General features: G+C 39.7%; 5 protein-coding genes and 1 pseudogene across 6 annotated transcripts in view; 4 read left to right on the top strand and 2 right to left on the bottom strand.

Annotated features, from left to right (window-relative positions):
• LOC311208071 (cysteine-rich venom protein-like) overlaps positions 1–647 on the top strand; it is a gene marked incomplete at both ends in the record, with an annotated part of 14453 nt that extends 13806 nt beyond the window's left edge. Inside the window, one exon of the mRNA XM_084284492.1 lies at positions 520–647. Coding sequence (XP_084140618.1) covers positions 520–647 — 128 coding nt within the window. The remainder of the gene's footprint in view (positions 1–519) is intronic.
• A 14947-nt stretch (positions 648–15594) lies between these two features.
• On the top strand, positions 15595–30925 carry RHAG (Rh associated glycoprotein). Its single transcript, XM_084285135.1, has 10 exons — positions 15595–15765; positions 21539–21722; positions 22938–23088; positions 23277–23424; positions 23827–23987; positions 24817–24954; positions 25820–25941; positions 26576–26661; positions 27825–27898; positions 30213–30925. The coding sequence occupies exons 1-10, from the start codon at positions 15630–15632 to the stop codon at positions 30288–30290; spliced, it is 1278 nt and encodes a 425-aa protein (XP_084141261.1). The 5' UTR covers positions 15595–15629; the 3' UTR covers positions 30291–30925.
• Positions 30926–38377: 7452 nt separating this feature from the next.
• Positions 38378–46303, top strand: LOC311207738 (cytochrome P450 2K1-like; the record flags this gene model as incomplete). The annotated part of the gene is made up of 9 exons (XM_084283971.1): positions 38378–38563; positions 39519–39681; positions 41094–41243; positions 42823–42983; positions 43645–43818; positions 44829–44970; positions 45138–45322; positions 45547–45688; positions 46116–46303. 9 exons carry the CDS (start codon positions 38378–38380, stop codon positions 46301–46303), a joined length of 1491 nt encoding a protein of 496 aa, XP_084140097.1.
• Positions 46304–48634: 2331 nt separating this feature from the next.
• On the top strand, positions 48635–57274 carry LOC311208363 (cytochrome P450 2K1-like; the record flags this gene model as incomplete). The annotated part of the gene is made up of 9 exons (XM_084285029.1): positions 48635–48820; positions 50546–50708; positions 51794–51943; positions 52201–52361; positions 53526–53699; positions 54229–54370; positions 54869–55053; positions 55261–55402; positions 57087–57274. The coding sequence occupies 9 exons, from the start codon at positions 48635–48637 to the stop codon at positions 57272–57274; spliced, it is 1491 nt and encodes a 496-aa protein (XP_084141155.1).
• Positions 57275–62415: 5141 nt separating this feature from the next.
• Positions 62416–66183, bottom strand: LOC311208070 (glycine N-acyltransferase-like protein 3; the record flags this gene model as incomplete). Its single annotated transcript, XM_084284491.1, has 4 exons — positions 62416–62552; positions 63632–63752; positions 64941–65110; positions 66168–66183. 4 exons carry the CDS (start codon positions 66181–66183, stop codon positions 62416–62418), a joined length of 444 nt encoding a protein of 147 aa, XP_084140617.1.
• Positions 66184–66408: 225 nt separating this feature from the next.
• Positions 66409–71037, bottom strand: LOC311208069 (centromere protein Q-like; annotated as a pseudogene). Its single transcript has 7 exons — positions 71020–71037; positions 70508–70567; positions 68999–69216; positions 67811–67940; positions 67265–67380; positions 66986–67076; positions 66409–66532 (listed from the first exon to the last, which is right to left on the bottom strand). The product of its transcript is annotated as a centromere protein Q-like (transcript).
• Positions 71038–71923: the final 886 nt, after the last annotated feature.

The following is a 71923-nucleotide window of genomic DNA, read 5'->3' as shown; positions in this document are numbered from 1 at the left end:
GGGGGGGGGGGGGGAGGAAAGGGAGGGGGGGCACCAGATGAGCTCCAGAAATCCCTTCCAGCCTCATCCATCCTATGCCGGTGGGTGCGTTGTGTTGCTGCCAAGCGATGACTATGACTGATCACATCGCCAGTCTTCTGCTGCCCTCTTCTGGAAAACTCAAGACAATGTCTTCATGTGCATGTGCATCTTCAGTGCACGTACATACAAATCGTGAAAGTTCATATGTTTATGCCCACGTATAGATAAAGAGCTCCACATGACCTATATTGTCGACTTCCACGTGGAGTAACTCCAAGCATAAAAATAGACAGGAACTGTAACATACCACCTTTCTGTCTGTTTTCCCTTTTACATAATATTCAAGCAATTTGAACAGCAGAGCAAAGGTATAAAGGCTAAGTAGGCAAGAAAATTAATGAGAAGATGCATGATGGAAAATGCAGAAGTATCAGACCAGCACTGGTTTTTTTTCAATCAATATTTCATGTTTTTTTTTTTCTATCTGTTCTATTTTAGCCAATCCTTGCAGGCATCGAGATGCATTTCCAAACTGCAAAAATATGAAAACCTTGTTTGGCTGCCGCCATTCGGTGGTGAGAGAGAAGTGTTCTGCTACCTGTAAATGCAACACTCAAATCTTCTAATATCCTGGTGGATGTCATTGTAGCTGCTTTGGGACTTACTTATTGGGAAAAAAAAAAAAAAGTAGAACTAACCACGAAGCACGTTCACGCTCAGTATCAGCTCAGATTGACTTGTATGTAACATTTTTTTTTTTTTTTTTATGAAATCGCACAATTATTTCAGTCCCAAATTAGTCTAGAAGCTCAGATAACCTCTGATGTTATTTTAGGCTTTATAGAAATCATGATTAAGCTACTAATGTGTTACTTTTTGGTTTTCCTTTTGGTGGATCTTCCACTGATTCATTTCCTTTTAATGGGAAATACACTTTTAAAACATGGAAATATGTTAAATTCCACTTAACTTTCTTCTGTTACCTTTTCTTCAATTATAAATGGAATACATTCCTGCTAAATAAAAATATGTTCACAAACAGAGCTTTTCATTGAAGTTGTTTATAATTTTTCCATTTGGAAAATACTTTATGAGTATTTCAAAGATCTGCAAAATTTTATGCAAATGAGGAAAAGAAAATAAGAGCCAAAAGCATTATTTTGCACAGCCAAAATAAGAGGAACTCCTCAAACCTGCCAGCTTTTGCCCTGTGGCCTTAACACAAATCTGATACATCTTAATATCCAAGTGATAAATTATATATATTTTTTCTCATATAGCACCAACAGTCAAGAAATTAGAATCTTTTTTAAACCATATATACAAAGAAAGAGATGGCCTTTCCATACTCTCTATGAGTAAGTCCCTCTCTTGCTTGGAATTTACACTGAGATATATATATATATTTCTATCTATCTATCTATCTATATACACATATATATGTATATATATATATATATACACACATATATGTATAAATACAGCCTCAAAAAAAGAAAAGGGAAAAAAAAAGTTCATGTGTCCTAAAATACTCATTAATAGGGGGATATTTCCTCCAGAACTTCCAGAAAATGCTTAGACCAGATTACACCAGCAACATGAATGTGAAACAGGCTGTGATTTTATCTTCATATCCAATACATAAACCCACACACATTTTTTTTTCTTTAATAAAAAGGTAGATATATAGGAAACAGAAGCTCTTCATGCTTCCAGTTTATAAATTATGACAGATATCAAAAAACGTGCAAAGAACTAAAAAGCATATTCTCAATAAACATAAGAGATCCTTCCCACTAATCTTCTTCCTGATGGCCCTTCCAAGCCTCTGCAGAGCAAACACCACATCCCAGTGCCAAGCAGGGTGCAATGCGGTGCCCCATCACACCTCCAGCTGCTCCTGAAGGTGATGCTGGTCTCCTACAGGTTCTGAGTCATATTTGCCAGCCCTGTGAAAGACGGATCCCTCTTACTAACTTCCCTTGCCGTTTTAGACCAGCAAAACTTTGTTCCATAGGACTGCAATTCTAGTTCAAAGCACAAGAGGGGGAACCATACCCAAACATTCAACTGTATCAGTTTTCCATTCTGTTACCTGTATGAAGGGCTCCTCCTTTTACTAGAAATTGAAGTTACAAATCTTCCCTGATTGTTTTTAATACTTTCCTGCATATCACTTATTACCTAACACTGGACAAAGAAATAACCACTACATATAAAAATACTTTGGAAGCAATTTCTTCCTCTTCATTGCTTCATCCTATTTCTGTTGGCCAAATTACTACCATATTAAAGCCATTTATATGACCAAATTAAGGCAATATTTTAATTTCTAGGATATCTCTTGACTAATTTTGGCAGCTTTGATTTTCTCCCTGTCTGAAGTTCTGCTCCAACTGTCAGTATTCAGGGTTCCTGCAGCCACAAAGATGTTTGTACAAACTGTATTTGAAACTGAAGCTTGGTGAAAATTTACTGAGACCTATGGTTTTCTCAGAAAACATTATTCTAAAATATATTTAATAAATAAAAAAGCTCTCTTACAGGCAGGCACATAATTTTGGCAGAAGTCTTAGGAGTTTTCTGGAATATTTTCAAGATTTAATTTCTCCTTACAATCAAGGTGATGGGAGATGAAAATCCTTCCATCCATACACTTTCCTTTCTCTCCATCCCAATGAATATTTATGGATGAATTATCAGAGACAATTGAGACAGCTCCCTCTCCAAAGAGACAACTGTTGTGCTCTGAATATTCAGTTAGGGCATCTGACCAAGGCAGCAGCAGGAGCTGGAAGAGGTCACCTGCATCAGGAATTGTCACCCTGGAGTATCAGGTATCCTGCTGGACTACTGAAGGCATTATCCTTCTTACTTTCATAGGTAATTTTTAAAAATTCTAGTTCTTAATTGATGTGGAATAGGAGGAATAGCAGGTGAGATGAAATGCTACCAGGATGATTATTTTTCTCAAGACTGCAAAGAAAACTTGGGTCTCTGACTTAGATTTAGCTGTTCATGTCCCTGGAAAAGATGAGATGTTTCTGAATATGAGTTTCCCATAGACAGGTGAAGTAAGAGAAATATGACATTCACTGCTAGATCCAGCATGTCAAATAATGCATTTCTCCATTCTCTGACTATTTTCACAAACTTATTTTTTTAGTGATACTCTTGAGCGTTGTTTCCTTTCTGGTAGTAGCATAGATTTTTTGATATTTGCTGAGAACTCTAATGATTTTTCGATGTAATTCAGTTTTTGTAATTCAAAAAATAATAACATCAAAAATTTCTTACAATTTCTGTTCCAGCTTCAGACATACTCTCAAGACGTACATATGCTGAGAGGTGATAAGAACAACTACTATGGTACAAGCCTTATCTGTGGAGAATGATGTAAGAGCTCCTAAGCAGCTAACTTACATGACAAGGACTTTAAGCACAGTTTTAAACAAATATTACAAAGTGACATTTAACAGTCTTATGCTTTTGAAGAAAGAACACTTATGATATTTAAAATATGTCAACTGCAGTCATCATATTTTAGATGTCTGAGAATCAGCCTTGAGGCTAAGCAAAATGGAAGGTCTTTCTCCTCCAGTGTCTTAAAGTTTTGCTGAAAGCCTAAATCTTCCCCGTTTTTCTCCATCTGTCTGATAGAAACAATAGCTCTTTCCATAACTTTTGCCTTAATATTCCATACATATAATAACACCAGGTTTAAGAAACTATAGCTAAATCTTTCTACCAAATAGGAAACAAGGGTTGGAAACACCACAAGGTGATTCATGTCAAGATGCCAGAAATTGTCTAATCACTGAGAAAAGATAGATCCCACCAAAGACTACGCCTTTTCACTTACCAGAGAGAGAGCATAGATGACAAATTTGAACTGGATGCTTAGCTTTTAGATGGACACTCATAGGTGAAATGTGCACCATGTCAATTGTGCAACCCTCTACGTGCCCCCACACCATTATTATTCCTTAAGTCCCACCAAAAAAGATTGGGTTCTGGTGTTGCAAGTTGGTCATTTGATGAGAATAAATATTTAGATTATAATCTGTAAATGAATATAAGAAATCTCAGGGACTGTGGGTAGAGATAGAGTTCAGAATTGAAAGATGAGAACTTGCTCAAAAAAACTGTGCAGAGACAAGATACTTGCCTGACCACCATGGTGGACCACCACAGCGCAGCTGTAATATCTCATACCTGATCAAATGTGGATGTGTTTACCTCAGGCATACCTTTCCTATAATGTCTGTATACTCTAGGCAAATTCACTTATTATTTGCTCTGAAATCCTTATCTAAATGTCCAAGGAAGCCCAGATCCCAAACTTGGCCTAAGCCCTCACCTCAAGTGTGCCTTGCAGCACGCTATACAAACACACTCCTGTCTGTAAATAAGTCCTTGACAAGCCACCAGAAATTCCTCTTGTCAGAAGACTCAACTGGTGCCCAAGACACAAAACTGTAGCAAGATCCTTGAGCGAGACCATGTGGCAAAAAGCCAGCAGAGCCAGGACAGGACGAGGGTGTTCCCCACCCCTGTTCCTGGCTCTTCTACACCAGGCTGCCAAAAAATGGATTCCTCTAAGTGCAAAGGCCACGGTTAAACTGTGAAAAACAAGAATTGGGACTTTCTCATTAAAAAGATATTTGACAGATCCTGTCTCCTCTCCAGGCTGCAGGAAAGACTTTTAACCTGTCTGCTTCAGTCTCTCCCAACTGCAGCACAGAAATGAACTGACATAGCCAGGGGTGAGAAAGATTAATTAGGGAACACTGAGAAAGCGCCTGCGAAGCACTAAGGCCCAGTAATTATAATATGGCATTCTGTAGCCACACCTCCAGTATAATTCTATCTCAGTTTAACCACAAGTCAAGGGGACATGGGAGCAAGGAGATAGAAGTGAGGAAATGCCACTCCCTCCCACGAGGCGACATCTACAAGTTCACGGGCTGGCCACTGGTCTTGATCTTCTGGTTTGGGGGCAGTGCAGTGCAGCCATCGGGCTGTTCCCTAGGATTTACAAAGCTCTTCTGAGTCTGGCATCTATAAGTCTTGTGGAAAAATAACTTTTAGAAGATGAGCTAAATTGGCATGGAAATAGTCTTGCATATATCAGTGAAATTGCACATTAACTATTTGTTGCATTTACTGGTGAGCAACCCAGTGCAATGTGTGAGAATAGCTCTCTAAAATGCTTATCGCAATTTATTTCTTTTTCCATAGTAACTGAAATGATCATTTCAAAGCAAATGACATTATTGCCTTTCAATTTGGCATCATCAACACTCCTTCTCTGCCTTCTTCTCTTCTCCTATTTCTGCATAAAGTGTGGAAGTAAAAGATGAAAACCCAAGCTGATAAAGTGAAATAAAAATAAGGGTTTTGTTTATTTCATTGACAAACTTTGAATGAAACACAATTTTATTTTTTTTATTCAACGTAAAACAGATATTTTTTTTTATTGTTTTACTTTAGGACTTGCTTAACTATTCACTTCTCCAAAGGACCCTTGTTTTTAAAATAGGAGTGGAACTTACAAGGGAAGTCGCTGACATTTTTCACACCAATTCTAATTAAGATCATGAACTTTCTATTCAGATAGATGACAGGATGAGAAATTTGTTCTTGATCACAAAATTCAGAAACAATTTAGTCTCCATTTTACCCACAAATCTCACCAGTGTCGTGAGATATAATAAGTTAATTTTCTGTCTACTAGAACTTGCACATGTGTATTAAGACAGGTTCAGAAGAAATAATAAATGAGATAAGGAATCTATATACAGAACTAATATGCAGTATTAAATGTGCTTATTTAATTGTACCAATTCATCTACTGATAATTCTGTTCCTATTCAAACCACTGCTTGTACTTACTTCACTTAGGACTTGATAGAACAGGGAAGTCATTTCCCAGTGTAAACATATTCCAGAAACCTACATTGAAGATAACAAAGTCGATGTAGGTTAAACCATGTTATTTTTGCTTACTGATATACAGCATTCTTCACACAGATATTTATGACAACCACAGTTTGAAAGAAAGCAATTCCTGGATGTTAAAAAATATGTTTATTTTGGCAGAGTTGAAATTTAGCTCTTGTGATTTTTGTGCAAGTTTGAAAGAAGGACAAGTAAGGGAGATTCTAAGCACTTCTGCTTCTAAAACACAGAAATTACATGAATCCAACAATTTCACAGCAAGAATGGATTCACCTCTTGTACAGAGGTGGCTGTGGAATTCTGGCTATATGATGTAATATCACCCAGCAACATATCAGAAAATGTGAAAGTGTCTCCTGTTTTGTTGAAGTAGAATCCTAACTTAATGCTTTAGGAGTGGTGCCCTGTGCAAGTTTCACTATTATGTGTGTCAGGAGATGTTTCTTGAAGTACTGGTTGCTGCAATTGAAAAATATATGCATATATTGTTTTTTTTGTTTGTTTGTTTTTTTCCTTTTTTTTTCTTTTGTATAGGGAGGGTATTGCATTAGTAATGAAAAACTGTGTTTTATTAAAAGAAATCTGGAAGAAAAATGAACTGTTTAATATTCTAGAAATTTATCAGGAGACCAATTAATCATTCAGTTTAATCACAAGTTCAAAATGTGCTTGGCATCATTCATTACCAATCTGTACCTTATCAGCAAGTCCCCTTTAAATTTTTTTCACTCTTGAGGTTGACTCCATATATATTTATTCATCCTGATGAGGAGCATAAAATACAGTACTGCTCAACCTCCATCTGAATGTTAGAAATGATTCATGAGAATATTTTTGTCAACTCAGATGTGTGAAGAGTCTTTGCCTTTCAACATTTATGTTCTGGCAGGTGTTTTAGTGCACAGAAGCTTATAGCAGCAGAACACATCCTTCATGGATTTTTTTTCAGTGTTATCGAATGAACTTTTTTGCTACTAGAAGTTGTGTGTCCAGCTAGGAGGGATTTGGCAGGATGCTCCATTGGTATGTAAATAGACTTCTCATCTACAGGTAGACTAGCTCAAAGTCAAGTTCTATTTTCACCACTTAGACCTGCAAGGCAACGAGAGTCTAATTATACAAGAGTCTAACCATGAATATGTTCAGTAAGAGTCAGAGCCTACTAATTGGTTTTAACAACAGTGGATGTCAGAGAGAGTCAGCTTCGTTCGATAAGGTCCAAATGAAGATCTGGAGGCAGCTCCAACAGGCTCCAACTCTTCTGGGAAAGTAAGGTGCAGCTTTCATCCTTTTAGTTCAAGGCAAATTCTAGGTATTTGAGACAATGTCAGGAAATGAGGGAAACACCCTATGTCTGTAAGTTTGGTAAATCTGGATACATTTTACTGAGAAGTCTTTCCAGATCAAAATCTGGTTTTGAGTCTCCTCCCTGCTATTTTTTTCCAAAGCAAGCATTATTGTTCCAGCAGTGTGGTTATCTGGCAGGGTTTCCTGGAATTCTGTGGTTTGGTGACTGTCTAGAGAACTATTGTTGCAGGTTAATGAGTTTTATTTACCACTTTACTTACCTAGAGGAGGAAGCTGAACCCTTTATGATTTCTTATTCCTCATTCACCTATATTGACTGGATTGTTTACATGCAGAAATGGTGTTATCTAGTACATTGCTCTCTCAGCTATTCCTAGGAGAAATTAAAGTAGACCTTGTTTAAGATACCAATTTATTTTCATTGCATATTTGACTTTAGCTATAAATTACAGGCACAGGATGGTGTGGACATGTTCAGGATGTGCTCAGAGTATTAGTGCCTAAAAAGTTTTTTTTTAAAGCCTATTGGAGACAATGGAATGAGTAGGTCTGATCAGTATCTTCCAGTCACAAAAAACATGGGACATTTAATATGCCAACACACACCCAAACTTCTCACTGCTGTTCACAGTGAATTTTCTGATAAGTCTTCTTACTATTTTATGAATGGCATTGGACATTGAAATCAGAGTAGTAACCTGACCAGGTGTCCTGAAGACTTCTCAAAACACAGACTGATGCTTTGACACATCTTCATAACACCCTCATCTCAGCAAACTAGATTTGCAGTCAAAGCACCGGAGCTGGAACATAACAAACAGGAGTCCTTTTGCCTAACTTTTTGAGGACACTGGAATAAGTCAGGGCCTGATCCTCAGACTGCTGGAGGTTAATATTTTAATTTGTTTCAGACACCTGAACACAGAAAACATGTTCTCTCAAATTAATAATAGACCACACAGCTAAACTAAGTTCTAAGTTCTATGTGTATTTAAGGTGGGATTCATCTCGCCTGACTTTAAAAGTCTGAGGAGTTAGTCCTTTTTATAGCTGAGAAAAAGAGCAAGAAAGAGAAATTGAGAAAGAACTTCCACCAACTTTTTTGCATCTATATTAGGATAAATTTAGTTGCTCAAGTAGCTATTTCCCTGATAAAGGGAGCACCAACTTACTAGGATAAATGTAGATATTTACAGTGTAGACATTTATTTCTGGCATGTTGAGCTAGAAGCGAGGAACTCCACATTTTCCCTGTTAATAATACAAGAGTTATTATTGCAGAAATCTCAAAGGCATTGTGCCAGTATGCCTTCTCTTAGTCTTTTCTTGTTATAAAGAAAAATAAAACTTTCAAATTTTCTTTCTAGGTCATTGAATAGAATGCAGATATGCTGCAGGTGGGTAATTACCCACTTTAGACAATGGTTATTTGTCCAGTTCTAAACAGCTGCATTTGCAGTCTTCTTGTGGTCAATAGGGAGAAGAAAAGTGAAAATGGTCCAGAACTTGTAGGATGAAGCATAGGCTTGGAGAAACTTCAGACCATAAAGGAGTCACTAGATGTTTAACATGTACTCAGTTTTCTGTGCTAATGTGGGAGGCAGTGCCCTGTAGGTTGAAGCAACTCTGCAGGGGGAAAATCTGGATGTATTAATTATAGAGTGACTGCAAGCCTTCAAAGTGATGCTGTGGTAAAATGTTACTTTAGGATATATCGCACATTCTCCAAAACAGAAGTTTTAATGTTATCTTACAAAACATTGGTGAGAATTGATTTGAAATCCTACTTAAAATTCTGGTTATTTCTCATAAGGTGAACTGAACTTGAGCCCAATAAGAGATATTAACATATTCAGGAAAGCAGACAGTCTGCAAAATATCAAAAAGAAAAAGGAAAAAAAAAAAAAAAAAAGAAAAGAAAAAAAAAAGAAAAGAAAAAAAAAAAAGAAAAGGAAAAAAAAATGCGGGGTGATATGATTGCAGTCTACAGATATCAGAAAGGTGAAGAAAATGAGAGAGATACAAGCTACCAGGTATTTTTGTCACCAGAAATAGCTATGTACACTGTATGATGAAAATTAGTGCAGAAATAAGCTCCTAAGCATTAAAACTGGAAAGAACATCAGCAGCATCCCAGCATCCCAGAAGAAGGACATAAAACTTAACTTCACAAATAGAGCGCAAAACTGTTATGGAGGGGACTTTGTGATAAGCTACCCACAATTCCAGGAAGAGCCCTCAAAGACCTAAAAATTCCTTGTTCCTCAACAGGCAACTGCTGACTGATGGAAGAGATAGAAAATGCAATGACAATAAATAATGTGTTGTGGAAGCAGACACTGTGCTTCTTCCACAGATAAAATTGGCTGTTCATAAGAAAATAAGTTCATTAAAAGAAATGGGAAACAGAAATGGGTGAAAAGTTAGGATGGAAAAGTAAAGTGAGTGCAATCATTAGAATGTGAAGGCAGGGAAAGAAATAATGAAGTACATGTAAGAGGGAGTTCATCAAGATAAAAATGCAGAAAGTTCTCTGGAGAGGCAAAAATCATAAGAAATATGAATGAACATCCATCCAAACCTAGTATTTAATAACAGCTATCATTGAACCACCACCTGCCTGAGGGAACCCCATTTTGTCTCATTTTGTCCCATCAGTGTACCTGTTTCCAATCCTGCTTTATGTCCTGCCTCCTGGATGGTCCTTTTACACTTCCCCTTTTATGTATGTATGTTTTTATTTATTTATTTTGTAATCAATAAACATAAATACAGTTGCTTTTGAAAAACAGCAATAATCCAGATATTTTTTACAGAATATTGACCATAATATATCACAAACCAAGCTTACACCTTTGAAGGTCAGTTTATTCCTGTAGTCTCATACTGACTAACAGATGATTGCAGATCTAGCCAAGGAGATCAGTTAAACTAAAGAGAATGAAATATTTGTAACCAACCTTACAAGAGCTATTTAATGGTGGTAAGCGTTTATTTTAGATGCACCTGGAAAGTGCCTAAAAAGATCAAGGCATCTAGCTAGTTATGGCATGAAAACCTCGTATTTTCCACAGGTTGGCATGAGCATTTCAGAGACTGGACTTTTCCATTGAGATTATTTTATATACCTGTATTATATATATATAATATAATATATATATATATATATAAAATATATAATTCATTGTAGTACCTCCAGTGCTGGCTTGGCCCGGATGGGGCGTTGTATTTTAGATAGTAAGCTGGGTTGCAGTTGTTTATTGAAATATTGCTTGGCCCATTGCAAGGAAATAATAAATTCATGTCAGTTCAATAGCGCAGAGCTACTTCTGTGTATTTGGTGATTTAGTACCTACTTCCTGGCAACTAACAAAAAAAAAAAAAAAAAAAAAAAAAAAAAAAACAGTTATATAAATTAATTATGAAGTTCACAAATAATTTTCTCCATTTAGTCTGCATTCATACTGCAAACAAAGAAGTCCCTATTTGCCTAGCATTAAGGGATCTGAAGAAGACGTTAGTTGTACACAGGAAGAAATAAACAATGTGTGATTTCTTGTAGGAATTTATTTTACGTGCAGACTGTTCTACCCACATTTGAAGCTTGTGCCAAAGTCATACTGACAAGAATTTGTGGATCAGTGTTAACGTATGTGCAAAATACATAGTTTATGCTGTTTTCTAACGTTTGGTGTGATTCAAAGCTTAAAACACTCGCTGAGCCATTGAAATCTGATATGGACTATCTCTCTCTTGACAAATCCTCATTTAGGTCAGACCAATTATTTCATGAGTGGCTGCTAAAAGGCATCTTACTGCTGTGCCACTAACATTATAGCTCAGGCTCTGAGAGGCTGATGATTATATAAATGATGATAGTACCACACATAGCAGGAGGTCTTCTGGGATCAGCTCCCTGAAGCCTGTTTCCTACAGTCTCAGACTGCAGACACCCTCTCCGGGTCTGGCTGCCATGGATGGGCTGTTTTACAAAAGTAGCACTGGGAGCTATATTATCCAGGGAAATTGGAGCTAACACATCTTTTCATTGAAGAATATTCCCTAAGCACCCTCTTTGACTCTTCATGCATGCATTGCAATTACTGCTGCAAACTTCACATTATGTAGCTCACTTAAGATTGCTGTACCGTTTGTGTACTCTGCAAGATTTAGTGGAAAGAGGAGTACTTAACCTTCTCAATGGGAGGGCACGACGAAGTGGCAGAGACAGGAACAGCCCTCTTGCCGAAACGGAAAGCACGCGAAGTTGCTTGTAGTCATTGCTCCCATCACGTAGCCTTTCTGTATAGCAAATTGGAGCAGGTGGGAACTTTGCAGCAATAGCACAGCATTGTACTGAGCAAAACTGCAACCGTAAAAGACCGGGGGAGGGGGGGGAGGGGAATGGGGGGAGTGAGAATTTTTTAACCTGAAAAGGGTTGATCTAATTTTCAGTAAACATTAAAATGCAAATCTGAACTGCTATTTACAGGTAATGAAATGGAAAACTTAAAACTTAGAAACACAGAAAAATGGTAAAAATCTTGATATGAAAACACAAATTTCCTGGGCCACAAGACAGGAACTATAATGCAGCATGTCACAGACAATCTAAACAAATGAATATACATACAGTTGCAGCTACATCATTTAATATCTTAGCTTTGCAGATTCATTATTTCTCAAAAGCACTTTTCTTTGCTATTATTCCTCATAGGGAAACAGATCCACTCACATATTTACAAATAGTATCCCAGACTTAAAGCTTTAATCTCATTTACACTGCTTTTCTTTGCTTCCTTGAGAAAGTAGATAAAGCTTTAAGGTGTATGTATAGCACCCACCTTCCTGTATTAGTCATTTATTTATTTATTTATCACAGGAGCAGTACAAACTAGCCCTTTTGTAAGGGAGCATGAACCCCTTTATTTCTTGTAAACATCGTTCCTGCAACTTTGGGATACACCTCAATCAAAAGCTTCTGCTTGTGCATTTCATTCCTTCTTCAGCATGCTCTTGCAGTAAAACATAAAACAGTGAACTCACTGTGATTTCAAATAGGAAAAATAAAAACCTAATAACCTAAAATAACCTAACTGGCACATTAGTGAGTATAGGAAATCCCTTGTTTTCCCCACACTATATAAAAACTTGTGTTAGGGGCTAGTGTGAGTGATATGGATCCAGACAAGACAAATTTATTGTTGTTATCTGGGGAGTCAGAAAAATACATTCAATGTCACTTTCCCCTTCAAGGTGAAGGAAACTACTTAAGGGCTGCATATACAAACCTTGTTTATTGAGCTGAGCTTTCAACTTGAGATGGAGTACGTGTCAGGAGTTGGACTCTATCATTCTTGAGGGTCTCTTCCATTTCGGGATATTCTGACCTGTTGTGCTGACTCAAAACATTACAAAAGTTAATGAGTCATTAAATAACTCTTCTAAAGTGACACCACAGAAATGGGATAAATGTTAATGTTCTCAAAAAAAAAAAAAAAAGTATTCAGCTCAAAGTTCAGGAGACCAAGAAATATTTTCTGTCACAACATGCAGACAAGATGTACCTTATCCTACCTTTCTGGTTGCAATGTCAACCCTAAAAGCATGTACCAAGAAGTAGTTTAGAGATTGGCATGCTCTCCAATTCATGGTCAAGGTATAAATCCATGCTCAGGGATACCTATAGCTCAGACTTAAATAAAATGAACTCGGTGTTTTAGCCACACCAGCTTCTTTATCAGGCTACACTGGGCCTCTTCTAGGAGACATCCTGAGACTGATTTGAGTCTGAGATACCCAAAAGACCTGATCAAAAGGGCATCAAGTGCTAGGTCCTTGCATTCATTTGGCCTATTTAACCTGTTTGAGATACTTTAAGATGAAATCAGTTTCTCTCAGAAGATCCTATTTCTCATTCCTCACTTATAGGCAAAGCATTATTAGGTTAGATACAGAAATCTATGGTGTATATCTGGTAATATGAACACCACTCCTAATTGTGTTTGAGGAATAAACTTCCTGTTTTTTAGGAAGATTATTAAACACAGATTTTTTATTGTTCTTTAGGTAAGGATATTGCTCAAACTATTCCTTTATCTCTTGCTTTTATTAGTTTGGAAGATCGAAAGTTTACCATAACTTTTCACGCATTTATATTAAGGTTCTGATATCTCACCAGCACCGCATTTTTCTGTGAGACAGAGAAGTAGGATGAAAAACCCTACATCCATTTAAGACAAATACTCAAAATTAGGTGATAGATCCAGACATGCAACAGTACTTAACAAAGAACATCCTCACTTTTTCCAGTTCCATAAGCAGTTATGATTGGGCTGAAGCTAATAGGGAGACACAAAGGAATTTTTTAACACTAAAGACTGGCTACTCAAGATGTGTACATTTCCAATTGCACCATGGAGCGGTTAAATGCACATGTAAGGACTGCTGGACTTTGAAATAAGATGTTGTATGAGGCTGCTTCCCATCAACTGGCAAGGCTGTGTCAGAAACAATACAATTATAAATAAATAAATAAATGCGGGAATGTTAGAAATGATAGAGACTGCCATTGGCAAGACTGTTGCTTCAGCTGTGAAAGAAATCAGGTCATCAAGCAGGATCTACTTTCTCCTGCAAAGCTTCCATTCTGATGTAGAGCTGCAGGATCAAGATTCATTTACTCAGCACAATAAATGAAATAAATATTGGAGTACATAAAAATTACTTTTCCAAATAAGAATTCATCTAGGAGACTATTCTGCATCCCTGAAAGAATTTAATCCCATATCACATGGGATTGCTCATATCATGTGAGATATTCACAGGGGAAAACATGAGGCAACAAACAATAAGAGATATTCGTCGTTGAACTGTAAGTTTAAAAAAAAAAAAAAAACAAACAAAAAAATATACTCGTGGTTTTGTTCTCATTTAATCACTTCCTGTGCAAATGAAGGAGCTTACAGCTTTTTATAATCAAATGCTACCGTCTGTTTTATCCTGTAGCACAGCAAGGATGATCAATAACTTTTTAACAAAGCTCTGCTTCCTCTCTTTGATCTGTTCAAATTAAATACTTCTTGTTGAATAATTTATTTTCAATTCCAAAGCCACAGACATATTTCCAAAGAGAAAAGGCTGAGATCATTTTAAACTTTGTACAGACAATGGTTTAATTTTACCTTTATGCTAGAAATCTGAGCAGTGCCAGGACTTTTATCCTACCTGAGATGACAACACCAGTGACAAGCCAACACAGTCCAGAAATTAGCATGAACAGGACACCATACCTAAAAATCACCTTGAGCCTACCACCCAGTTTGGTGGGCTGAAGACTGCAAAATATGTAAATCAACCTCTTTTTCATGAGATAAATTTTCATGAGATAAAGTCCCCTACAATACAGTTTTGGCCTGTCTTCTGAATGTGGGATCATAGGAGTATCAACTCCAAGGTATCAACATCACGTCAATAAAATGTTATCCCTAAACCCACAAAACTTTAAGATTCAACACAAAGTTCGACAACCAGTGTGGATCTCAAGGGTCATCCTCTCATAATTTTAGTGTAGTGAAATTTATTTAATTCTCTTATTCATGAGACAGTTTTAAAAATGAGCTTTTTTAAACCATGTAAGAAATTTGGTGTGAAAACTTTGGTTGTCTGAACTAAAAAAAAAAATCAAAAAGCAGTAATTTAAATTGAAAAATATAAGTGTTTTTTTCAAATTCTTCTTTTTAATATTCTACAGCTACAGAAATCCATTTTTTTTTTCTTTTGAGGAATTATAATTATTTTATTTTCAACAGCAGTTCACAATGAGAACTTGTGTCCTCTTTATGCATGCTTCATTCAATATGAATGAGATTCTCTTTGCTCATCTTACCTTATTATCCACAGATAAGAGATTGTCCATATTTCATATAACATGAGAAGTGATTTACCTCTCAAATGAAAGCTACAGTTTGGAGAAATGACTGACTACAGGAAATACAATTGGCTGTAGCTGTGTTCCTCACTAAGTGCGACAAATCAGGCTATCTGAGTTTTTCTTCTAGGCTACTTCCTTTAATAAGACAATAAGAAACATATCTGCTGCTAAATGAGCTGTTTCGCATTACCAAGTGAGAAATATGTAAGCCAGCATTTCATACACAGAAATAGCCTTGGAAATAAGAAATTGCAATATTGGCTTGTAGTGTTTCCCTCCCATAGTGGGTGTGTCGTTTTTTTGCCTCTTTTTTTTTTTTCTATATCACCCAGATCCACTGAATTAGGCAGCTCTGCTGAAGGAGACCACCCTTTATCAGGCTCTTGCAGCCTCTGACTCTCCTGCAATGCCTTCAGCCCTTGACACCAACATGAGGTTCAAGTTCTCGATCTTCGCTCTTCTTCTACAAGTGGCCATCATTATTTTGTTTGGGATATTTGTTGAATATAAAACTGGCAGTCAATCGGAAATATTGCACCCACGTAAGTATTGCTGAGATTTATAGAAGTTAGAATTTCTTTAAACTAATCCTAACGAAAATTTCTGAATAACTTACAAGACTGACCATCATAGCTTGAAAAGGACAGCAATCCTTAGGGCAAACAAGCCTTTTTATGAGGTGTGAAAGCAGCAGACTTTAAAGATAAATTCAAATTGAGTGTATATAAAGTTCTAATAGTAACTAGGGACTGAGAAGTTAGATGTTTTGGGAGAGTCCTGAAAATAGTTTTAGTGTTTGCATAGCAGGTTAAAACTGGGAGAAATAAGAATTTCTTCAACGTATTTAAGCATTTTCCAGGGATGCATGATGATGTTCTTGCCAGTCCTTCAGTTCTGCTTACTGTATTAAATGGTGTAAAATAATAGAATATTTCATTACTATTATCCAGGTTTCAGAAGTTTGTCTTTTCAGAACATGTAAATTGGGCAGCATAGTCATCATCAGTACAAGATAAATTTGCAGAAACTGGACTCCATCGAAGGCAATAGTTTTTGTCACAAGGTGGCTAACTTACTCCTACCTTTCAAAGCACGCTAGTGTCTTGGCTGAACTTGGCAGTTCAGCCTGCAAATTTTTCTGTTGATTTGTTGTTCTGCAAAGGCTCAATAAATTTCAGGGAGAAAGCATTTAGTGTGAGAAGTAGTTGCTGACTTGTCCCATACTCCCTCCCTCTTCTGCAAAATGTTGACCATTGTAAATAAATAAGTTTGCAAACAAAACAAATTTGCAGAGGAGCATCCTGTGTCTTGCTTGTAGTAATGAATGTTTGTTGTTCTTCTTGGCTCGGACATCTTAAAGTTTGTGGTCCCAATTGCAGTTCTCTTAAGAATGATTAAAATGATACAGAAATTCTTGCCTGTATGTAGTACTCAGTTAATTTTGAAAGGCCTTTCTGTGACTTTTATGGGGAAGGTGGTCTTGGGGTCACTTCAATCCTCATTGGTCATACATTTTATATTCCCATAGCGAACACTGTCCAGTTAAGACAACAGTGAATGCCTGGCATGATTCAGATCCAGAGGCAAGTCAGCTGATGAACGAGGGACTAATTACTCACATTTCCTATACTGCAACGTAGCAGTATCCTTGATATTAATTTTGTGCAGTCGATTAAATTGCTTTTAGTCATATATATGCTAGCAACTTAGCCTATGCCAGAGCTCATTCTCTCCCCAAGATAACTTGCCTATGTCCACAACTATACCAGAAACCACACTAATAATTTAACAGTAATTGTTATACAATTGTACTGGTGCAGTATTAACAAAGCTATTTGCTAAAATTCCTCTCCACCTACCTCTTGTCTGGCTGTCCTCCAAAACATAACACCAAATACAGCCACAGAACTGTAGTGCTTTGGGCATCCTGGTAAAATTTAAGAAACCAGAAGGATATTTTATTGTTCTATGTTCAGACTCAGATTAAGGTCTATTTGCCCTGAAAGAACACGGAAAAATACCTTCTCCAGGCTGAATATCATACCTGCAATAGCTGGTACTAAATTGTTCAGCATTTTCTTGGCATTTGCTTTACCAAGGAAAATGAAGAAAGGTGCTCAGTATCCTTGTGCTTATTTCAGTAGTTTAACAGTCATCCTTTGCAGTTGTGTAGTACATTTCTTGTTAAACCTCAGATCTTCTGGAGGAAGACTGCCTATGCCATTGTAACTGTCAGATATCCAGTTAGGGATAACATAAAATGTTTTCTAATACCAATGTGACAGAAAAATTGCCTCGTCTTCCTTTCTGTCTCTCATGCTTTTTGCTCAGAAAGTATACGACTGTGTTATACAGTTCCCCGGTTGTCCACACTATTGAACTGTCAGCAAGTTTCTGGAGTGGTTTTGGCCATTTGACCTTCACCTCCTCCTAGGTTTGACATTAAACATAGCATATAACAGGGACTATTCACAATAGGTTGTAAAGGTGGGAACAACCTTTTCTAGGAGGGAAAAACATGTATAGATGTGAGTTGAGCTATGCCATTTGCCCTTTGGCCAGAGGATAGACCTCAGGCTGTTCGGTTTACTAGTACAGACATAAACTAAGCAAACACCGCAGACTTAATGTTGGACTTGCAGATGCTGATATAAGAGTAGATAAATCTGATTTACTGTAAAAAAGTGGAAGAAAAACAGGATTCTCCAACATTTGTATTTTCATTTGCGGACCCTCTTCTAAAACATCCCTATCTGCAAAGTATGCACAAGAGCGTAATTTGCTGAAGGACCTGGCAGAAATTTAATGCTACCATTGTGTAGATATATTAAGACATATCCTGAATCAGGACTTCCACTGAGTTCCCAAAATAATGACTTCAAACTTCTTCTCACATTTCCCCAAGATGTTTTGAGATGGTAACATCATCTGTACCTCACAGATTTAGTTGCACCTCCCAGGCACCAATTTATACTCTCAGCATTGCAGTGCTGGGCCTGCTTTTGTACAACTTAAATACCTCAGCACCGTAAACCCAAGCTTTTCAGTATTTTTGGATTCATTCTTCAGAATGATGAAAACAATTGAAAACGACCATAATTTTGCATTCGGTTAAAGAAGGACTTAGCTGAAATCATTCCCAAAGCATAGCTTTGCATTTTCTCTATTTCTGGAGGATGTCAGTACAGGCATAGTGGATTGGATGCACAAATTTAGGTCTGCTGTGCCAGTAGAATGAGAAGACAAGGGGTTGTGAAGGTTTTGGAAGTACTCCTAGAGGATTTCTTTGTTGCTAGCAACCAGAATTTAATGTAATGTAATTGGTCTTTGACATGTGGCTTTAAAAAATAGTATTATACACATCTCTTGTTCAATATTCTAAGGTTTACTCCTTTCAGCAGAGCAAAATTGCACTTTAAGTATAAACTTAGTGGCCACAAGCATCTTTGCATTGAGACTGACCATAATGCAGAGACCTTGCAGTGAAATTAATATGTTGGTCTAGGACAGCCTTAGCAGAATTATGGGCAGTGGTTTTATTCAGGATATGCTTGAGTGTTTTTCCCACTCTTTCTCTTCCTGTCTCACAGAGCAGACGTGCTATGTTTTGTTAAACACAACTAGTTCCTGAAACAGCTAATTCTAAATTGTGTTGTTTCTACATCATTTCAAATCATTCCAGACCTTATATTCTTTAAAAGAAGGCATAAGAGGTAGTTCAAGCACTAGTTACAGGCTATATCAGTTGGAGATCTTCGCTCAGTTTGTGAAATATGTTGCTTTTAATCTTCAGAACTAGGGAAAAAAATATTTAAGTGCACTTCAAATGAGAGCTGAGCACACAGAAGCCTTGTTGAAGGGCTTTGAGAATTAAAAACCTCCATCAAGGTGCTTTTGAAGCCTGTTCTTTTGCTCATATGTAGTGTCAGGTTACTTAAACATCTTCTACTAATCTAGACATGATTTACTGAGATTTTATATATATGAATGGGATTGGTTTGATGAGAGCAATTTACCTGTTTTTTCTGTGATTATTATAAGCAGCAGATTGAAAACAAGAGCAAATAACATGCTGAATGTTAACAAACCATTATCTCCTCTGGAAGACTGGAAAGACTTGCTGATTGTCCTGTGAATATGTATACAATTCACTAGATTATTCCTTAAGCTTTTCTGGAAAGTCCATGGCATAGGCTAGTTCCAAGAACAAAAAGAGCAGCAATGGTTCGTTTCCAAATGTACCTCTCATTTTGTGTACGAAACTCAAGAGTGATATAATCTGAGAACTGTTGCAGTCATATATCACTTTGATTTATCATGCTAAGAGGTTATTTAATACATATCCATTTGTTTCTGCTAAAGCGAAATAAAACCACTACTTTTGTAAATGTTGCCATGCATCCTATAGATTTGCCCTCTAGTTCTGTATTTGTCCATTATCATTAAAAAGCATCAACACACATATAAAGTAATTTTGCAAGAATCAGACAAACAACCTGAGCCATTTCTCACACATGAAGGTATTGGTCCCACAGGTTAGTAGCTAAAGGGTCACTCACAGAAAATTATTTAAAAAAAAAAAAAAAATGTGAGAAGAAGGCTTTACAGAGGTTCACAGGCAGAAGTACCAGCCAACAAATATACTTCAATAACCTTTCCTAAACATCTTCTACTGTCTCCCTCGGACACAGAAATATGAACAAATTAAGCTGTGTTTGTAGTCCTGCATAAGGAAACTAAAAACTTTGCTTCTGGTATTATCAGGAAGGTTGTATTAGCATGGTTTATACTGTTCTCTACCATATTTTTCCATCCCTTGCAAGGTCCCTTGAAGCAAAGAAATATGTTGGGCTCTAAGCCAGATATTCATTTTCACTCAACATTGCAATACAAAATTTCCGCATGCATCAAAAGAGTAGAAGCCCAAATGGGAGACTTGATTGCATATCTCTTAAAACAAGTAGTAAGCAAAACACAGGAGTTTGAAAAGTACTTCTGGAAACTGAGTAACACAGAGGAAAATGAGGAACTCCCAAAGGACTGTAGGAGCCTCAGAAATCCGTATCACTTCAAATTAATGGACAGTAAATAAACATCAAAATGTCTAGCCTAAAGAAGAAACAAAATGATTGAGCATGTCTGAGAAACACCTGCATTTCTACACTAATCTCAGATATGTGTAGACCACTGTAAAGGATATTACTGTACAAATGCTTGCATTTCAGTACTAGGTCAGGAGTGGAATATGACAACGCAGTTTGAGTTTAAGAATCTCAGGTAATTTATTATACTTCTGGGCCCTCTTTTGGCTAAACGTGGTAATGCATATAGCAAAGCATGTTGAAAGTTGAATGTTGAAATGTTGAAATGGGAAATGTTACTTCAATCCAAATATTATACTAAAAAGGTCAATGTCTCAAGTTTTCAATATGTTTTCATGTAAGGAACAGCAAAATAGAAATGGAAAGAATAAGTTTCTCTCTGAAAAGGTTCTTACCAATGGGAGAAAAAAAAAAAAAAGAAAGAAAGAAAGAAAAAGAAAGAAAGAAAGAAAGAAAGAAAGAAAGAAAGAAAGAAAGAAAGAAAGAAAGAAAGAAAGAAAGAAAGAAAGAAAGAAAGAAAGAAAGAAAGAAAGAAAGAAAGAAAGAAAGAAAGAAAGAAAGAAAGAAAGAAAGAAAAGAAAAATAACCAACAACTGGTATGTTCAGTGCTCATTAAATTACAAAAACAACTTCAGATTAACTATTTTTTTTAAATATCCCTATTGTGGTGATAAATTTATGTTCTATTTAAATGCTTAAAAAATTCTTAAAAAAAAAAAAAAAAGGCATAAAATCATAGTAAATTAAAAGTACCCAAGAAAAGAACTCAATCTTGTACAGAGCTATGTTAGGAATCACAAGCATACTTTTACACTGTGCCAACAAGCATTCTCACAAACAAGTCATGCACATTTTTGGAGTTAGCCAGAACATGCTGGATGTAACAATCCTTATTTGGGGGGAAAGAGAAATTTTCTGTAAGGAAAGGAAGCTGTGATGTTCTGGGCAGCTTCAGGCCCAAGTGACAGTTCTAGGTACATTATGTTTGCCAGTAGATTGACCTAGTGCTCATTTTGTAGAGATATAGCAAGATATCAAATCAATAATTTTCCAAAAACTCAACTCATAGGCTGATCAGCAAAAATAGAAGGGTATGTCACATTGATGATATGAGTTTAAAACACATTCTCTTTTCAATTGAATCTTCTTTTGTCCCTAGCTAGATTTGCCCCTTTTGTAGTCACTGTGTACACAGACAGTTTTCTTCTTTCAGTCTTTCAGGATGTCCATGTGATGATATTTGTTGGATTTGGCTTCCTGATGACCTTTCTGAAGAAATATGGATTCAGCAGTGTTGGTATCAACATGCTCATAGCAGCCTTCGGTCTTCAGTGGGGCACCCTGATGCAAGGATTTTGGCATATGGCAGATGGGAAAATTCGTGTTGATATTAATAGGTACATATGAATTTTCCTATAATTACATTTCTATCCCTTAAGATATGAAAGGAAGACATAAAACTATAACATCTGCGAGATCAGTCTTCTAAGCTCACTAAAATTGGATAGAGTATCACTATCCACCTCTCAACATTCATTTCCCAAGGGGGAACATCTGCTGCATTGAGCCAAGGGAACATGGGGTGAACTTTGAACTGCTAAGTTTTATATGAAACATAAGCCATATAGAGACACTGCTTTGAATCTCTGGAGCTGTGCAAGCTGGGAAATTTTCAGCAGTAGTACACAAGCTCTCCAGCTCTCTCCTGCATTCAGCAGGAGCAAAAGGATTTGTCCTTTTAGGACACATGGGGCCACAAAGGAAAGGCTGGCGCAATGTGTCAAGTCCACACATAAGGTGTTCTCCTACTTCTGGAGGAATTATTTGCACAAGCATCATACTCTAATAGGCTTTGGACCCCAACCATGGAATAAGAGATTTCACAAGTAACACCTCTAAACACTTTTAATCCTTCTCCCACTCATGCCTTGTTTCTACCAATGTCTCAGAGTGTTCTCCACATCTGCAGTTCGGAGAACAATTGTAGACAATTTTAAAAGAAACATCATACAAAAACTACTGAGGCACATGCAGAAATAATACGAATAGCTCCTTGATGCTTTCAAATAGGCATTTGATGAAAGACTCATAGTTAGAGCTGGAAGTTTTGGTCAATTTGTGTTTTTATTGATCTCTATCATCCTCCATAACCCATTAACACTGGTCCTTCCTGACAGTTAAAGCAAACATGACACAAAGTGACAGAAAGACCTGCCAAGCTCTTGAAATGAGCTAAGCTATCTGACCAAAACTACGAGTTCCCTCTTGTCTTTGAAGTTCAAGTAACAGTCAGACCTGGAAATATCCCTGCATATCTTCAATACACACACTCTAAATTTTCACTGTAATTTCAACCAGCTGAGCACATGTAAGGTATAAGCAGGAGATAACTTTCCCACATTTATTCCTCAGTCATCTGTAAGAGGACAAAACCCCTCTAGGAAATTTTACTTTACTTTTTATTCACAAAGATGATTTTATGTTTGAAGAGTTAAATCTCTATCATTTAGTGATATAACAGGTTTGAATACAGATTATTTCAGGTTCCATTAAACTGATTTTCCTTTCTGCCTTTCTTTTTTGTTTGTTTTTATTTGTTTGCTTAACTTCAGCATGATAAATGCAGACTTCAGTACAGCAACTGCTTTGATTTCATTTGGAGCTGTCCTGGGGAAAACAAGCCCTGTTCAGATGCTGATCTTGACAATTCTGGAGATCACAATTTTTGCATGCAATGAACATCTAGTTACAGAAATATTTCAGGTACAACTACTTAGCAGTAATTATTTTCTGTTTAAAACATGATTTCACTTTGTAACACTTCCAGTTTCTATGTTCTTGCTTCCACCATAGAAAACAAGCTATTAAAAGTTATGCAGACTTCTCCTTCATCAAATCCTCACCTTTTTGTTGTATAAATTTCTTGGTATTATTTTGGGTCCCTGATACAGGCCACAGATGTTGGAGCCTCAATGACAATCCATGCTTTTGGAGCTTATTTTGGTTTGGCCGTAAGCCTAGTCTTATATCGTCCTGGTTTGAAAAACAAGCATGAAAATGAAGAATCTACCTATCACTCCGACTTATTTGCCATGATTGGTAAGTAAAAGAAGCACAGATAGAAATAGCAAAAAATTGATCAGTTTTCCATCCCTTTTTAATCCATGCGTTTTAATAATTGCCTATTATTACCTAGCATTCATTTTCTTAAGTACATTCCTAGAAGCATAGTCTTTTTTTTTTTTTTCCTGAAATGTGCAGTTTTCAGGGAAACACATATTTTTGCTTTTCTTTCCTAAGAAGATCAAATTAAAGATGAATGCTCATTGTACATTAGTGGTGACTCCCTTTTTTGTGGTATCTTCTGTTATAAGCAACATTTGCATAGAATGTTGCATCTCCCTTGTTTCTTGTAGTTAGTTCTGTTGTGTTGGATCTTTCACAGGGAAATGCCCCTGTGACTGAATAGTCTTTATTTTGTGTTGGCTTATGTCCATTCAGGTACCCTGTTCCTTTGGATTTTTTGGCCCAGTTTTAACTCCGCCATTGCACATGACAACAGGCCTAAAGCAATTATCAACACTTACTGCTCCTTGGCTGCAAGTACTGTTGTGACATTTGCCCTCTCCAGCCTGGTGGATCAAAGAGGCAAATTCAGCATGGTAAGAGTCACACCACAATCTGTCACCTCTCTACAAGTCACCCCTCTACAATAAGGATAATTAGGATGGTTCGCAACTGTTTACAAAATTAGGGCTATTATCCTTCTAAAAGCTACAATGTCAGATTGGACCCTGAGTCAACACACCCCACTTTAGGCATGTGATCTGGTTTCTCAGAGGGATCACTACATCTGAAGAGTAGAAAGCTCTTGGACATCATCATGATGGTCCCACTCCCTTGTTCTCTCTTGGCCACACAACCTGCTAGACCACAGAGAATTTGGTCCAACATTCAAGTGGACTTTTGTGTCTTATTCCAAAGACAATCCTACATGGGTCATTGTTTTGCAATAGGCAAAATAGGTCTCTCGATGTCGTAGTGCAGCTGCACAACCAGGAAAACCAAACTGGGTTGGGTTGCCAGAGTCCCATATTTTTGTTACCTTACTGTAAAATTCAGCCCTAGGTTTTCACCCAGTTCTTTCAAGCAGTTATAGTGCTCATCTAAGCCCAGTGTGAGCTGGCACAGTTCCATAACCTAGCAAAATATTTTCATATGCCGATGTAGGATGCAATTTTTGCTGGCCTTGCCTGGTTTCCTGGTAGGTCAAATGACTTTTAGTGACTTTGCAAAAAATGGACTGCATTGCACTTGCCCCAGTTAAACTGGCTTAGAGCAGCTTTGAACCAACACTCTCAGTATGTAAAAGGGAACTCCATTTGAAAGTCCTGCTTATTCTTCATTGGAAAAATCCTTTGCAAGTCATTCAGCCCCAGAACAAGCCTCTATTCAATGTCTAGCATCTCCACTTCTATATACTCTGTGCAGGTTCTTGTTCAAAACGCCACCCTGGCAGGAGGAGTAGCAGTGGGTACCTGTGCAGATCTGTTAAACCATCCTTTTGCTGCTATGTGCATTGGGGCAATTGCTGGAATCATCTCTGTCCTCGGATTCCATTTCCTGACTGTGAGTACCTAGGACCTGCCTCTGCTCTCATTTATTTACTACTTCAGTGACTTTACTGAAACTCCCATAGTTTACTAGAAAGGAAGTTTAACAACCGGCTGATACACTACAGAAAGTAAGTTATGGTCAACTAATATTTTGAAGTGGCTGTAACTTAAATACGTGCTTATGAGATAACTTCATTCCATCATCTAGCTAAAAACATAGAAAGATTGCATAGATATTAGAGTTGATTAAAGCTAGAATTTCTGTTCAAAGGAGCTGCTTGAATTTTGCTCCAAGCCCATGTTTTATGAACAACCTCCCCCAGAAGAACTGTATTTCATATCAGTGAAATAGTACTAATTAAATTTCAGTCTTTTAAAGTATCTAAATAGTTCTGTAACTGAAAATGCTTTTGAAGTACAAAATGGGAGTCTTTCTTAAGTAAAACAAAATATTCTGACTAACACTCTCTAAACTGGCATTTCATACTGGAGAAACATTCTGGAAGAAAATACCTGACTAGTAGACTTACACCAGGTACATATGCGTTACTTAGCCACCACTGTCAACCTTTACCAGAGTGGCTGAAAAGATTGGAAATATCACTGAAGTTTCATGTGTTCTATTTGTGTTGGTAACTTGGACATTTCTACCATTATCTGTACTCACCTGATTTTTTTCTCCATATATGACATCACAATCAATGAGAAGGTAGCAGGTTTTAAGGCTAAACTTTGTGTACATTAAAAAGGTTAAATTGTTTCTTGTTCTATGTTACTTTCTTATATCATTTTAAATATCTGATGACATTTCTAATATCATTCCATAGATAATGGAGACCATAAACTCACCATAAACTGTATTGTTCCCCTCATTTTAGCCTGTTTTGGCATCCAAGCTGAACATTCATGATACTTGTGGAGTCCATAATTTGCATGGTTTACCTGGAGTACTGGGAGGTATTGCAGGCATCGTAGTAACAGCGATACAAAGGACAAATGGGTAAGTTATAGAAAGAAGAAAGAAGTTCCTTTTAGTAAAGGTTTATTCTAATGTTTCATTTTCGTTGGATCTAATTATGATTTATTTTCAGCAAATGCAGCTTTGATTTGGTGCTGGACATGGTGCTCTGGTTTAATTAGAACTCTTCTTGATATCCTGCCTTTAATGTACAGTTTATATGCAAACCTTGTTCCACACTAAAAGCTCAAATAAAAATTCTAACAGTCATTAAAGAAACACCATTCAAAAGTAGAAAAGTCATTACCATGCTTCTACAATTGTAGTTCAGGCAACTGTAAGATTTCCAAGAAAACCCCAATTGGCAAAATGGGCCATTTCCACTCTCTTAAAAAGACCACAAGAAGATGAAAAGGAGGTCTTTTTGACAAAGGGTAACTTTTTATAAAGGCTTAGAAGATATTAATAGCCTTTTCAAAGAACCAGCTATGCTTAAACTATAGCCTAAAACAAAACCAAAACATATTCAGTCCCATATTGTTTTGTCTTGGCCACAGCAATGACAGGTATCTTCCTATAAGTCATCCTATCCAGCAGAGAGCAAACAGAAAGTTGTAAAACCAAATCTCAGCCTCAGAGTTTAACAGTTGATGGTTTGCTTTTCTGTCCTTTTTAGGAAAAGTGCCCTGCATACCCCTGGCATGCAAGCTGCTGCCCTAGGCAGTACAATTGGAATTGCACTGGCTGGTGGTGCATTGACAGGTCAGTACAATGCATACAATGATTGAAATATGTGACATTAGAAGTGTGCTTATTGAGAATTTCAACCTATCAATAATTTAACTAGAAAAACAGAAAATAGAAAAATAGAAATATTTCATGATAGTGCACTAGCAGAAGCTTAAATATGGAAAAGACAGTTTTCCAATCAGTCTTCAAATAAAACCAAGATCTCTTACCTTATACACAATTCAAATATATTGGGTAGTATATAGAAATCAAAATTATTATTCTGGATGAAGTTCTGTTCTAGATTCAGAAACTTCAGATTCTGAGCAGAAACTAGTTTGAGATGAAGACATCTACCTTTAGGGATCACATGTTCCCATGTGATTCTGTTATTAGGTGTCTTGTACTATTTGAGATGCCACAGGGTCTCTGAGACATCTATGGTGGACAGGTAAATATGACACAGGATTTACAGGAGATATATGTCTGGCCCAGGCCCAGAAGGAACTCAAAGAACACTAGATTTCTGCATGTATTTCCAATCCCTTCTGCCTTATAATATGGAGAAGAATCAGCTGAAATAATTTAGTGGTTTCTTTTATCTAAATATTGATAACTAAACCACTATAAGATACGTCATCCTAAAGCTGGACAGTGGTGGCTTCCTTAGTCTAACGTAGAACCTATGCAGATGTGTAGCCTGTTGTCGTGGTTTAACCCGGCCGTTAGAACAGAGTTCTAACTGAAACCAGGACACCTGTGTAGAGCATTTATAGCATTTATAGCCTTCTGATCTCAGGAGCTACTGATCTCAGACAGACTTTCATCATGCAGTTGCAATATATGACGTTCGAACACTAGTAGCTTGACTATATGTGAGCAGTTTTCCTGAGGACATGGGGGGGGGGGGGAAGTTTATTTCCAAACAAAAATTCAGACTGAAACAAAACTCCTGTCTAAAACCTGGTGTGTGAGCAATTAAAGCCAAGTTGTTACTAAAATCAACGTGAAAAAGCCAGTGTCACTTCTTATAATCAGAAACCTGGTAATGGGAGGCTTATAAGACTCCCCACAGCACATCTGAAGAATATTTTTGTGTTTTTTTTTGCTTGTTTGTTTGTTTGTTTTTGTTGTTATTGTTGTCATTGTTGTTTGTTTGTTTGGTTGGTTTTGACTTTTAATGCTCTTACCTGTAGGTGCTATTCTAAAGCTGCCCTTCCTGGGACAAGCGTCTGACAAGAACTGCTTTGATGACTCTATTTATTGGGAGGTAAGATACAAAGCACCGTCAAAAGGAGCATTGTTTTCGTTATGTTGGAAGAGGTACAGCACACTTAGGTTTGCACAAGCCAGCTTTCAAAAATGTTGCCCTGCCTTAGGCCATGAATTTATCAAGTCCACCTTCATGATCTATTCTGGACTTGCTACCTGGTCTTGCCTTTTACATGGGACAAACCTTGAACAAAAAGCAGAAAGTCAGCCAACAAACTGAGACCTGAGTGAAGCTCTTTATCCCTCTTTTAACCACTTACTGTGTCCAGTTTCCTCTTCCCTGTTGTAGTTTAAACACATGATATTTGCATTCTTGGCTAAATGGCGCTGCTTTTCTAATGTTATCTAGAATTTCATACTGAGTTAAATTTAGAGTTAGTTAATTTCTTCAGTATTTGTAGAGACAGTCTGTTTTAGGCTGAGAAGAAGCTCTTCTGCTTTCTGGTTGAATGATCTGACCACTGAGGTTATTGCTCAGAACTGTCACTATTGTTTTATCATAGAATCATAGAATCATAGAATATCCTGAGTTGGAAGGGACCCTTAAGGATCATCAAGTCCAACTCTTGACACCGCACAGATCTACCCAAAAGTTCAGACCATGTGACTAAGTGCACAGTCCCATCTCTTCTTAAATTCAGACAAGCTCGGTGCAGTGACCACTTCCCTGGGGAGCCTGTTCCAGTGTGCAACCACCCTCTCTGTGAAGAACCCCCTCCTGACGTCAAGCCTAAATTTCCCCTGCCTCAGCTTAACCCCGTTCCCGCGGGTCCTGTCACTGGTGTTAACGGAGAAAAGGTCTCCTGCCTCTCGACACCCCCTTACGAGGAAGTTGTAGACTGTGATGAGGTCTCCCCTCAGCCTCCTCTTCTCCAGGCTGAACAGGCCCAGTGACCTCAGCCGTTCTTCGTACGTCTTCCCCTCCAGGCCTTTCACCATCTTTGTAGCCCTCCTCTGGACACTTTCCAACAGTTTCATGTCCTTTTTATACTGTGGTGCCCAGAACCGCACACAGTACTCGAGGTGAGGCCGCACCAGCGCAGAGTAGAGCGGGACAATCACCTCCCTTGACCTACTAGCGATGCCGTGCTTGATGCACCCCAGGACACGGTTGGCCCTCCTGGCTGCCAGGGCACACTGCTGGCTCATATTCAACTTGCTGTCTACCACGACCCCCAGATCCCTCTCTTCTAGGCTGCTCTCCAGCGTCTCATCGCCCAGTCTGTACGTGCAGCCAGGGTTTCCCCGTCCCAGGTGCAGGACCTGGCACTTGCTCTTATTGAACTTCATGCGGTTGGTGATCGCCCAGCTCTCCAACCTATCCAGATCCCACTGCAAGGCCTTTACACCCTCATTTGAGTCCACAACTCCTCCAAGTTTGGTGTCATCAGCAAACTTGCTCAAAATACCTTCTATTCCTACATCCAGATCATTTATAAAAATATTGAAAAGTACTGGCCCTAAAATGGAGCCTTGAGGGACCCCACTGGTGACTGCCCGCCAGCCTGACGCAGCCCCATTTACCATAACCCTTTGGGCCCTGCCCGTTAGCCAATTGCTCACCCATTGTATGATGTTTTTATGAATGAAGACACACATGATGGGGCTAAAAAACAACTACACCTGAAGGAGCCCTGCTAGGATCCCTTTATACTCAATTAAGAGAGAGCTTCAGGCTGCAGTTCATTTGAATCATTCCAGATCTCTGTTAGGGTTACATGAATTAAAATCTAGAAAGTCTGTCTATTCCTCACTGACAATGAAGGACCCTTCATCACCTAACTCAGAGATAAAGGTCTACACTGTATATAAATTCAATGTAAATAAAATGTTGTGAACCTCGAATGACATTTTATTATTTTTAAATGAATTAAACTGCAGTACAAACTATGCATTTTGGCTTTTGGTCAGAGAAAGTTTGTGGTCCAACAGGAAGTTATAAGCCAAAATATCAACTGTAGGTATGACAATCAGGGGAAAAAAAATAAATAAATAACTTTTAATGGCAGCTCTGTAAACTATTTGCTGTTGGACCTTGGAAAAGACACAAGCAATGGTTTTATATAAATGATAAAAAATGACAGGAAAATTAGAATATTAAAGTGCAATTGAATACTTCACAGTCTGTATTGACCAGTGATAGTAACACAACCCTGCTCACTTGAACGTTCTTTAGTGTCAGTAAACTACTCACTGTTAACAGATACATAATATATACTAAGAGAATGACCTTCTCAGTGCACTTTAGTCTCCTCTTATGACAAAAGAAAATCTATCTCATCAACTGAACTGTTCTCTGTTTTTCATGACAGGTTCCAGAAGAAGAGAAACTGCATGTAGTTCACTCCAACAACTATGATGAGCAGAGCAGATTTGAAGCTACCATGTAGAAAAACAATTCATCTGTAGCATACATCCTAATGATCCTCATTTCAGTTTCTAAAGCTAAAAAACAACATTCAAGTACTGTCTTAACCATGCTTGTTTTTCTAGAAAGGGTTGTAAGTAGCTATATTTTTGTAACATAAAGCAAGCTTGATTTTAACATACATTGCCATTATGCCAAGTTCTAGTGAATCAATTAGATCTTTCCAACATATTTGTTCATCTAGAATGAAGAGAAGAATGAAGAGAAGAAAAAAAAATTGCTTTACAGTTGTTTGTATTTTACCATTTGTTATCAAGTCAATATAGCCATTGAAAAAAAAACTTTGTCTCAAGCCTATAACAGGATGCCATATTTAACTGCAAGATTTCTGAATTACAGTCACATCTTTCAACTACATACAGGTAATCAAGCAGATGGCAATGAAGAAATGAATTAATATTGTTTATTTGGATTCTAACAAGCTTTTCACTGGAGAATCCCAGATTAACATTTTAAGAAAGTGTCTTCTCCTATTGTTGGGTAGGGGAGAGAATGTGCTGTATTTTGAAGATTGGTTGTGACAGGAAACAAAATATTGAAATAATTTGCATAGCAAAACATCAAATACAGTGATTGATAAGGTACACTAAGTAGTAAAATTCGTATCAAGGTTATTTGTTAATGTATTCATTGCAAGGAGAAAAAAGTGAAATGGTGAAAAAAATCACTCTTCGCATGTATTTATTTAGACAGTTTGAAGGACAAAATAGGAGAATTGAGTAGGAATTGAGCTATGAAAAATAGGTAATTGTGTAACACTGTCTTACTAAGGTCCATAGTAATGAGTGAATGGTAGCACTGCTAATATCAACAGACATAAACTGAACTAAATGTTAATTTCAAGAAAAAGTGTGAGTTGCTAGGAACTGGTCAGAAAGCAGCTATCAACCCACAGAAGACTCAGTGGAGAACTTTGCAGTCAATCACTACCTTTGAAGTCACCACCTCCTAAAAAAAAAAAAAAAAAGAGAGAGAGAGAGAGAGAGAGAGAGAGAAAGAAGAAAGGGAGAAAAGGAGAAAATTGAAACTAAATTAAGGTAAATTAACTCCGCCTGAGAAGTGATGATAATGACTGCTCAGTTAAGAGATAGAAAGACTGAGGGAACTGAAAGAACTCTATGAAATGTTAGTATCCGGAAGCAGAATCACACATTTGTGCCTAATTACTTGAGGTAACCCACTGAGAGATGATTAAAATCTAGACGGATCACAGTGCCTCCGGACATCATTCAGACCACAAAAGCTACCAACATCTCAGAATGACAATCTACTGGGGATGAACTTTCTAGACTTCTTTATATTAGTATATTTCAAGAAAAAGAAATAATAGAAATAGAAATAAAATAGTTCAGTTGGAAGAGATCTTCAAAGATCAAGTCTGGCTGCCTGACCACTTCAGGGCTGCCCAAAAGTTAAAGTTTATTGCTGATGGTATTGTCCAAATGCCTGTTGAGCATTGACAGCTGTGGGGCATCAACCACCTCTCTAGGAAGCCTGTCTTCTTTGGCACCCTCACAGTAAAGAAATTTTTCCTAATGCCCAGCCTGAGCTTCCCCTGGCTCAGCTTTGTGCTGTTCCCTCATGGTCTGCCATCAGTGACCAGGAAGCAGAGGCCAGCATCTCCCTCTCCATTCCCCTCCTCAGGAGGCTGCAGAGAGTGCTGAGGCCACCTCTTAGCCTCCTCTTCTCCAGACTGGACAAACCACATGTACTAAGCCTCTCCTCATAAAATATGCCTTCCAGCCCTTTTACCAGCTCTGTTGTTCTCCTCTGGATGGTTTAAAGGACCTTAACCTCCTTTTTATAGGTCTGAGCTCCTTCTGTGGAGCCCAGAACTGCACACAATATTCAAGGTGAGAATGCACCAATACTAAATACAGTGGGAGGATCACAACTTATGACCGTCTGGCTCTGCTGTGTTTAATGCACCCCAAAATGCAGTTTGATCTTTTGGCTGCCAGGAACACTGCTGGCTCATGTTGAGCCTGCTGTTGACGAGCACCACCAAATCCCTTTCTGCTGAGGTGCTCTCCAGCCACTTGCCTCTCATGTTACAGAATCACAGAATCACAGAATTTCTAGGTTGGAAGAGACCTCAAGATCATCGAGTCCAACCTCTGACCTAACGCTAGCAGTCCCCACTAAACCATATCCCTAAGCTCTACATCTAAACGTCTTTTGAAGACTTCCAGGGATGGTGACTCCACCACTTCCCTGGGCAGCCTGTTCCAATGCCTCACAACCCTTTCAGTAAAGAAGTTCTTCCTAACATCCAACCTAAAACTCCCCTGGCTCAAATTAAGCCCATTCCCCCTCGTCCTGTCACCAGGCACGTGGGAGAACAGACCAACCCCCACCTCGCTACAGCCTCCCTTGAGGTACCTATAGAGAGCGATAAGGTCGCCCCTGAGCCTCCTCTTCTCCAGGCTGAACAAGCCCAGCTCCCTCAGCTGCTCCTCGTAGGACTTGTTCTCCAGACCCCTCACCAGCTTCGTCGCCCTTCTCTGCACCCACTCAAGCACCTCGATGTCCTTGTAGCGAGGGGCCCAAAACTGAACACAGTACTCGGGGCCCAAAACTGAACACAGTACTCGAGGTGCGGCCTCACCAGAGCTGAGTACAGGGGGACGATCACCTCCCTAGCCCTGCTGGTCACACTGTTCCTGATACAAGCCAGAATGCCGTTGGCCTTCTTGGCCAACTGAGCACACTGCTGGCTCATATTCAGCCGACTATCCACCATCACTCCCAGGTCCTTCACTGCCTGGCAGCTCTCCAACCATTCCTCTCCCAGCCTGTAGCTCTGCCTGGGGTTATTGCGCCCCAGGTGCAGGACCCGGCACTTGGCCTTGTTGAACTTCATGCAGTTGACCTCAGCCCATCGGTGCAGCCTATCCAGATCCTCCTGCAGAGCTTTCCTACCCTCAAGCAGATCGACACACACACCTAACTTGGTGTCATCTGAAAACTTACTGAGGGTGCACTCAATGCCTTCGTCCAGATCATCGATGAAGATACGAAAGAGGACCGGCCCCAGCACCGAGCCCTGGGGGACGCCACTAGTGACTGGCCTCCAACTGGACTTGGCTCCATTCACCACGACTCTTTGGGCCCGGCTATCCAGCCAGTTTCTAACCCAATGAAGCGTGCACCAGTCCAAGCCAAGAGCAGCCAGTTTCTTGAGGAGAATGCTGTGGGAGATGGTGTCAAAAGCCTTGCTGAAGTCAAGGTAGACCACATCCACAGCCTTTCCCTCAACCACCCAGCGCGTCACTTTGTCATAGAAGGAGATCAGGTTCGTCAAGCAGGATCTGCCTTTCATAAACCCATGCTGACTAGGCCTGATCGCCCGCTTGCCCTGCAAGAGCTGCGTGATGACTCTCAGGAGGATCTGCTCCATGAGCTTCCCTGGCACTGAGGTCAAACTGACAGGCCTGTAGTTTCCCGGGTCTGCCCTCCGGCCCTTCTTGTAGACGGGCGTCACATTTGCTAGCCGCCAGTCAACTGGGACCTCCCCCGATCGCCAGGACTGCTGATAAATGATGGACAGTGGCTTGGCCAGCTCCTGTGCCAGTTCTCTCAGTACCCTTGGGTGGATCCCATCCGGCCCCATCGACTTGTGCACATCCAAGTGCCGTAGCAGGTCACCAATCATTTCCTCGTGAATTGTGAGGACCACATCCTGCTCCCCATCCCCTTCCACCAGCTCAGGGTACTGAGTATCCAGAGAACAACCGGTAAATGTTGTGCCTGTGTCTGATATTACTCTGTCCCAGGTACAGAACCCAGCAGTTGCTTTTGCTGAACTTCATGCTGTTGCTGGTTGCCCAATGCTCCAGTCTATCTAGATCCCTCTGCAAGGCCTCTTGTCCCTCCAGGGTGTCAACAGCACCTCCCAGTTTACTGTCATAAAAAATAGCTAACATTCCACTCCTGCATCCAGATCATCATCCAGATTGATAAAAACATTGAACGGGATTGGCCCTTCAAGAGACCTGAAGAACTCTGCTGGCGATTAGCTGCCAGCCAGATGTAGCCCCATTCACTACAGCCCTCTCTACCTTCAAACCAGTTCATCACCCAGCATAGCGTGAACTTGTTTACCTCACTGTAGGACAATTTGTCCAGAAGGATGCTGTAAGGGACAGTATCAAATGCCTTACTAATAAAAATTAAAATTAAAATTAAAATTAAAATTAAAATTAAAATTAAAATTAAAAACATTCCCACTTTAGAACTAAACTGTGTCCAGCATTTTCTTCAAAGATGCAGAGATAATTACTATATTATGAGTGATGTAGCAACTGTGATCACTTCTAACAACATTACAGCAAGTTTGACCAATGATCCTTTTGCCTGACCTAATTTTCTCCTGGTTTGTTTGGTTTCTTTTTTGTTGTTGTTGTTGTTGTTGTTGTTGTTGTTGTTGTTTGTTTGTTTGTTTTCCTTGAGTTCAAGTTAAGTGAGGAAGACTGGGGACAGTGAAAAGAATGAGTCTTGCTCTACCAAGTCTTGCTCACAAAGATAACAAAACACCACAATAATTTTGTCATGTTCCTAAAAGAACAAGTCCTTTTTATGCAATATGTAAAATAGCACAAAGCAGTGCAGTATTTGACTGTCATAAACTTAACAAACATTCCAGAAACAACTCAGCTAATTAAAGACATCTGCTTAGAGACATTGCCTTTCAGACTTCAGAGGAGCCACAAATATTGGTCCAAAGCAGGACATTGGACAAACTTTTATTCAATCTGTACTTCAAAATGTTCCTGAGTAAGGAAGAAACACTCACAGCCTGTCACTCATGTCTGCAATTATTAAATCATGAATCATTAAGGTTGGAAAAGCCCTCCGAGATATCTGGTCCAACCATCCCCTTACCACCAATGTCACCCACTAAACCATGTCCCTAAGCACCATGTCCAACCTTTCCTTGAACACCCTCAGGGATGGTAACACCACCATTTCCTTGGGCAACCTGTTCCAAAGCCTAACTGCTCTTTCTGAGCAGAAATGTCTCCTCATTTCCAACCTAAACCTCCCCTGGTACAACTTGAGGCCATTCCCTCTAGTCCTATCACTAGTTAGCTGTGGAAAGAGGCTGACCCCCAGCTCCCCACACCTTCCTTTCAGGCAGTTGCAGAGAGCATTAAGGTCTCCCCTGAGCCTCCTCTTCTCCAGACTAAACACCTCCAGTGCCTTCAGACGCTCCTCACAGGACTTGTGCTCCAGTCCCTTCACCAGCTTCATAGCCCTGCTCTGGGCACACACCAAAGCCTCGATGTCCTTTTTGTAGTGACGGGCCCAAAGCTGAGCACAGCGCTCGAGGTGCGGCCTCACCAGAACAGAGTTCAGGGGGACAATCACCTCCCTGTCCCTGCTGACTACACTATTACTGACACAGGCCAGGATGCCCTTGGCTTTCTTGGCCACCTGGGCACACTGCTGGCTCATGTTTAGGAGACCATTCATTAGGAACACCCTACTCAGCTCACACACTCCCTGCTGGCACTGGAGCAACCAGACCTAATGGAAGAAACCAGCAGGGCTGAGCTGGCAAGGGCAACAGGGTTCGGGGGTTTGTTTGCTTCTCCCATTGCATTTCTGGAGACATCTCCAGCTCCCACAGCACCCTTCCAATAACCTGGCAAGTCTCATATGGGCAGGCAAATGCTGTACTTGTTCTGAAACTCTGCATGGGACCATGTCCTAGTAAACAACTCAGAACTGCCACTTCCTTTCATAACCTAAGAATTGTTATCTGACTTATCCCCTGTTAATAGTTAAATCCTAGCGATGTGTGGAAAGAAAGACAGACACAGTGCCTTTTTACCTGCTTATGGAGGTATAGTAGAAACGTGCCAATTAGCACACAGCTGGCCATAAGCCCTGGACTTTTTCTGGGACACTATCCAAGTAAGTGAAACGATCTGATCTTTCCTCCAGTGACCCTGGTGGCAGCAGCAGACTCAAGGCCAGATGGTATGAGAGCAGGTTTGCTTTAGCTCCTCTTCCAGGTTCTCAGCCAGGTTCTTATGTTCCTTTCCTCTAGGTCTCTGCATCTCCAGTCCTTGGGAGTCTGACTGCTCTCCCCTGCTTTTCAGCAAGTCTCTGCAGGCATTTTTAAGAGTCAAGGACAAAGGACTCAGACGGGGCACCTTAGGTCACATAGCCTCCACATTCTTGCTTCAAAGCCATGTACAAGTTTCTGCTAGAAAGCTCATCCAAACACTACCCTGAAGGATGCAGGTTTTCTTCCCCAGTCAGTCTCAATGAAAGCCCTGGATAGTTTCTTCTGCATGGCTTCTCCTTTTAGCACTCTCTCAAATTCTGAGACGAACAAGTCAGACTGCACCTCAGCCATCTTTCCTCAACAAGCAGAGGCCATCTTTTCTCTATTTCCCCCTCAGCCTTGGCTCAACACTCAGAGATAATCCTACAATCTCTTCTTACAGTCTCTCTGCCTGAAATGATTACTGTTGGATGTCAAAAGCAAGTGCCACTGATAAAGATAAATGAATCCGGGCCCTAATGTGCAATGTTAGGTCAACCTGCCTGAGTAGGTGACCTCCAGAGGTCCCTTCCAACCTCAATACTCTGTGAAAATTAAGAACATGAGTTATCTGATCATTTTAAGCTTCTGATTTTTGAAGGTAAGTAAGGTGGCCTCCAGGTGCCCCTTGCCCTGCTCTCACTTTAAAGGAATGTTGGGCCCTCATATCAATACATCCTTTACCACTTGGTCAGATCAGTGTGACTCCACATTTCACTCTGAATACCACCTAGATCAAAGATGTATGTGCCTCAACATATTATTCAGCTAGCTCAGAGGACAGTGCATTGAGTTCTTCCTTTCTTAAGCAATCCTGATTAAGGCAGCTTTACACTCTAGGAACCACAGCACATCAGGGCCATAAATCCACAGTCAGGTTACTCAAGAGAAATCTTCACAACAGTCCTAGCTCCCCTTTCAGCTAACCTTCTGTTTGTGGCAAAATCTGACATCCCTAATATCTTCCATAAAGGAAAGGGAAAGCCTGAGCTTCTTCCTTCTTCTCCTACTTCATGCCAATTGGTCCAAAAAGAAACTTTGCTGTGGCTCTCTTGGGCTTAGAAACCCAAATTCCTCTGTGTTACTGCAGTGGTTATACCATTTACTTAGCAACTGAACACACACCAAATCTGAAAGTGAGAGCAAGAGATCTCTGCTTAATGCTAGGACCTGAATGTAATGTCCCTCACTTTGCAGTCTCATCTCCCCTGGCTGTTGGCATCAAAATGGATAAGGACAGATCTGATAATGTCAGAGTAAAGGCCTCTGAGGACTGATCTCACTGACCTCAGCATTAATAAGAAGGCAGCTTTAGGTTCCCTAACCTTCCTGTGGAGAAACAGTAATGGGTCAGCTATAAGTATAGCAAGCTATAAGTAATAATAAGATCAGCTATAAGCACAGTATAGAAAGAGGGAAAATTGGGAGAGAACAAGAACTAGTGGACATAATCTGAATTAAGGGATGTGAATATAATTTTACAATGATAAAAAATAGAGAGCCTTGGGTTATATTGCCTGAGGAAAGTTTGGCAGTTTTAAAGAAGATGATGACACAGCAATGCTTAATACCATAGCATAAAGCATTTAAATGGAAAGGATGACCCTTGCATCTCCTTTGTAGACACGCTTTACTAGTTCTCAGTGTCTCTCCTTTGTGGACTAATGCTTTCAGTTGCAAAGTTCAAGGCACTGTTTGAGTTGCTATTTCTAAATTTACACCCCCAGACATCTCTGCCAATGTATGAGACTCATTGTTAATTCTCTCATTAAACAGTAACCAGGATAGCGTAAAGTGAGTGTATATGTTGGTGAGAGTGCTAAGTAAGTATTCTTCAATGGTAAAATCCCAGAAGGGAGCTGAAACTTCTACCACTTCTTAGAGGTTAAGATCATACCTCTGTAAGCATAGAAGTGCCATTACTGCTTGAAACAACTTCTGACAGGAGATTGCTTGAATTTTCATCTCCTCACCTAAGCTTTTACAGAAAGATAATGGATTGGGCCAGCATTGTTCCTGTGGGGTTACTGTTCGTCCTCATTCTCCTCCTGATTGTGAAAATACAATATTTCCAGAAGAGCCATGTGAATAAGAACCTTCCCCCAGGACCCAAGCCTTTACCCATCATTGGAAATCTGCACATCTTAGACTTGAAGAAACTTGACAGGACAATGATAAAGGTAACTTCTGTAGTTCTCTTTCTCAGAGCTCTCGCTCTAAGGCAGAGTTACAGATACAAAGTTTTCTCAAGGCATGGAAATCACAAACACAACAGGATTTATTCTCTGCAAAACTGCTATTCCTATTATACGATATTGTGTTGGTGCAGGGGAATTGGCTTCCAGCCATATTAACAAGAGAATTGACCTACTTCTGTTGAACACGGGAAATGCTGGGGCTCTCCAGGTAAGAGTAACTAGAAAAGAGGGGCCATGGATCTCTTATTCTTAAAGGAAATTCCACCAGCAACTGCTGGAGAACAGAGCTTTTTGGAAGATGTTTGGAAGATGTTTGCTAGATTCAGACATCAGGGAACCGACAGCAAACAAATTCTTGATACTCTCCCTTAATGGAAAAATCTTCCTGGTTTCCCAGAGTGAACTAGGAAATGAACTAGCACTGCTTGTTCTTTCATAACTTATGGCAGTAAACTCCAGGAATTTGGGGAAGATAGTGTGTGACAGTCAGATAGGGTATGATTTTTGGTGTAGACTCACTGTGCTATTCCTCAAAACCACAAACAGCAAATCTAAGTATTTCAGGGAGTTTCTGTATCCTACCATTTACTACCACCTTGGAAATCAGTCTCCTTTTGGGTAGGTGAATATTTCCAGCTGTCCTTTGTGAGTTCTCTGCTTCTCAATCAAAAGTTAGAGAGACAGTGCAGTGGACACAGCCTCCTGAAAGTCAAATATCTAGCAGAGAAATCAAATATCTGACAGAAGATTACAGACCCCATTGTGATTCTTTGTATTTATTAACAATAGCTCCAATATTTGTATGACAAATTCTCAATATTTTGGGCAGAGGATGAAAAGCCGGTGCCATGTGAGAAGAAGAACATTGAAGCCGATAAAAAACAAGTATTTTTAACCTTGCTGAAAATCATTTTCTTTCTTCCTTTCATCCCACTAGCTGTCTGAAACGTATGGCCCAGTGTTCAGAATTCAGATGGGACCAAAGACAGTGGTGGTGCTATCAGGATATGACACAGTGAAGGAAGCTCTGGTGAACCATGCAGATGCATTTGCAGGGAGACCTAAAATACAAATCGTCAAAGAAACAGGAAAAGGAAAAGGTGAGTGCACTGTTCTGTTCCCCACACACCTGCCTTCTACAAAGAAAGATAACAGGATGAGGTTTTCTCCATGAAAGGGGAATGCAGAACCTCTCACTTTGTTTTGCTAAGCGTATGAAGCAATTTGAGTGGTATGTGGTGATATCCATCAAGGATAACAAGAGATGATAACCTTAATTTACACACAAACACCTCATTTAGAGGTCTGAACCAGCTGCTGAGATTTAGAGATGTCATGTTGAGGAGCTGTGCAATGGGTTGACCTTCATTGGATGCCAGACAGACACTCACAATCCAGCTGCTCTCTCACTTCCCCTTCTCAGCAGGACAGGAGGAGAAAATACAGTGGAAAAGCCTTTGGGTCAAGATAAAGACATGGAGATCACTTACTAACTGCTGATATAGGCAAAACAGATTCAGCTTGGGGAGAATTAATGTATTTCCAATTAAAAAATAGAATTAAAAAATAAAAATTAAAAAATAGAATAGGATGATGAAAAACAAAGACAAAGCAAAAACACCTTCACCCAACCCATCCCTTCTTCATAAGCTCAACTTCACTCCTTAGCTTCTGAACACTCTCTGGCAGTCAAATGGAACTGGTCCTGACACCAGGACAGGCCCTGGCCTCTTCTTACAGAGCCACCCCTGCAACCCCTCTCTCTACAAAAACCTTGCCGAATAAACCCTAAACAAATTGGCAGAGAAGTGTCTGTTATATCAGTAGCACTACCTCAAAATACTCCTGTGAGACTGATGTTATTGAAGGCCTATTTAAAAAAAAATAAGTAAATAAAATCAAGTTCAATTTATATTTTCCTCTTTAAGGGAAAGTAAACAATAATTCAAGACTTCAGTATTTTTTCCTAAGAGGGACCCCTCTCTTGCTCTGAGTTCTGGGCTCTACAGATATACCCTCTGTAGTATACCCTCTACAGATGTTAGACACTGAACAAGAGCTATTGATTCCCATAAATATTGATGGAATATGTGGAAATAGGGGCATGAGTAACTACTATGTCATTAATTGTCAACCTATCTGTAAATATTGTTTTTCCTCCCTTGAAACAGTTTCTTGAACAGGACTAAAAAAGAATAATGATAGGTGTAAGGAAAGTTAATAGTAGTGTCATCATGACCAAAACTTCTCTGAAGATGCTACTGAGAATTCTCTGAAGCTTTCTTTTCATTTACATGGAGACACAATCTGTTTTGAGAGCAGCAGTGATTTCCCTGTCCTTATCTCAACCCATGAGCCTTTCTTCATCTTATCTTCTCCCCCTGTTCTTTTCATGAAAGGGATTGAGATATCAGTGTGGTGGACCCTAGCTGTCCATCAGTGTGAAACCACCACAGGGTAGATTAGGAATCTGCTGAAATTTCTGTTCATGTGCTTTCATTTTCATTTTCAGGAGTTATATTTTCTTATGGAGAAAACTGGAAAGTGATGCGAAGATTCACTCTTACAACCTTGCGAGACTTTGGAATGGGAAAGAAGGCCGTAGAGGATCGTGTTGTAGAAGAGTATGGATACCTGGCAGATGTTATAGAGTCACAGAAAGGTAGGGAGATTATTACCTCCATAACATGTCTCTGACTTTTCTCAGAAAACATTTTCAGGAATGCCAAGATTTAAGGCTTCAAACACTTTCAGAGATATACCTTTTTCCAGCATCTGTGCTGGATGATGAGTTTACATGAGTTCTGTCTTTCTCACAGTCTCTCTAACTGGCAATTGCCTGACATGCAAATGAAAACGATTATTGAGGCCCTGAAAGTCAAACATGGAGACAAACAGCACTGTTGAGGAAAGGGATATGTTCCTCCATGTGCACTACAAATTACAGTCTTTGATTGATCAAAATGCATAGGGAGAAAAGCAGAAGCCAACTGCAAAGACTTGCATATCTAGACTGAAAAATTCATTGTCCCTAGAGGCACACATCTGTGAAATCCCTTCCAGTAGGAGAGAGATCTATTTATAGATGCCACCATCATCATCCAGGATTGTTTCTCACTAGGCTCAGTTACCAAGAGCAGGAATTAGAATGGAATCATAGATTCATTGATTCGTATAACATTTTGGATTGGATCATCTAATTTTAAAGATAATCTAATCCAAACCCCCTGCCATAGACAGGGGAACCTCAAAGGGGTTGCTCAAAGCCCCATTCAACCCAATCTTGAACCCAGCCTTGACTTTCCCCCAAGGATGGGTCATCAACAACTCCTCTCGGCAACCTGTTCCAATGCCTCACCACCCTCTGAGTGAAGAATTTCTTCCTAATATCTAATCTAAAACTATCTTATTTGAGTTTTAAACCATTGTTCTATCACTACATACCCTTATAAAAATGAATAAATTAAAAGTCTCTCTCCATCTTTCTTATAAGCCTTCTTTAAGTACTGAAAGGCTGCAATAAGATCTCCATGGAACCTTCTCTTCTCCAAGCTAAGCAACCCCAGCTCTCTCAGCCTGTCTTCGCCAGAGAGGTGCTCCAGCCCTCTGATCATTCTGTAACTTCAGCAGGCAGCTGTTTCAACCAAGTAGACTTGCCATAAAAACAGATTTCTGTATCATCGTTCTAGCTAGGCTTCAAGTCCCCACCTCAAAGCCCTGAAAGCAGCAGCTGTGTCCGGCTGCAAAGTTGCACCAGAGGGACATACTGTAGAACTGAGAGCCTCAGCAGGAAAGAATGTGTGACCAAGAGCTACTTCTTTAGGAAATTTGACTTAATTGTTCTAGACAAGCACAGTCCAATTCTCAAATATTGGTAGAAAGGGACTGCCCAGGATAGCACTAACAGGGGAAGTGGCAAGCGCTAAGTGTTTTCCTTATACTTGGAAACTTTAAGACCATGTATGACCAAGTAGAGCAGAACTGGGGAAGGGCCATAAAGATCAGGACCACAATGGTCTTGAAGAAAATGGAGAGGAGCACAAAAACTTGCTTTCAGTCTCAGGTCTGTCTTAAAAGCTTTTGGTGACTTGTGAACTAGGAGGTGGGGGAAACTTTCATCCTGACAACTCTGTGCCTATTGTATCCCGGACTTTCAAAAAGCCTCTGCGTGCTATTGTAATATTTTAATTAATTACAATAACCATTGACTATGTCGTTTGCACCACCTTTTCCTATGCTAGGGAAGCCCCTTGAGATGACTCTGATAATGAATGCTGCTGTTGCTAATATCATTGTATCCATATTGCTTGGAAAACGGTATGACTATGAAGACCCCACATTCAAAAGACTCCTGTCACTGATGAATGAAAATATCAGACTTTTTGGAAGGCCACCAGTTTCGGTAATTCATACTCTTTGAATGTTGCTCTTCAAAATCACACACTACACAAAGCATTAACAGTACACCTAGCTCACTTCTGATCATTGCAATTCATTTATCTGTACATGACAAATGCATTCTGAAATGGCAGAAAGAAGACCTCTGGTGCTACTTATGAATTTCTCTGAGCAGCATAGCCTGGAGATTACAAGTTCCTCATTTCATGAAGAATTGAAGAATATGCAATAAAATACGAGGAGCATGTCCCCAAGTGATAGAAGTTGATCATTATTCCCCATCTCCCATACAAACAATATAAAAAAAAAAAATGAACATGTCTGTAACTGTCTCTAAAATAGTAACTTTCTTTTGATACATCCAATTTCAACAATGTGGAGAGGGAGGGATGAGTTCTCTAGGATAGGAGAGCTAGAAAACTGTGTCAAGGACATGCAAACATTGGATTTTTAGGCCACCATCAGCTAATGTGATTAATACATAGTGTAAGAGAGAATAAATTTAACCATTTTAAATAGCTGGCCAGAGAAGGAGGACAAAGGGTGTTTTGCATCATGAATATACACCTTTTTTCTGTATGGGCTTTTGTTAATACATACTGTTGAACAGCAGTACATTTACTTAGCAGTTGCTTTTTCTTCCTCTTCATCTCTGCATCTTGTAGCTGTACAATATGTTCCCAGCCCTTGGATTCTTCCTGAAGGACCGCAAAGCTTTTCTTGAGAATATGAAAGAAGTCAATGCTTTTATCAAGGTTACTTTCATAGAACACCTTAAAGTCCTGGACAGAAATGACCAGAGGAGCTTCATTGACGCTTTCCTGGTCAGACAACAAGAGGTAATTGAATCCCAGCAGCTCCTTCAAATCTCTTCACTTTCCTTTCAAGTCTTTACAGCTCAATAAGTATTCTTCATCAGAGATCTAGCATGTGCTAAAGTCCTACTAACAACTGTGCTAGAGTTGAAAGACTGTGCAATTATTTCAGCTAGAAGATAAAATGATCACAGGCAAGCATCTTCCCTGTGTCCCCATTAATTTATAAGGAAAATACAAAACCGAGCAAAGTATGAGAAGAAATCTTTATTTCTAATTTAAAATCCTGTTCTGTACCCCAGCATTTCTGATTCTTTTTTATAAACTATTGTCCCCCTTCATATACGCATACCCTGGGAAAGCTCTAGGACTCTTCAGCACATATTTCTTGTCTTCAGTTGGTATCTCACACAAAATTTTATTTACCTGCTTCCACAAATAACACACTTTAGTTCTACAGGTCTTGTAAAAATGAAGCAGGGTTTGTACCCAGCCCTTAGCTCCAAGAGGCATGGACTGGTGATGTTTCAGCTCAAGCCTGTAGCAAATATTGGCCACTGGAACTCAGGGGAACAAGAACCATCTTCTAGGATCTTTTTTTGGTGCTAGTGGCAGGTAAAGGCAATATCACAATGAGCCAAGTCCCCAGTACCTCTTGAGCTCACATGAAAGCCCAGCCCTGGCAGCAAATCTGTTCTTTCTAAGAAATTTCATTCTGTAATATGCTCTGCTCCATGACCCAGGAAAAGAAAAACTTGATTTAATTATTTGGGTGGCCCCAGTCATTCCTGTTATTACTGAAATTAACCTTGCTGACTTGACTGTGTGTTCTTGTGGGCAGTAGAGACAGTCCAAGTATTCGGTGCTTCAAGACTCAGCTTATTATAGATTTCTCAAGGCATCACTTCAAAACCTTCTCCTTTAAAATTTTAACTCCTCACTGAGGTTTGCATATGACTTTTTTTTCCCCATTCTCTGATGAAAAACCACTTGAATCTTTAACCAGATGATAAACTATTGTTTCATTTCTCCAGGAGAATGGAAAGGACAATGGTTTTTTTGATAATGAAAACTTAACTGAAGTTGTGAGAAATCTGTTTGCAGCTGGGACAGATACCACATCCACCACTTTGCGCTGGGGCCTTCTGCTCATGATGAAATATCCTGAAATTCAGAGTAAGTGGAAACTGGGCATTCAGTGGTTTCCTTCTCATCAGGTCACCTTGAATGTGACTTCAGACTAAACAGGGTAGAATAAAAATGTGAATTCTCCATATCCCATTATTCTAACAAGATAAAGAGATATTTGAGCAGTCTATGTATGATCCATGTTTCTTTCACAGAAAAAGTCCAAGATGAGATAGAGCAAGTGCTAGGATCAAACCCCCCACGAATTGAGCATCGGACTCAAATGCCATATACAGATGCTGTTATCCATGAAGTTCAGAGGTTTGCTAATATCCTGCCATTGAGCCTGCCTCATGAGACTACTGAAGATGTCACTCTCAAAGGCTATTTCATTCCCAAGGTGAGATGCCAGCAGCACTCCTTTCCTTCTCTCCATCCCCAGTGCATCCCGCCTTCAAGTCTGGCATCCGGAGATGCTCACTTACTGCAGGGTTCTCACACACTCTTACCTTGTCAGGAGTTCCCCAGCTAAAGTGTGTTTATTCAGCTCCAACACTCATCATCACTCTGATGGCCACACCACCGCCACTGTCAATGTAGTAACTGCTCTGCCTTGGCTTGCAGGGAACCTACATCATCCCCTTGCTGACTTCTGTCCTGCGCGACAAATCCCAGTGGGAGAAACCAGACACCTTCTACCCTGAGCACTTCCTCGACTCAGAGGGGAAGTTTGTAAAGAAAGATGCCTTCATGCCTTTTTCAGCAGGTACCTTCTATTCCATTTTTAGGGCTCTGAAAGAAACTGGGCATCCAGAAATCCTTCCTTCCCACTGGAGTTGATCTCCTCTCCTCTCCTCTCCTCTCCTCTCCTCTCCTCTCCTCTCCTCTCCTCTCCTCTCCTCTCCTCTCCTCTCCTCTCCTCTCCTCTCCTCTCCTCTCCTCTCCTCTCCTCTCCTCTCCTCTCCTCTCCTCTCCTCTCCTCTCCTCTCCTCTCCTCTCCTCTCCTCTCCTCTCCTCTCCTCTCCTCTCCTCTCCTCTTCTTCCACTTGCTAACTTTAATGGTCCAGCTTTACCAAAGGACCAGGACTTTTAATTCACCCCACTAGAGGGGTGAATTAAATTTAATTCACCCCCACAACTACAGAAGCATGTCCCACTGACTCTCTTACAGTCCATTCTGCATTTCATTTCAGGGCGGAGGATCTGTGCTGGTGAGACTCTTGCCAAAATGGAGCTCTTCCTCTTCTTCACCAGCCTCCTACAGAGGTTCACCTTCCACCCTCCCCCAGGAGTTTCCACCTCAGACCTGGATATCTCTCACACTACTGGGCTTACCGTTCCCCCAGTGACTCATGAGGTCTGTGCAGTGCCACGTTCCTAGGGGTTTTTTCATCTTCTTTCCCTGAAAAACCCAGGTGAAATATCTTAGTCTGTCTCTAGTCCCACGTGGGAAGTTTGGTACTTCTGAATCTGATAAGGGATGTTTAATCCAAGTACACCTTGAATCACAGCAAGAGGTATATCACTCACCATTATAGCAGGCAGCAGTCCTGACATTCAGCCACTCCTTGAACAGGCAAATTGATGGTCTTTGTGAGGATGAATCCCATGATGAGAAAGCAAAGTCCATTTCATTCAGTCCATTCCTACACCACTGCATGTTGCCCTCAAGGAAAAAGGCTGAGGCTAGACTCTGGGCCAGAGCTCACAGGGTCCTGCACAGATCACACATTCAAGTCCTCTTCCCTTCCACACCTCCATCGCAGCTGCACCCAAACTGCCCAGCGAAAATGATCCATTACACATTTTGTTGCGACACCAGTGTTCTGAATGAATGCACACACACACACAGAAATGTAGAGAATTATATGTATGCTGATGAGAATGACAAGAACACAGAAAAACAATAAATCATTCTCCATTTCAAATCAAACCATTGCCAATGTCATTCTTCAAAGCTAGAAGATCTTCTTTTGCACCTGAAATGGCTTCTGAGTAAGTACCTGTGTTTGGAACAGACAACCGGTGCTGTGCTTCCAGTGGGAACTGGGCAAACCAGTCCTTCCTTGGTGCCCTCCAGGCCCCTCCAGCTTCTTTATTAAAGAACCATGCTGTAGCTTTTTAGTCACAAGAATATCTGCAAATTTACATAATCTTCCTGGACTTCAGTAAAGCTTTTAACACTGTTTGCCATAAGATCTCCATAGAGGAGGTGATAAAGTAGGGGCTGGATGAGCAGACAGTGAGGTGGGCTGTGAACTGGCTGAATGGATGGACCTAGAAGGTAGTGTTACAAGGTGCAAATTCTAGTTGGAGGCCATAACAAGAAGAGCACCCAAGGATCAATAAGGGGTCCAGGCTTGTTTAACATAATCCTTAATGATATAGATGAGGGGGGAGAGTGTACCTTCGGAAAATTTTCTCTTGACACAAAACTGAGGAGTGACTGATATGCCAGAGGGTTGTGATGCCACCCAGAGGGACATGGGCAGGCTGGAGGAATGGGCTGGCAAGAGCCTCATGAAGTTTGACAAGAGTTTGACCTCATGAAGTTAAACTTGAGACAGCAGTATGCCATTACAGCAAAGAATCATCATATCCATGGCTGCATCAGGCAAAGTATTACCAGCAGGTTGAGGGAGGAGACTCTGTCCCTGTACTCAGCACTGGTGAGGCCACACATGGAGTAGTGTGTCCAGTTCTGGGTTCCTGTTGTGGTTTAACCCAGCAGGCAGTTAAGAACCACACAGCCATTCATTCACTGCTACTAGCTCTTCACTCAGTTCCAGAGACAGTTTGGGGACTGGAGTATCTTGTGAGGAAAGGCCGAGAGAGCTGGGCCTGCTTAGCCTGGAGAGGAGAAGACTGAGAGGAGATCTTACCAATGTATACAAATGTCTTGGAGGAGGGTGTCAGGACAATGGGCCAGACTCTTTTCGGTGGTCTCCAGAGACAAGACAAGAGGCAAAGGGCACAGACGGAAACACAGGATGTTCCAACTGAGCATGAGGAAAAACTTCTTTACTCTGAGAGTGACAGAGCACTGGAACAGGTTGTCCAGAGACATTATGGATGGTGTCCTCCTTTGACATCTCCAACAGCCACCTGGACATGGTGCTGGGCACCCTGCTCTGGGTGGCCCTGCTGGAGCAAGTGGGTCGGACCCAATGAACCTTTCCAATCTCCCAGAAAGGACCCAATGGTCCTTTCCAATCTCAGTGACTCTGTGACTCTGTGATTTGAAATTCCCAATGAATCCAAGGGGAGCAAAGTTATGCCAATGAAAAAGCACTTAGAAATAATCTTTCTCTGATTTCAATGCTCAGGGTATCAAGGCCGTGCCTGAACTAATGACGAAAATCTAATTAATCAGTAACCTGCAGGGCATGCAGAATTTATGACTGTTATACCAAACAGCAGGTTCATGACCTGTGGGCGTCCAAGGGCTTGGACTTTCATTCTTGAACACTGAAAGATACACGCCCAGTCACACAAGCTTAGCATTTACCTGCCTCCATACCATACCAACAATTCATTAACAAGCACAGGGGAAGAGAATAAACCAGTCACTAACCTTCCACTGAGAAAGAAATACCTTCCACTGAGAAAGAGGCTTATGGACTAGGGTTTCTCACAGCAAAATTTTGCAGGAAGACAGAGATCCAGAGTTCACATTTTCTCTTTTCTCTAGCAAATACTCAGCTGAATAGAGATGGACTGGAGCAGCAGCACTACCGTGGGTTTAGTGTTCATCCTGACTTTTCTGATCATTTTGAAAATTGGAAGTTTCTTGAATAGCAACCGGAGAAAGAATCTTCCCCCAGGACCAAGAGCATTACCTATCATTGGAAATCTTCATTTGTTTGACTTGAAGAGACCCTACAAGACTTATCTACAGGTAGCCATTATCTTTTCTACTGGTCACATAATTACATGTAGCCCCACAGTCCAAGATATCAGAGTTTTCCCTGATATGTTGCTTCAGAGGTGACCCATAGCAAGGGAAAGGAGACAGTTATTTGAGAAGGAAGCTCTGAATGCAGCAAGATTTGTTCTTCTCCCTTCACTGCAACTTCATGCACTTCGGTTTCAGCTTTAAACTTCTCTCAAATTAACAGCAAGTCCTAACTTTATTTTTGTGGTAATTTTATGAAAAAAAAATGACAAAAATGATTTGGATAAATCCATCTACCTTCCATTGATCGATATGCCTAGGGTTGTGATTGTAGCCTCCTGTCTTCACTGATTTAACAGCCCCTGTCATGTTTCTTTCTTCCCTTCTTCCCCCCAAACCTTCCCCCAAACCAAAAGGGACTGTAGTTGCCAGAATATACAGAAAAGATCCAAGCAAACCAAAGAAAAAAAAAATCTCTTGCTTTTTTTCTAGTGCTTTGTTTAGTTTACTGTAGCTTAGTTTACTGTAGCCCCTCCTGATTTTGAGTCAGAAGACTTCTATGAACCTGGTTCTTTATTTATTTATTTATTAGACATTGAAATTTCATATATCTCTTTGCTGATGACTTTAAAAGGGATATCTAACGTACAAGTCTGTATGTATGTCACAACCACAGATCAAAAGACCACTCAGATGCAGTATCTAGCAAATTATCTGTAGCTATTCAATGAAGCTTAACTGGGTTGGCAAAAGTCTCTGCTTTAATTCCAACGCATCTATTATAATGGGAAAAGTTTGTCCTCTAACTTGAGCTTAGCTCAAGGTTTAAATCTTTCATATACTTAGTGTGTAAATGAATCTGAAGTCATTGAAATGAAACGTTCACCCACAGCATCAACACTGCAAATCGTGGAAAGCTGTTAGAGGAGAACACCCTTTGAAAAAATCAATTTCTGCTACAGCTACATTAGTCTGGGATAACAATATTATCAAAGAAGCTACCCTTAATTCAGCCACATGTCACTGCTGCTGTGTCATTTCATATAGTTGGCTGCACTTGCTTACCAGCTGTTGATTACTTTGCATAGCAATGCTAAATAGTTGCCTTCTGATTCTCTGTGAAAACACACCAAAAAATAAGTGCAGTCAGGAAAATCAAGAACATTGAGTCAAGTGAAAATAATCCAAGCTAAAAAGGTACCACCCTAGACAAAACAGGGTCTCTGAGACCCTCTTTGTAGACAGATTCATGTTGATTGTAATCATATGCTAAAAGTGAAAATTTATCTGATGCTAGATCGTGGCCCAGAAACAGTTATTTTTTACACAGTAATGGTAACAAAGGTTTGCATAGGTTTAGTTTATGAGTGTGGAGCTGCCTAAATGAAAGAAACACAGTAACATAAAAATCAGTGTGAAAAACTGAGTCAAAAATTGAATTTACATGGGATTCAGAGGGAAGTCAGAGCTGTGGGCACAGAGGAAACTCTCAGTGGCTTTGATTGTTTGGGGGTTTCAGGTGTTAACACTAGGCTCCACTCCTAACTGTGCTATTCAGTCATTAATCATCATAATGTCTCTATTTACATTAATTCTCATTCTCTGTCCTAAAACATTTCACATTTTTGTAACTTAGGGGCTGGATGGGAAGATAAGTAGCACTGAAAAGGTGGTTAATTTGTTTGTAGGCCGTACAAGTTGTAAATCACTGTTATCTTCCTCTGTCAGCTGTCAGAAGAATATGGTCCTGTCTACAGTGTTCAGATGGGACAAAGGAAAATAGTAGTGCTTTCTGGGTACGAGACAGTGAAGGAAGCTCTTGTAAACCAGGCAGATGCATTTGCAGAGAGACCTAGAATCCCGATCTTTGAAGATTTGACCAAAGGATATGGTGAGTTGTTTTTATTTTTCCTATCCAACTTATTAAAAAAACATATTTCCTACAGAAAAATCAGAGGCTAGCATGCCACTTAGAATCAGAATCAATATAAGGCATTAGAAATACACGTGGAAAACTATAACCAAATAGTTATTCACACAGTAATAACAGAAAACAGATAATGCCCTACTTTCAGGATCTAGAGCAATGGCATGCATGACAGAGAAGGCATTTCTAGTTTTCCTGGTATGATTCTGGACTTTGGTTGTTTGTAGCTTACCATAGAACCTCTTTTTCCTGAAATCGCATGAATGTTATACTTCTGCTTCTCATTTGAAGTGGTGAATAGTGTTCTTAAAATCTAAATGTGGCATTAGAATGGAACACAAACAGAACTGAGGATTTATTTTAATAAGTGAAATATTGTATTCCAAGCTGGGTTTCCAAATAAGAATTTCATGTTCAAACAAATTTAATTTTGCATCAGAAAATAATATTTATCTCTCCAAAGACACTCAGACAAATTCAGGAATAATTCTCCAAGCATTTCCATAATTGCATCTTTTAATCACATTATTGTTTGAATGTAAGCTTGTATATGTATATATATATTTTTTTTTATTTTTTTTTCCAAAGAAAAATATAACTGAAGTAGTCAGTTAGCTAGTGTATAAAAACTCCAGTGAAAAACTGATTAGGAGCGTTTAAGACCTTGGCTAAATTTAAAACACATTTGTGCCTATTCAAGTGCTTACTGTAATCATCAGAGACACAGGATCTCAGTTCAGTAGTTCAGTCCCACTTTCAAAGGATGATGACTAGAAATTTGAACTTGAATTTCCAATACTCTCTCAGTGACAAGTGTCTCTCATAGATATATATTATTCTTGATTAAACATCTTTTAAACAGTTTTTGTTTTATTTCAATAAAACCTATTGTTGAAGTCTGAACATCCTGAAAGAAAAGTTGTTTTTCTTCCTCATCCAGATGTAATCTAACCTGTTTTAAAAGTTACTGCTATTACTATCTACATTATGTGTCTGCAAATTAGGTTTTTCAAATCTGCTACTGCATTGAAATCTTCTCTTTGTGTTAGGGCTTGTTTTTGCCCATGGTGAAAACTGGAAAGTGATGCGAAGATTTACTCTCACAACCTTACGAGACTTTGGAATGGGAAAAAGGGCCATTGAGGACCGCATCGTGGAGGAGTATGGGTATCTGTTAGACACCATTGGGTCACAAGAAGGTGGGTAGATGAGGCATTCTTCAGATCTCTAAAGTTTTGTTCAAGTACTTGGCTTGTACTTGTACTTGGCTCAAGTACAACGCTTGGCGTTAACCTCAAGTTCTTCATATGTTGTACAGCTCAGGCTGAGACATTTTTCTGTTGGTTTGGTATGGTTCTTTAATAACGAATAATAACAAAAATAAATAGCAATAATTTGTATTAAATTTACATAGTCTTTTGACACAAGGTAATCTCTTTCTTTGTTCATTGCGTAGGAAAGCCCTTTGATGCTAGTAAAATAATTAATTCAGCAGTTGCTAACATAATTGTGTCAATATTACTGGGAAAACGATTCGACTACAAAGATTCCAGATTTATAAGACTTCTACAGTTGACCAATGAAAGTGTGAGGCTTGCTGGGAAACCTTTGGTTACGGTAATGTAAACATTTTTATGTTGTTGTTCTACTGGATGCCATGGGAACATAGTAACATGGGTAGTCTATTCTTTGTATTAAACAGAAAAATCTGAGATACTGAGAGATAATAGGTTTACAAGCACTTCCTGGATCAAAACAAAGCTTAAGAGAAAATGTGGCAATCTTAAAACCCACAACCAAATCCCCAATCTCTCAAAGACCTACTTAAACTATAGTTTGATGAGTGCGAAATCTGGACTGATAAAATCAGACTATTCTCCCATCTTCCTTCTCCCATCGTCTCAATGAGTAACAAATATGCTCAGCTAACTGCATGCAATGCTGCCACACACCAGATTCACTTCTCTCCCTTTGGGCTTTGAAACAGGAAAAACTGTTAGCAGAACAGCTGGTCAAATAAAATAAAATAAAATAAAATAAAATAAAATAAAATAAAATAAAATAAAATAAAATAAAATAAAATAAAATAAAATAAAATAAAATAAAATAAAAATAAAAACTTGCTGGACAACATTTCAGTTAGCTTGTGGTATAGGTTCTTTTTTGTAAAAACTTGAAGTTTCACAAGTTTTAGACATTTCATCAGCTGCACAGATCCCACTGCATACATCTGTGCAGTTCTGGTTCCATTCGCCAGACAGCAAGGATTTAACATACCACCATTTATACTGTTGTAACAGTGGCAAAACACAGCTTTTTACTCCAATTTCTTCCTTGTATTTTGAAATATGATCCATATATGCCTGTGTGGTGACACAGACAAAGAAAATGCATGTGAAATAACTGTGGCAGTCTGAATTATTGCTGTTACTTGCTGCTTTCAACTGATGGTAGAGGTGGTCTGCAAGGAGGGAAAAGTTGTCAAGAACATACAAGGAGCTACACAATCAGTCCAAAGATCTGTCCCACCACTGGCCAGCGGCAGATGTTTATGTCACATCTATGCTTCTCCTGCAAAATAGTCTCTCAGCTTCCAGTAACTTGAGGCTGAGAGGTTTCCTTTGTGGATTTTCATCCAGTCATGTTCTAAAGAAGAAAATATTAATCTTAAGCCTTTGTCTTTGTATCTGCAAAATGGGCACAATATCATTCATTTGTTCCTGTAAAATGTTTTCAGACCTTTGGCTGGTAAATTTTATCTAATGCTTTTCATTCTTGTAGATGTACAACATCTTCCCATACCTTGGATTCCTCCTAAGGGCTAACAAGACTCTTCTCAAAAATAAAAATGAATTCCAGGCTTATGTGAAAGTTACTTTTATAGAACATCTCAAAACTCTGGACAAAAATGATCTGAGAAGTTTTATTGATGCTTTCCTTGTTAAACAGCAGGAGGTAACTGAATCTTCTTTTCATTTCTTCAAACTTTTGTGGTTATATGAAGACATTTACAATTTCCTTTGAATCCTAATAATTATGGCTATATGTCCTAACATAAATCCTTCTAAACTTAATTTCTTTCCTTTTATTTACTTGTACAGTTTACCAAGGCTTTCCATCCTTCTTTCCATCTGCTCTGACTGTTTTTCTAGCTTTTCTGACTATTTTAAAAACATAATGTATTAAAGCACTGCCTGGGCTCTAGTGGGATCCTTATTTGGGGGCTGTTATATATCTTACTTACCTTTTTCAGAGGAAAAAGAGCTCTCTTTGCAGCTGGCCCCAATAAGGGCAGAGATCATGCAAACCATAAAACTTCCTTCAAAACTCTTCTCTGGGTACAAGCCCAAAGCTCTTTGTCTTTCACACTTAAAAAATAAATAAATAAATAAAAATACTTTTAGTAAAAGTTTAGCTATCTATATTGCTTTAAGTTTTTCCTTGCTTTAAGTTTTCATCTTTTTACCTCATCCACTCCTTTCAGGAGAAATCCACTTCCAATGGGTATTTCCATAATGACAACTTGCTAAGCTTGGTGAGCAATTTGTTCACTGCTGGCCTTGAGACAATTTCCTCTACACTAAACTGGAGCCTTCTGCTGATGCTCAAGTACCCTGAAATTCAGAGTAAGTAGTTTTATGACAGATGCTCTTATACTCGGGAACTGAACAGGACCCTTGAAGGTCAACATATCTCTTAACACACCAAGTTTTAAAAAGCCAATACTTTCAGTTAATTATTATCCAAGTGTCACTATGCCCTGCGGTTGACACCCAGTGAGGGGCACATTGGTCAGCCTATCAGCAGATAGACAGGGAAATCAAAAAGAATCCTGGAAAACATTCACCAAAATATGATTAAAATGTAGCAAGTGAAGGAAAAGGAAATATGGTTTTCTTCTCTCTATCTCTCTCTTTTTCTCTTTTTATTAACCTTCTCTGGATTGGGAGCACTCTTAAATTATCCATTTAAATTAACCAAATCCAGGTTTCTTAGTGGCAAAGAAATAATCAGAATTTACGGTTTTCAGCTGAGGTCTTTTATACTTTTACATCAGTAAAGCCCAGTCTGTCTCGGGGATGAAAGAGTCCTTGTCTATTTCTTATATTGTATTCCCTCATCAGGAAAGGTTCAAGAAGAGATAGAGCAAGTGATAGGGTCAAACCCTCCACGAATCGAGCATCGAACGCAAATGCCATATACAGATGCTGTTATCCATGAGGTTCAACGATTTGCTAGTATCCTGCCATTGGATTTGCCTCATGAGACTACTACAGATGTCATTCTCAAAGACTATTTCATTCCCAAGGTGAGATGCTTACAGGACTGCTTCTTTTAGCATTTCTCCAATCTCAAACCTGGTTAATGTGATATATATGAACATTTCTGTGATGTCACACAATGGAAGCCAGAATAATCTCTTTGTCCAGGCTGATTTCTTCACATTAAAATCTTATTGTCATTACTGCCAACAAACTATTTTTGCACAGAATAACTCCACTGTCTTGTTTTGCAGGGAACCTACATCATCCCCTTGCTGATCTCTGTCCTGCAAGATAAATCCCAGTGGGAGAAACCAGAGATGTTCTATCCTGAACACTTTCTTGACTCCAAGGGAAAGTTTGTGAAGAAAGATGCTTTCATGCCATTTTCAGCAGGTACCTTCTGTTTTCCATTTATACTGCTGCAAGTACCAGTCTTAGGCAATTCAGACTAGTGGTTCTTCATTATTGAAGCCTGACCTCCCCACACTGCCTTTGTCATGGGTCCATTTTCACAACTCATTTCTCAGGGTGCATTTCTGATAATAGAGAGAATGTCTACTAATTCTTTCAGCCTTTGGTTGTTATCAGTTCCCCTGTATTCAGTGATTATAAAATAGAATTTGTAGTGTCTTTTTAAATGTGAGGGAGGCTTTCAGAAAATTCCATGATAGTTTAGGTATGACATTTCTGCTCTATGACCTGGGCATCCTTGTTTCTGGCCATTTTTAAAAGTCCCATTCAAAAAGTCCTCAGCAGTGTCAGCCAAACAAATCTTCATATCCTGTGCCAAAAGAGAGGGGTTTTATTATATAAATACCCAAGTTCTCTTTAATATTAGTGAATGTAAAGGGGTTGCCTTTGAGTTTCCCACAGAGAGTGATGTTCACCTAAGCTTACACACCTGTATCATTTTCCAAAGCATGAGAGATTCCTACCTTCACAATGACTGCACCTTCTAAGGCATCTCTCCTGTTTTTCAGGGTCTGTCATTGTTAAGTTCCTATACATCAGTCCCTGGCCAACATACCCACAATACTCTGCACTTTTTATGGACCTTATTTGTGTTATTTTTAGTTGTTTGTGACATTTAAATATGTTTTATCCTTATCATACGCAACATACAAATATAGTAAAATCAATTTTTTTCATAAAATAATTTATGATATTGCCAATTCACAAGCCCTCTTTTTCAGATTTATGTCTAAATCTCCCAGCTGAAATCACGTCCAGGAAGCACCAGGTCTGGACATTCTCTGGAATGCTCAGTTCATAGTACAGCCATGCCTTAGTACCTTGTTTTCCACTTTCAGTCAAGCAAGGGAGTTAAAATCAAATTTCACTTCACGCCTGTGTTAGTTCTGGCCTTGAATTATCACGCTTTGATTAAGGAAGTTTATAAATGTATGAATTTGTCCAAGATTGAGAAATATATATATATATGCATGGTGGTTTTGGAGAAAGGCTTATATCAGGGGTTCCATGGAATATCTCCACCACCTCCCTGCTCAGTCCTACCCTAGCTAACATATGTGTTTCCAAGGTCTTTTTTGATAAAGTGTAATAAAAATAAAAATTAAAAATAAAAATACAAAAATGCCTGTGACTAGGCTACACTAGACAAAGTCAAGACAAAAACAGCCAAAGTTGGCCTGGGAACCAAAAACTGAACCAAACCAAAATAGAGAGGGGAAAAAAGCATATTTTGTTGAAAACTGGAATTAAGAAATTCAGAAATTCAGATTGCATTTGCATATATTTATCCCAAAATACAAACATATACAATACAAACATATAACCAGCCCATTTTTAGGAAAAGAAAATAAAATAATTATTTGGCTTTATAATCATATCTGTGAAGACTGAGTATCCTCTCTCTCAGGCTCTTGTGCACTTTTGAGTGCTACTTTTTTCTTTTATACTGGGGACATGACATTTCAAGACACTGTTCTTCCTCAGAATAAAAGCTGCTTTTTTTAAGAAAAAAAAAAAAAAAAAAAAAAGCAGTTTTTTATTTCTTCCAGCCATGGAAGAAGCACGTCACACTGCCTCTTAGGGTCCATTCTGCATTTCATTTCAGGGCGGAGGATCTGTGCTGGTGAGACTCTTGCCAAAATGGAGCTCTTCCTCTTCTTCACCAGCCTCCTACAGAGGTTCACCTTCCACCCTCCCCCAGGAGTTTCCGCCTCAGACCTGGACCTCAACCCTGCTATTTCATTTAACATTATCCCCAAGCCCTATAAAATCTGTGCTGTAGCACGTTCATAGAGCTCAAATCAGTATAAATTTGACTTGAAAAATATATGACATTTTCATGATTTCTTAATCCTTTGGCCAAAATCATTCACAACATTACGTCTTAATAAAGATCTTCAGTACCTCCAAATGAAAGTGGTGGTGTTTTATTTTTTATTTACTGAGGGAGGGCATTTCCTGTGGACCAGAAGCCCACGCTTAATTGATGACACAGGGATCAACCTAATAGATGACCTAAACTGGGCTAAATAATAGACTCTCTTTCTTTCTCTGCCCCTGAATTGTAAATGTTAACTTATGTATGAAAATATGGGGCAGGTTCCACCAAAGGCAAGGTTTGAAAAAGGAAAGCTCTACAGAAAAAGTATTAACAGTCAGTGAGCACATTTCATTCTCATTTCATCAAAGTACTCCAAACAAATCAGATGTTTGCATTTTTTTCTCATATTAGCTTTTAAATAAAACACATATACTTCTGTAATATAAGAAATCCAATGTAACAAGAAACCTTGCATTTATCTTATAACGATTCTGAAGGCATAGAAAGAAAGTGATAATTGAAGGCATGATCACAGTGCATGAAGAAGTGGAAGGTGATACAACTGCACTGGGTTCTCCTGAGAGTGCACTTTTTTATTTATGTAACAACCAATTTTATCTAACCACCTTTGTAGATACAGATAGACATGTCCTCCATAAACCTGTTAGCTCAGGCTTTTCCATGTATTTACCTTCAAAGATGGACTTCCAAGACTAATTTTCTTTTTCTATCTCTAACATTTCTGAAAGAAAAAAATAAAACACAACAACAACAACAACAAAACTCAGTTTAAACACTATTTCTTTCCATTTTGGAGATTGGAGACAAAATTATGATTTATTTTTTTTCATGAGCAAAACAGGCCCCTGTTCATTACACGACCAAGCACTGACTGAGGGTGCCCAACCTCCATTATTCAGACTTTTTATACACTCCCAGGGCACCAAAGTACCCTCATTTCACTGCATGGCCAACCCATGACGATCACAAGCCTTATTATTAACCCCTAAAAGGTACATTCTGATTTGCTCGCCCAACACATACATCTCACATGAAACCTCAATAGGGCCCCTTAATGTCTTGCTGTGACATATTAGTACCAGCAAATGAGGGAGCTGGAGCTAGTTAGGAGAGGTGCTAAACACCCGAACTACAGCATGAAGTGCTCAGTTCAGCTTACAGCAACTGTCTTCATCTCACGACTGTGTCACGCCATCTGCTGGCAGCTCTAGCCCTAGATCAGCTTTCCAGTTCACCAACACACACGTGAAAGCTACCACCGTAACATTTAGCCCGTTGCGTCCCAATATAACATCAAAGCCGACTAGTTTAATGTTTATTAAACTGATTTAATGGACTACATCATCTCTGAGATGTACGATGGCCATCATTTGACTGTTTATTTGAGGATGCTGAAGGCTTTTTGCCAGGTGTTGGCACCAGACATGGAGAAACTAAATCTCCATCCCTAGGTCTTTTCTAGTTTATAAGGTGGATGGGATCTGAAAGATGGCAATGCCAGACTGTTCCTGAATTATGGCAGAGTAGGTTGGTGTTTGCAAGATCATCATGACGAAAACTGTAGCAAGGGCTGTCATTCTTCCAGGCAAGACCCACACACTTCAGAGTAAGGGAGAAGTCAGTTGTACTCAAATCAGGGTATTCATCCCCATGCAATGTCCACCAAAAAGACCCACAGTTATAATCATGACAGTACTTACTCTGTTGGTCTGCCCAATCACCTTGGACAGTTTGGGTTCACTGCTTTCAAACACATGGGCTCTCTGACCACTGAGAAAAAATAGAAACTCTCCCTCCAGCACGTGACACTTGCATCTGTAAAGTAGAAATTTCTTCTTTAATTTACTCCCTCTCTCTTTCCTGTTGTTTTCTCTTTACAACGATGGAAGGCTTAAAATGCTAAGAGTAAATTAAACAGTCCCACAAATTTATTTCACAAATATAGATGTATCCTATAGGTCTGCCACAGACTACCATTTGCAAAGAAAACAGAGTTGTTTATTCCTTATGGCAGATTACTTCTAAGGAAAAACCTTAATCCAAGTTGACCCGAGTCCAGATGGCTGTAAAGGTTATTCCTGAATATTCCGTAACTGGATAACCTCAGTAAATAAAGCATGCAACCATAGCAAATATCTGTTGCTTTTGTAATACACCTTCTGACTTTCTATTAAACATTGCATAAACACGGTTTGCAAATTCCAGATGGCAGAGGGCTAACACCTCCTGGTGACAGCAAAAGGAAGTAAAAACTGACGGAGAGTCAGCACAACCCCAGGTCAATACTTCTCCAAGCCTCCCCTTCTGCTCTCTCCCAGGAGGCAGTTTGGGAGTTGAGAAGTACTCTTGGTCCAGTCCCAATGTCCTTCAGCTGCCATCCAGCAATGCCTGGGCACTTCAGCAAAGTGCTGGTGCAATGAACATCATTGTTTGTTGAATGATCACCATAGGGTGCATAGGGGATCTTTCCCTCACCAAATGTGAGTGAAACATAACTATCTGTGTGCTTATAGCTTTTCCTCCCTCTTCTATTGACAATGAAAAATAAAAAGGTTTTGGAATAGACACTGCAGAAAGAATTTTCCTCAAACCTACATCTTTATACACCATTGGAAACCTGCTCATCACAGATCAGAAGGGACCCTACAACATATTGCTTGTGCAAACTTTTTTTCTTCCTGTTGTCCCACTGAGCAGACAATGAACATTTGTGGTGGTGCCTAAGCCAAGGGCAGAACAACATGTATTAAACTGAACACCACCTGAAAGTGCAATAGAAGGAAAACTTCAAATACTACACAGTACATGCACTTTACTATAGACACTCTTTTATTATACCACCATGTCATTTCTGATTTCTCTCAAAAATATTTTTGGCAATTAAAAGTGATCACTGCAGTTATAAAGAATACACATCACTTGGGGATTAATATACAAAGGTTGACCAAAAAAAGAAGGGGTTATGGAGAAGCAGAACATGTATGTCTCTGAGAATTTCTGGCAAGGACATCAAAATGCCTAAACTGTGGCCACAGCCTGCCCCAGTGCTGTGTCTGCAGGCTCAGGATGTTACTTTTTCTTTTCTAGAAGAAAAGCCATTGTCTCTTCACATACCAGATGGCTCCACATGCTATTCCTTCAATTGGAAATACTTCTAGGAGTAGACAGTGCAGATAAATCCACTTCCAGTAGAATTTCAAGTTCTTCTCATCAACACCTTTCTGAAGGCAAGAAGCAGCAAAGCTCATATTCATGTTTCAGTGACCTCCCTGCATCGGCTGTGCATTGAGGTTTTTCTATTGAAATGTCACCAGTCTTGTCTGCACTCACCCTTCTTTTTCCTCCATGACCTTTATTTCCCTAGGCAACCTGAAACTCTGCCTCTCATATGGCTGGGTCCTACATTGTATGACCACCTCAAGCTTTTTGCTGAGGTTTTGCTGTTGTTTATCAAATGCTTTGTTTCTGTCTTTGGATCAAACAAACACTGGATGTTGGTACCTGAAAACTATTCTCACTCTCTATAAGATCTCCAAAGCTTCTGTAAAAATGGTGTAATTGGGATGAACAAGGTAGAATCTAGAGGTAGAGACCTGGATCTATCAAATGCAATGGCAGAACTTCCCAGAACTTGAGAAAGATAAGAATTATAATATCATGTTAAAATATCCTGAAATACTAGGCTGCCTTAAGCCCCTATCTGCCTTTGAGTCAGGAGTATAAGCATCTGTGCACCTGCTCACACACTAACATAACACTATGGTTTCCTACAGTTCTTAATTTCCTATGGTCTTGTGGAAATTTTCTCGTATTCCAATAGGTCTCTCCAGCCAGGAATCACCCACTTTACTCAAAAAATATATTCAGTTTTAAAAAATTGATGAAGTACAGTCATAGCTGGGGTTTCTGAAATCGTATCTGCCAGCCACGTGTGTGAGTGACTCATGTACACTGTATGTTGTTTCAAATTGCACCGCACATACAAGTGACATTCTCATATTTAATGCAATATTAAATGCAAAAAGCTAAAATAGTAATGGAATATTTGAATTTTAGAAAAATGAAATGTCTCGATCCACTTTTTTCTTTTCATTTTAGAAAATCTCATAATTTTAGCCTAGGAACTGCTGATATTTCAAAATCTCTCATGCAAAAGATCTGATCCAGACATAGATTTAGCAAGAAGAGGTAACTTCCATTAGTAACATTCTGTCAGGTACACTGTAATTAACCCAAGGATATGCCTAAGCATTATCTCCTCTCTGACCTGCAGGCATTGAGCCAGTATCAACTCTGACCCTTCCAAAGGTCTATGTACATTTTACCTTTACAAAGTATTTGCCTTTCCCAATTCACCTGCGTCCCTGTTAGTTAGCCCCTTGGACTACACTGTTAGTGATGCCAAAAGATGCGAGGAAGTAAAGCAGCAAGCCAACTAGTTGGGTAATGTGTGAAGCTTCATACCTAGAGAAGCCAAAGCTTATATTATTTGAACTTTTACCAGCTTCAGAGGCTCTCACCCAGCTGTTTCGGCTGACAAGTAGCCCCAGTGTCATACAGTTGGCACAGAGGAGTGGAAAGGATTTGATTTCCAATCTCTTGTCTTACAAGACCAATAGAGTCTCTCTGCATTTTGAATCCACTACTGAGAAATTTATCCCAGGAAAAAAAGGAGCCTCTGGTTCCCATGCTCTTCTGCTCTGATGTCAGACGAAGCTCACTGGCAGAGGAAATGTAAAGTTTCAAGCAGTTGTGAAAAGCACTCTTGTGAAAAACAAATTTTGTGGGAATCCCAGACCTATCTGCCAAATCTAAGGAGCTTTGACACAGGAAAGGAGGCCTGTGGAGCTCATGTATACATCCAGAGAGGAGTGGATGGGGACTACTCTGAAAAATAAACCTGCAAAAGTCATAGACATTAAAGAATGACGTTGGTAAGTTTTAAGTTTTGAATTACTTCCTTATCAAGTAATTCCTTGGTCAGATTTTTAACCCAGTCACAGAGAAAGCCTAGCAGTGTTCCTATTATTTGTTATGTAAATATACTTTCTATAAATATATTGTAAGGACATTGATAAATGATATGGTGTCCTTAGCCATACTGAAGTTTGACATCTGGCAGCGTGTCTGGGTCTGAGTAGATAACCATCTGGAAGGAGGATGCTTTCACATCTACCTGCTTAGATAAAGCAACAGCTCTGGATATTCCACAGATTCCATTCTGTAGCCCTGTGTTTACAAAGATAAACACTAAGGTACTTTAAAAAGATTTTTTTTTTTTTTTTTTTTTTTTGTAAATGAAGTCCACTATTACACTTTTTACAGAACTAGCCAGGTACCTGAGATCTGCAAAATTATAGAACACATATATTTGTGTAATACATAATATAGATATTCTAAAGAAATATAGAGTTGTAGAATCATACAATATCCTGAGTTGGAAGGGACCCACAAAGATCATCAGGTCCAACTCCTGGCTCCACACAGCATCACCCAAAACCAGACCCTATGTCTGAGAGCACTGTCCCAATGCTTCTTGAACTCCAGCAGGCTCAGTGCTGTGACCACTGCCCTGGGGATCCTGTCCCAGTGCCCGACCACCTCTGGGTGCAGAACCTTTCCCTCACCCCCAGCCTGACCCTGCCCTGTCCCAGCTCCATGCCATCCCCTCGGGTCCTGTCGCTGTCCCCAGAGAGCAGAGCTCAGCGCCTGCCCCTCCACTCCCCTTGTGAGGGAGCTGCAGGCCTCCATGAGGCCTCCCCTCGGCCTGCTCTGCTCTGGGCTGAACAAACTAATGCACCTCAGTCACTCCTCAGGAATCTTCCCCTCCAGACACTTCACCATCTTTGTAGCCCTCCCTTGGACCCTAATAGTTTTATGCCTTTCTGATACCGTGCCGCCTAAAACTGCGCAAAGTGCTTGAGGTGAGGCTTCAGCAGGCAGCAGTATCTGGGTTCAACTTCCAAGCACAGGCTCTCATTGGACTTCTAATTACTGCTCAGCTCAGTCTGTTTGTTGCCTACAGAATCTATGACAAGTGGCAAAAAATAAATAAATACATCCTCCTGCCAATGAAATATCTCAACATAATTGAAAGCAGAACTTGAAATGGCGACATAGGATAAAATATGGATGGAATTAAAACACAAACAAAAATCCTACAAAAGCCATAGCTTAGAACTTGTGTTTTGTATAAGTACAAAACACCTTTATGCAGAGCACAATGGCAGGGTCTACACTCCATTAAGACTTTTTAAACCAACAAGTTCATCTATTCTGTTTCCTTTAAACCAAGTTAAGGACTATACCTTGAACCTGAAAAATTTGTCCCCAGTTGATGGCATTTGTGTTTTCCAGTAGCTCCTGGTAAGCCTGTGGCTCCTTGTAGAAAACTGCATGTGCGTTAGTATAATGGTCAAGGTCATCTGTCTTATTATGGGGAGAAAAAATACAGAATTAAACATCCCTCCCTTTCCACACACACACCTTTCACACTGGAATCAAAACTCATTGAAAGGTAACCCCCGAGATCCACCAAATGGTTGGAGCTTCAGGGTGGATATTTTTAGGACATCTTACTTGGCAGTTTCAGTCGTAGAAACATCTATTGCTCTCCAGAGTGTCAAAAGTAGCAGAAAGCAGCAATGGAAGTAAGCCTTCATATAAGCAAGGCACAATAACCTAGGCCTGGTGGCAGTTTCTTGAAGCTCTTGCTGAATTCATTGTTCAATACCCACCTTTTCTACCAGTTGTCCCAACACCCACACCGTGTTATTTGGTAACCAACATCAACATGTTTAGACTGCACGTGTTCTGGTAAACAATAGCAGCAATGCCTGTTCTCTGCCCTGAGTTGAAATAGCACAGTCAGTTCCTGTCAATACTGTTAAATCCTCTTAGACAGGATGGCAACAACATCAGGGATCATCCTTGTCCTGTGCTGACTCCTGCATTGCTGGCCTAGGAGCACTGGCTGTCCCAGGCAGCATGCCAAGAATCTAGCACAGGCAGCACTCATAGTACCTGATGCGAGACCACATCAACAGGAGCCTGTCTCCTAGCCTGGGGTTGGGGAGGCACCCACAAATGAATGCAATTCGGAGACTGTTTTATAATGGTGGACAGAGGGGACTAAGGCAAAGCTTCTCCCAGCTTCATTTTAGCACTGCCTGTTCTGGACTCCAGGAGGACCCATCCTTCACCTTGTAGCTGTATCTGCCCCATCACAGGCTCATTAAGGCTCTTTCTTACTGTCTGCCTGTACAAAGGCTAGAGAGACAAAAGAATCCTGATAAGGCTCAGTCAAGTGCCATAAGTGCAGGTAAAATATGTCTCTGCATAAGCTGTGCAAGTTATTCTGCAGTCAGTGTGATCAGGATGCTTACAATCAATTATAGCATATACTTCACAGACAAGTTTGGTTAGGCTATGGTCACTAGTCAGCTTGCTTCAGGATAGAGCAGTGCTCCCTAGAGTGGGCTTTGCTCTCGCATCCACCTGGGTTGTCCTGCTGCGCTTTATGGTTTTCACACGCTCCAGCTACACGCTTCCCAGATAAAGCTTGCCCCATTCACAAAGCTCTCAGAAACAAAGACAATAACATGTATATGTATGTACCTGCCTCTGAGGACGGGTGATAACAGCTTTGAAGTCTGACCATGAATCTACCACCACCTCCTTCCTGAAATGATTCCCTTGGTTCATCACAGCTCCATAAACCCGTAGGATGAAGATCCAAGAGAAGTAAGACAGCTTAAGACACACTAACGTGGCACCTGTGTTATAAACTGGAGAATGAACAAGCAACACAGAGATGAAGAGACACCATGTGCCTGTCTGCCTTTCTTCAAACTCCCACACATCTTCTCACCATATTGAAGCAGAAGCTTGCCTCTGTGTCACAACAATGCTTTGTCAGTACATGTATAGCTATACATAAAGGCAGCACTGACACGTTTGAGTACATGGCTATATTTACATAAGGGCAGTTCCTATAGCACTATGCCTAGAAATACTTTCATGTTGAAAATAAATATTGCACAGGTAGACCACCTGATCACATACCTGCCTTCAGTCATAGAACCATAGAATAACCCAAGGTGGAAGGGACCCATAAGGATCATCGAGTCCAACTCCTAGCACCGCACAGGTCTACCCAAAAGTTTAGACCACGTGACTAAGTGCACAGTCCGAACACTTCTTAAACTCCAACAGGCTTGGTGCAATGACTACTTCACCGGGGAGCCTGTTCCAGTGTGCAACCACCCTCTCAGTGAAGAACCTCTTCCTGATGTCCAGCCTAAACTTCCCCTGCCTCAGCTTGACACCATTCCCGTGGGTCCTATCACTGGTGCCTAAAGAGAATAGACTGGTGCCTTGCCCTCCACCCTCTCATGAAGAAGCTGTAGACTGCAATGAGGTCTCCCCTCAGCTTCCTCTTTTCTAGGCTGAATAGACCAAGTCTTGTAGCACTTTCTCCAGTCATCTAGATAAATAACATTTGAATGTCTTTTTGAGAAGCAGCAAATATGAAAATGTAAGAATAAAACAAAATTCCTGGAGATAGGATAAAAATTATACAATCTCCTGTATTTCTTTTTTTATTAAAAAGGTGTGAAAGTTGAAACAGAGATTTACAACTGAGCACTAGATAAACATTTTTATTACATGCTTCAGGTTTAAAGAGGATTTAATTCCAAAATAAATGTTAGTTTAAGAGGTTCTGCTTTCACCAACTTACAGATGCAATATAAAAGCCAAAATATAATGGGTTAACTTACTATATAAAAATACACAAATAAACCCAAGTTCCACCTCCCTCCCTTCTCCTAAGGCAGTATATACCAACATTAGAAGCCATCACAGCTCAAAAAAATATTCTTGATCAATATTGATTATTGATCTCTTATATCATTAGAGTCCCAGAATGCAGATACAGATTTATGTTCAGCAGTCAAAACAGTAAAGCCATTAGGAACAAAGTGCCATTTCTGTGATCAGCATCCCACTGCTCTACATTAACATAGAGTGAGTGCACTGGCATGCATCGTTTTGCTTCATAAGAGACTCCATATATTTTGGTCTCTCAAAGGAAGTCCACCTTCTCATGTGACTTTCAATGAGGGTTAACATGTTCTCCATATCAGCTGACTGCTGAACAGCACTCATATCCTTTAAAAGACCCTTCTGACTTTTTATCTTCAGAATTTCTTCAAAAAAAAAAAAAAAAAAGACAACAAATCAAAAAAATGATTACACTGAGTTCAACGGAAGTTTCACTCCATCAGACATTCATGCAGACTCATTTAGATTCAGCTCATTTAGATCATGCAGACTATTTAGATTCAGCTAAAAATAAAAGATTCAAAGGCACAGAAAGAAACAAAGTTCCTTCCATCAGAGCTACACAAAGGTATACTTCAGAAATGATTACATGCTCTCTAGAACCATAGGGCTCATAAGAAAAGACAAGTGTTCCTTTAAGTGGCATGTTTTCTAGGTTTTGTTTTGTTTTTTTAAAGCACAAGCTCATTACATAGCCCTGAATGAAGAGAAAGAAAAGGGAAAAAAACTTTCAGATAAACTTCTCTCTGGGACTGTTTAAGTTATAAAAGCACTTGCTGTTGCCTTCCCTCTCATACTCAAGCTGCCTCTGAAAATACATTCCATGCTCACCTGCAAAGTGGGTGCCTGTAAACTGCGCTTGGGGAGTTCTGGAAGGTGGAGTGCCCCACTGCCACCTTCCTGGAACACCTAGATAGAAAAAATAAATAAACCTGAACTTTTAAATTTTGCAACTGAACTTGAAAAAATGAAAAGACACATTCTCAAGGGATGATGAGTCCTTCTTTATACAACACTCTCTGCAGAAACAGCTCACATGCGCTAGCTCGTGAAACACCTTCTCCTTAGAGGAATGCATCAAGACCTAGTGCCAATACTTTCTGAGCCCTTTTTTCATCTTCCTCTGTTTCTTGAGCGTCTGGATTTTGAATTGCAGTCTCTTTATAGTTTCTGCCATGTGTTCTGCTGATTGCTCAGCTTTAGTTATTTCTTCTTCAGATAAAATATAAACAAAAACAGAACAAAATCTGCTTTAGAAATGGTGAGTCTTTTGTGTTTAATATACAGCATAAAAGTCCCTACACAAACAGTCCTGAAGAATGGAAAAAAAAAAAAAAAAAACATATAAAAAGAACTATAAGAAATTAACTTAAAGAATTAACATCTGTTCCAACTCCTGATAGTACTTTAAAAAGTATTGAGAGCTTAGTGTCTCTTCTCCACAGCATCAGCCAAGTCACTGAAAAAAAGAAAAAGAAGAAAAAAAATACTCTGCTCTGTAGCTAAAATGGGTGATGGTGGACACTGGACTACTCTTCCACAGAAGCACAGACATAGCCAGCAGACCTTCTAATAAAAAGTTACAATGCACTGAGCAGCAGCATCACAAAACCTATTTTCTTCCTTTCATATGTCTTTCATACCTGCAGTTGTATCAAAGTCTTTTCATTTGTCTCAAGCATTTGTTTCTCTGCCAGCTGAAGGCTCAGGACATTCTTCAGCTCGCCCAGCTTCCCTGGGGGCACCTTTAAGGTCTCGAAAAGTCTCAGCACCCTTTATAAAAGAGAACACAACCATGACTTGTTTGGAGTTCTTTTTTTTTTTTTTTTTTTTTAAAAAAAAAAAGAAACAAACAAACAAACAAAAATACTAATGGGGAGAAACTGGGGAGAAACTAAACTCAGTTTAGCCCAATTGCTATCAGTGAAGAAAAAGTATCAAGACAGGAAGAAAAGCTGTCCCAGATTCTTTTCCAAAACGGAATTCCAAAATTTACTAACTGAAGGTTAGTAAACATGATGCCCATCTACAAAAAGCGCAAGAAGAAGGATCCAGGGAATTACAGGCCTATCAGTTGTTTACCGTAGGAAACAATATCAAATACTTTGCTAAAGTCCAAGTATCTTCCTGTTGTATACATCAAACTGTCACAGTTTAACACACATTTGATATGGAGGTGCAGGAGGATTTTGGCAAGTCAGGAATCAGACCTGACACATCACAAGTGAAGCATAAAAAAATAAGTTACAAAAAACTAGCTGCTCATGTTCATATCTTGATATACTGGAAGACCAAAAAAAGCAGCATACAGGTTTAGGCCCAATATTCATAAGTGTATGGTATACCAACACACACAAAAATTCTCAGTCACAAACAACTGTTTCCATGACATAAAAAGACTCCAAGTTATGGCCTAACAATTTTTTTCCCCTTTGACTTCTCTTTGAATTAACTTAAATTCTAATTCATTTTGTGACTGTTAAAGAAAATTTAGCTCACTGCTCCTGCCTCTATCATAAAATAATAACAAAATAAATAGCTGCCAACAAACATAAACCCTTCTAAATAAGTATAACTCTTATTAAAGTAGCTGTTAAGAATACCTCCTTAGTCCTGCTACTTCTGTAGAAGTAGCTAAAATGGGTCTGGATACTTTCAACAACACTTGCTTGTCCACTGTCAATATCTCCCTCTTTGATTTTGCATCCACGCTCTCTTCCAAGTTTTTCTAAGTGTGATGCTCCCAGGTGCAATCCTCCAACAATGGCACAGAACAACTGGGTAAACCAAATTCCTTTTCCTCTTTTTCTCTCAAAAAGTTTATTTCTTACCTCTCTTTCAACAAGTTCAGATATTTCTGAAAATCTCCTTTTCCCCCACTTTGTTTGGGCAAAATAGATCTGAAACGAAAATAAAGGCAAAGTTTGGTTTTTGTTTGGTTTGTTTGTTTGTTTTTTAAATCAGAAAGCCTCCAAGCACAGAAGGAATCAAGTGAAGTAAACATAGCCAGAACTTCCTTATTTTTCCTTTTGACTGTCTGAGTGACTCCCTGAAAAAAAAGATATACTAAAAATGTTGCAATTTTGAGACATTCTCTGCTGTGCAACAATTTATTTACTACCATTAACCCACCATAAGAAGCACTTGAAAGCACTTCAATGCTTGACGTTCATCTGTTACTACTGACTATAAAAAAGGCTTTCTGAACTGTGACACTGTAATTCATCTCAAGCAGGTTAAGAAAAGCGATTCATTCTTCTTAGTTCCTCCCATTCCAAGAATGGGTCACGTAATAAGAAACACACAAGATGTTTGCCCAACCAGCACTGAACTCATGCTGCTCATAAGATAAGCTGTTAAGCAAACTCTTTCGAACAGTGAGCTGCCCAGGCCAATCCTGAGATATGGACAGAATATTTTCCAGGACTGAAGAAATGTCACCTGAGCCAAAGGAGCTTAGATTTCATCACTCTGTTCATATAGACTCTACGCATGTCTTCAAAACTACAGCCAGCTTGTCTTCTTGTTAACCATCAGGCAACACTACCCTCTGCTGACCAAACACGGTAGCACGCACCTGCTCCCTGGTTTCCACAGTTCCTAGTTAAGGCAGGGGGTCTCTATTATGGTTTTGGCTGGGACAGTGTTAGTTTTCTTCCCAGAAGCTTGTATAGCACCATATTTTAAATTTCTAACCGAGATATTGCGGATAACACTGGGTTTTAGCTGTTGTTGAAGACTGCTTACACAGCATCAAGGCCTTTTCTGCTTCTCACACTGCCCTGCCAGCAAGGCTGGGGGTGTGCAAGAGGTTGGGAAGGGACACAGCCAGGACAGCTGACTCCAGCTGACCAAATAGGTAATCCATACCACATGGCATCGTGCTCAGCAATAATAGCTGGGGGAAATAAGATGGGGTGTTTGAGGGTACGGCATTTGTCTTACCAAGAAACTCTTATGCATGATGGAGCTGTCCTGGAAACAGCTCAACATCTGCTGGCCAATGGGAAGCTGTGAGTGAATTCCTTATTTTCCTTTGGGTGTTTAGCTTTTGATTTACCTTTTACCCTATATTTATCTCAACTCACAAGTTTTCTTGCTTTCACCTTTATATCATCCCCATCCCACTGTGGGGGAATGAGCAAGCAGCTGTGTGTGGCTGAGCTGCCTACCAAGGTTAAACCACAACGGTCTCAAAGGAACTGTCCACGCTGGACATTTCCTCAAGAGGACTGCCTTTAATGAAAGGTATGAAATACACGAAATCCAGCAGAAAAACGGGCAAATCCCTTTCTTTCATTGGTTATATTTTAACTTACTTGACCCAAAAGAATGATTACCTTTCTTTTTTGAGCTTGTTTTCTTCTTTCTCCATCCGTTCCTTTTTTTTTTTTTTTTTGCTACTAGGTTTTCTTGCTGTTCCCTCATTAGCGGTCTCCCTTCTTCTACTGGAAGATGCAGGGTGATGTTTCATTGTCTGTAAACCAAACAGCAAAGAAGGAAACAAAGAATCCAGCAATTATAATCCATCCGATACAAAGTGCATGTTAAAAAGCAAAACGAAAGAAACGCCAGGATACATGTATACAGGATGCATGTAGCGCACTACAACTCCCAGCATGCAACGCTGCGAGCCCCAACAGCGCAACAGGCGCTCCAGCCAAAAAGCCTGCTGGGAGTTGTAGTCCTTACAACCAACACCGCCTTCCCCCAACCCCCTGCTCCTAGCGGCCAACACAGCGGCAGCCCCCACAACAACTCCCCGCGCACAGACTCACCCCGCTGCTGCCGCTTCCTCACAACTCCCACCGGCTCCATGTCCCAGCCCCGAGCCGTTACCGACCCGTTTTACCCGTGCAACCGAGGCCATGCGCATAGCAGGGAGGGGATAACATTAGATTCTTAACGATGAGGCCATCAGGAATATAAAAGAGTTTAGAGGGAACAAGGGTGATTCAGGAGACTCCATGCAGTCTCCAGTTTCTTGTTCTCCAGCTGGTTCCATGTTAAGGCATGGATGTTTCTGGGTGTTTGCTGTTGTCTTTACATTCAAAGTTGTTTGACCAATGAAAAGTTGTTTGGAAAAGAACTGCTGTGGAGAGAAGGGTATAAGAGGGGAGCCTGCCCTCAAGAAAGAAGAAGAAAAAGAAAAAAAAAAAAAGAAAAAAAGGCAACACGATGAAGTTACATCAATAAAGAAGTAGGAAAAAGGAGTGAAGAGGAACAGGCTGGCAGAATGGAGACCAGGACGGGAACAGGCATTTTGATTGCCTCATGAAGATAGGTTCGGCCAAACTCAGCAAACTGCTCAGAGAAGCTCGTACAGAAAGTCACTGGAAATGGGCACACTGGAGCTGGAGAGAAGCTTGAGCTGAGAGAAGTGGAGCCGTGCACACAACTGCCTCTCGCTGGTAAGCAGTTGTGCATTATGGGGAATCATACACGTACGTCCTTAGAAACAAAGACTGTCCTGGTAACCTTGCAACTTATTCTCCTTATTGACAATTGGACAGTTTATGAGCCTGAAATATGGGACCAAACTGAGGTCAAGGTGTGGGACTCTGCAACTAAAAACGACAAGGTTGCAGTGGGATTGCTTGGCACCTGGCAAGCAATCTCTGAGATTAAAGAGCCATGTGGAGCCACAATCACAAATATGTGGCTTGCCAGATAGTGAGGGAGCTGCGGGCTCCTTTACTGATCCGACTGCTACACCATGGGTCCCTCTGCTGCTACAGCCATCGAAGGCTTTTGCT

This window comes from Netta rufina, assembly GCF_964035555.1.
Source record: "Netta rufina genome assembly, chromosome: 3".
Classification (NCBI taxonomy): Eukaryota; Metazoa; Chordata; class Aves; order Anseriformes; family Anatidae; genus Netta; species Netta rufina.
The sequence above is the reverse complement of the archived record's forward strand: the minus strand, read 5'-3'. Positions and strand labels throughout refer to the sequence as shown.

Bases quoted from the DNA above. Each gene is read 5' to 3' on its own strand.
- RHAG (XM_084285135.1), top strand. From the start codon at position 15,630: ATGCCTTCAGCCCTTGACACCAACATGAGGTTCAAGTTCTCGATCTTC. The intron at 24,955-25,819 runs GTGAGTACCTAG...CCCTCATTTTAG, and splicing joins TCGGATTCCATTTCCTGACT to CCTGTTTTGGCATCCAAGCT. The intron at 26,662-27,824 runs GTCAGTACAATG...TCTTACCTGTAG, and splicing joins GGCTGGTGGTGCATTGACAG to GTGCTATTCTAAAGCTGCCC.